Here is a 72,089-nt window from a genome sequence, read left to right as displayed (position 1 = left end):
CATCAAAAGTTTTTGGGATTTTAATTATTTGTTTGTCTGTACACGGGTACCGCACCCACCGAGTTCCGTCTCATTCGTTTAATTCTTTGGTGGTGCGTCACTTTCTATGTCTTAGAATGTATTATTGTCATGTCGCAGATGTGGCTTCCTGGTTGATGTATTTCTCGTGGGCCGGCCGCAGTGACCGGAACCGCGTGACTGCTACGGTCGCAGGTTCGAATCCTGCCTCGGGCATGGATGTGTGTGATGTCCTTAGGTTAGTTAAGTTTAAGTAGATCTAGGTTCTAGGGGACTGATGATCTCAGATTTTAAGTCCCATAGTGCTTAGAGCCATTTGAACGATGTTTCTCGCGCTGCGTGTTTACTTCCTTAATAACGGTTGATGTAGTTCATCTGTAAAGGAGACCGCTTATAAAACGCTAATACGACCCATTCTTGAGTACTGCTCGAGCGTTTGGGATCCCTATCAGGTCGGATTGAGAGAGGTCATAGAAGCAATTCAGAGGCGGGCTGCCAGATTTGTTACTGGTAGGTTTGATCATCACACGAGTGTTACGGAAATGCTTCAGGAACTCGGGTGGGAGTCTCTGGAGGATAGGAGGCGTTTCTTCGTGAATCGCTACTGAGGAAATTTAGAGAACCAGCATTTGAGGCTTACTGCAGTACAATTTTACTGCCGCCAGCTTATATTTCGGGGAAAGACGACAACAATAAGATATGACAGATCAGGTCTCCTACAGAGGCCCGTGGTCTAGGAGTAGCGTCTTTGATTCATAATCAATACGTCTTTGTCCCGGGTTCGATCTACGCCACTGCCTAAATTTTGATAAATAATCAGCATTGGCGGCCGAAGACTTCCGGCATAAGAAGTCAGCCCCATTCTGCCAACGGCCTTGTTAAAAAGGGCGGGGGAGCGGATGGAGGTTCAGGGCACTCTCTTGTCCTAGGGGTGGGAAATTGCCCCTAAAGGCGGAAGAATCAGCAATGATCAACGACATGAGGATGCAGAAGGCAATGGAAACCACTGCATTAAAGACACGTAACGTGTATCCACGTGGCCTGTAATTGAAGAAGTGTCATGATGAGCTCTCCATTGGCAAAAGATTCCGGAATAGTCCCCCATTCGGATCTACGGGAGGGGACTGCCAAGGGGGAGGTTACCATGAGAAAAAGATTGAATAATCAACGAAAGGATAACGTTCTACGAGTCGGGGCGTGGAAAGTCAGAAGCTTGAACGTGGTAGGAAAACTAGAAAATCTGAAAAGGGAAATGCAAACGCTCAATCTAGATACAGTAGGGGTCAGTGAAGTGAAGTGGAAGGAAGACAAGGATTTCTGCTCAGATGAGTATCGGGTAATATCAACAGCAGCAGAAAATGGTATAACAGGTGTAGGATTCGTTATGAATAGGAAGGTAGGGCAGAGGGTGTGTTACTGTGAACAATTCAGTGACCGGGTTGTTCCAATCAGAATCGACAGCAGACCAACATCGATTACAATAGTTCAGGTATACATGCCGACGTCGCAAGCTGAAGATGAACAGATAGAGAAAGTGTATGAGGATATTGAAAAGGTAATGCAGTATGTAAAGGGGGACGAAAATCTAATAGTCATGGGCGACTGGAAAGCAGTTGTAGGGGAAGGAGTAGAAGAAAAGCTTACAGGAGAATATGGGTTTGGGACGAGGAATGAAAGAGGACAAAGACTAATTGAGTTCTGTAACAAGTTTCAGCTAGTAATAGCGAATACCCTGTTCAAGAATCACAAGAGGAGGAGGTATACTTGGAAAAGGCCGGGAGATACGGGAAGATTTCAATTAGATTACATCATGGTCAGACAGAGATTCCGAAATCAGATACTGGATTGTAAGGCGTACCCAGGAGCAGATATAGACTCAGATCACAATATAGTAGTGATGAAGAGTAGGCTGAAGTTCAAGACATTAGACAGGAAGAATCAATACTCAAAGAAGTGGGATACGGAAGTACTAAGGAATGACGAGATACGTTTGAAGTTCTCTAACGCTATAGATACAGCAAAAAGGAATAGCGCAGTAGGCAGTCCAGTTGAGGAGCAATGGACATCTCTAAAAAGGGCCATCACAGAAGTTGGGAAGGAAAACATAGGTACAAAGAAGGTAGCTGCGAAGAAACCATGGGTAACAGAAGAAATACTTCAGTTGATTGATGAAAGGAGGAAGTACAAACATGTTCCGGGAAAATCAGGAATACAGAAATACAAGTCGCTGAGGAATGAAATAAATAGGAAGTGCAGGGAAGCTAAGACGAAATGGCTGCAGGAGAAATGTGAAGACATCGAAAAAGATATGATTGTCGGAAGGACAGACTCAGCATACAGGAAAGTCAAAACAACCTTTGGTGACATTAAAAGCAACGGTGGTAACATTAAGAGTGCAACGGGAATTCCACTGTTAAATGAAGAGGAGAGAGCAGATAGGTGGAAAGAATACATTGGGTGAAGATTTGTCTGACGTGATAGAAGAAGAAGCACGAGTCGGTTTAGAAGAGATAGGGGATCCGACATTAGAATCGGAATTTAAAAGAGCTTTGGAGGACTTACGGTCAAATATGGCACAAGGGATAGATAAAATTCCAACAGAAATTCTAAAATCATTGGGGGAAGTGGCAACAAAACGACTATTCACGTTGGTGTGTAGAATATATGAGTCTGGCGACATACCATCTGACTTTCGGAAAAGCATCATCCACACAATTCCGAAGACGGCAAGAGCTGACAAGTGCGAGAATTATTGCACAATCAGCTTAACAGCTAATGCATCGAAGCTGCTTACAAGAATAATATACAGAAGAATGGAAAAGAAAATTGAGAATGCGCTAGGTGATGATCAGTTTGGCTTTAGGAAAAGTAAAGGGACGAGAGAGGCAATTCTGACGTTACGGCTAATAATGGAGGCAAGGCTAAAGTAAAATCAAGACACTTTCATAGGATTTGTCGACCTGGAAAAAGCGTTCGACAATATAAAATGGTGCAAGCTGTTCGAGGTTCTGAAAAAAGTAGGGGTAAGCTATAGGGAGAGACGGGTCATATACAATATGTACAACTACCAAGAGGGAATAATAAGAGTGGACGATCAAGAACGAAGTGCTCGTATTAAGAAGGGTGTAAGACAAGGCTGTAGCCTATCGCCCCTACTCTTCAATCTGTACATCGAGGAAGCAATGATGGAAATAAAAGAAAGGTTCAGGAGTGGATCAATATAAAGGTGAAAGGATATCAATGATACGATTCGCTGATAGCATTGCTATCCTGAGTGAAAGTGAAGAAGAATTAAATGATCTGCTGAACGGAGTGAACAGTCTAATGAGTACACAGTATGGTTTGAGAGTAAATCGGAGAAAGACGAAGGTAATGAGAAGTAGTAGAAATGAGAACAGCGAGAAACTTAACATCAGGATTGATGGTCACGAAGTCAATGAATTCCGCTACCTAGGCAGTAAAATAACCAATGACGGACGGAGCAAGGAGGACATCAAAAGCAGACTCGCTATGGCAAAAAAGGCATTTCTGGCCAATAGAAGTCTACTAATATCAAATAACGGCCTTAATTTGCGGAAGAAATTTCTGAGAATGTACGTCTGGAGTAAATCATTGTATGGTAGTGAAACATGGACTGTGGGAAAACCGGAACAGAAGAGAATCGAAGAATTTGAGATGTGGTGTTATAGACGACTGTTGAAAATTAGGTGGACTGATAAGGTAAGGAATGAGGAGGTTCTACGCAGAATCGGAGAGGAAAGGAATATGTGGAAAACACTGATAAGGAGAAGGGACAGGATGATAGGACATCTGCTAAGACATGAGGGAATGACTTCCATGGTACTAGAGGGAGCTGTAGAGGGCAAAAACTGTAGAGGAAGACGGAGACTGGAATACGTGAAGCAAATAATTGAGGAGGTAGGTTGCAAGTGCTACTCTGAGATGAAGAGGTTAGCGCAGGAAAATAATTCGTGGCCGGTCGCATCAAACCAGTCAATAGACTAATGACCAAAAAAAAAAAAAAAAAACAGAGGCATATAGGCAGTCATTTTTCGCTCGTTCTGTTTGGGAGTGGAACAGGGAGAGAAGATGCTAGTTGTGGCACGAGGTACCCTCCACCACGCACCGTATGGTGGATTGCGGAGTATGTATGTAGATGTAGATGTAGAAAATGAAAACAAAAAAGTTGTGTTCCGATCTAAAAATTAAAGCGAACGTGTCATGCATTAGAAATTAATACGTACTTTTACCGGGATGTAGACGGGAGGCTACGTAACTGGGAGCCCAAAGGCGTCTTCTCTATTGATGTCAGCTTTCAATTATCCCGCTAACAGATCCAACGCCAAGAAATGTCTCTAAATTTTGAGTCGGTGAAAAATTCAAAATAAAGGCAAGCATGTGGAAGGTACATGTTATCTCTAGAGAGGTGATGCAAGCGGCTGTTCACAGCAGGGCTCACACAGTGAAGCGAGCGACGGCGCGGACCGTAAAGCGAATTGCGGCCTGGGCGCGGCGGCGTGCCCCTCTGTGCGGCTGCAAATTAAATTTTTTCTTGCCGCGGCTCTGCTCTGCCCTGCCCTGCTCTGCCCCTCCCCGGGCTTTTTCTTTGCGGCCCGAGGAACCGCGGCGGCCGCCCGACGACAGCGGACCGCACCGCGCTCGCCGTGGCCGGCCTGGCATTCCGCCGACGCCGCCTTCCCCGCCGCCATCCCCATCCTATCCCATCCCATCCCATCCCATCCCATCCCATCCCTGAGGGGCTCATTAATCTCGCGGGCCTCCGATTAGAGAGTGGACCAGCCAGCGGTTTTTCAGGGACGCAGTCTGCGACACGGAACTGCGCTGTTCCCTAGTTCCTTCGACAACTCCACCGAGTCCCCATCACCCACTACTCAGATAATCTCTGATTCTGTTACGGTATCCATACATATTATAAAAATGTATTACGTATGCACATTCCAAATCTCCTCCTAAACCGTTTTTTAGCCGAACTTGGTACACATATGTAAGTCTGCAGGCTTTCGTGGCCGTTGTCACTGAAGTTAAAATCTTCTGGGTTATTAGGCCGCGTCATGTTTTTTATAAAATGATCGACGTTTCGACCCCTCTGCTGGGATCTTCCTCAGGATCCTCTGGTGTCCACTACCGCTAGAACACTGTGTTCTAGCAGTAGTGGACACCAGAAGAACCTGGGAAAGATCCCAGCAGAGGGGCCGAAACGTCGATCATTTTGTAAAAAACATGACGCGGCCTAATAACCCAGAAGATTTTAACTTTGGTACACATACCTCATGGTGTCTGCAAAGAATCGCTGTGTAGTAGCAACGATGTATCTGTCAAAGAGGTGGGTATGGGGCTGAAAAATAAATGTAACCCATGAGTCGCGAATACTCTGACTTTATTTATACAGTATGTGAGGATTAGAGCACTTAGGGACGCGCAACAAACTTCACACATATCTTGAAACTTTTAAGAAACATTTTTCTCCCTGACGATTAGCACAAAATGATGAAAGGAAAAATGCGTGCCGCTTACTACACTTTTGCTCTTCATGCAGCTAAAACAGCAGCTTCAGGCATCACTTTCTAATTTATTACTTCTTTATTACTAAATTTACTCGCCACATATTTTCAGACAGTATTCACATGTACCTCAGAAAACACCTGCAAAATTATATCATTATACGACACATAGTTCAGGACATATAATGTCGTAAACAATTAAGTGTGTGAAAAGATACCACTTCATGTGTTACAATTATATTTATTACTTCTTTACTAATTACTCTCTATGCAACACATTTATGAAACAATGTCAATTGATGTCGCTAAATGTACATACAACATTACATCACTGTACAATATAGGAGATATGACGGTAATAACCATTGAGCTGTGTGAAAATGAAACTCCATGGCGAAATTCGCTAGAGAGCAGGTCAATCATGTCTACAAATATGAATGAAATATACTAAATATATGATAAATATACATCATACCTGTATATGTGGGCAAATCTATGGATAAAAAGCTCCTCCTAAACCTTCATTCGATTTCAGACAAACTTACTATCTGTAAAGATGTACTATTGGGTGATAACCACGAACTACCTATTGGATTGGGGTGATAACATAGAGAGAAAAGGGGGTGGGGTCAGACAGAGATGAGGAGGAGGAGATTGGCAGAGAAAGTAAAGATGAGGCGATGGACAGAGAGTGTGTTTAGGAGGAGATGGATAGAGAGAATGTGGAGGGGGAGATGGACTGAAAGAGTGGGAAGAGGAAACAGACAGAGAAAGGGAAGAAGAGGAAATGGACAAAGAGAGGGGAGAAAAGGAGATGGACAAGGAAAGAAAAGAGGAGGAGATGTAATCAGAGAGGTGAGTAGCAGATGGACAGACAGGGGGGGAGGAGGGAGGTGGACAGAGAGGGGAAGAGACGTAGGTGGACAGAGAGGTGGAGATGGGACAACGGGAAGGATGGGAAAGGAGCAAATGGACAGAGGAGAGAGGAAGAGATGGATAGAGAGAGGAAAGTGGAGGGGATGGACAGAGACAGAGAAGCAGATGGACAGGGAAAGAAAATGACATGGATAGGGAGCGGAGGAGGAGGTTGTGGAGGTGGAGGGAGATCGAGGAGGAAGAGATGGACAGAGGAGGCAGTCGTAGGTAAAGATTGCAGAGGAGGTGACGGACAGACCGAGGGCAAACAAGGAAGTGGACTGATAGCAGACTGGAATAAATAAATACATACGCTGGCCGTGTCAGGTGCTCAGACAGTTCTTTTATATAACGCTCAAACCGACTTTGCGTCACCTGTACAAACTGATGAACCCAAGCATTATGAGCACTGCCCACCGCGAAATTATATGCCGCCTGTAGGAATTGCAGGCACGAGACAAGATAACGAAAGTACATTGGCTGATCAAAAGTATCTCAACACCTCTGTGTAATGCAGAGTTGACTACAAAACGATATACAGGACATAAAATTTTTATGTTAATAATTGGCAACCAATGCTGTACAATCGCAGTAAAGTGATGAGATGTTCAATTGACTCTTTTATTAGAACATGTTACGTATTTCAGGATTACACCCATCTTCAGACATCACAAACTTCATCTCCGTCCTAACCAACCATGCGTACAGCCTTGACAAGTCAAAGAAAGTGTCGAATAACATATGACTGCGACACAAGCAGTGTTGAAGCAGAGCCTATACGTATATATAGTAAGGTGTTGCAGTTTGTGATGTTTGAAGATGGGTGTAATCAAATGGCTCTGAGCACTATGGGACTCAACTGCTGAGGTCATTAGTCCCCTAGAACTTAGAACTAGTTAAACCTAACTAACCTAAGGACATCACAAACATTCATGCCCGAGGCAGGATTCGAACCTGTGACCGTAGCGGTCTTGCGGTTCCAGACTGCAGCGCCTTTAACCGCACGGCCACCTCGGCCGGCATGGGTGTAATCCCGAAACGCGTAACATGTTCTAATAAAAGAGTCAATTGAACATCTCAGGACTTTATTGTGATTGTACAGGATTGGTTGCCAATTATTGATTAGAAGATGCCACTAGAGAGTGATCTGCCAACATAAAAGGTGGGGTGGGGGAGGGATTGAGGTGGGGGGGGGGGGATGGAGGGGAGCACCCTGCTGTCAGCAGGCAAGAAGTAACAGCAGAACGACTCGGTCAGAAGAGCTTAGTGACTTAGAATGAGGACTAGTTCCTCTGCCACAATCAATAAAGGGCATTTCAAACTTCGTAAAGGTGCCAGAGTCGGTTGTAGGTGACGCGTGCGCTAAGTTGGAATGCGAAGGTAAGCAGTCGTCATGTACTGACTGGCGGGAACCCTCGAACGTTGTGGAGGATGATTAAGAAAAAACCACATTAAACCAACGGAAGGAATCACGCGTGAGCTCCGAAATGCTACAAGAAAGCACAAAGACCGTATGTAGGGAGTTACAGTCAGTGGAGTACAATGATCGTGCAGCTCTTTTTAAGCCTTATATTTCTGTAACCAGTGCTAAGCTACGCTGGAGGTGTGTAACGAGCGACACCACGGGACAGTGAATCACGAGAAAGAGTGACCTCGAGTGATGGACGGCGCTGACGACGCTTTACCCTGTGGCCGTCTGATGCAAGGGTTCCGGCTTCAGGTGTAGTAATAACACATAAGTACGGTGTTGGTGTTGTTACGTTGCGATGTGTTTTTCTTGGTCATGGTGTGCTCTCCTTATTGCGCTTAAGCAAAGGCTAATTGTGGGAGGATATGAACACGTTACCACATTGCGTGCTGCGTACGACAGAATATCATTTCGGAGTTTGTTTCATCATGATGATGCACCCTATCATAAAGCAGCATATGTGAGACAGTGGTTTGTTGGCAATAACATCTCTGAAATGGCGTGGCCTGCCAAGAGCCCCGACCTAAGGGAACACCTTCTTGATCACTTAGAACTCCACTTTTCTGTAGACCTTCAGTGTCAGTGATCACCAGGTTCTCTGATTTATGCTCCTGACCAGACGGTTATTCTTCGCAGACTTTCAGATACGAGATTTAAAGCGTCCTTATTAAACTAGACACCGTCGTAAAGGGTGCTCTGATACTATTGATCGGATAGTGGGTAGAAGCGGAGCCGAAACGAATTACATATCATGGCAGCGACGGCAGGGGACGGCTGTGTGAAAATCCACTTATATCAGAGTCATTGATGAAGGTCAGACTGTTATGGCGTAGCAGTAGGAACGAGCATGACGGATACGACGGAGGCGGTCTGCTGTTTGTGTGCTACTGTCGTGAGCGCCAATGGAAAGTAGCCAAGGGCTGTGAAACGACGAGTAGACGACAACATATTATAAGTCAACGCTTCATCACGCAAAGTAGAGAACGCAGGCTTGCCAGCTCTGTAATGCATGATAAGCAGATGAAATGTTGTTTTTTAAATAACAAGTAGAATATGCCACAATCGTTTAATTAAAGCTAAAATACATTAAGAACTAATTTTCTATGTGTAAATAAATCTGTGAAGTAAGGAGAAAAGATCACGAATTAAGGTAAGAAATATATTTTTTTGCTTTTCCGGTAAAGATTTTTCCAGAGAAATGTTTATGTATCGAAATTGTAAAGCAAGTTGATGGCAGTCGTCGTAATTTGTTTTTGGATTATATAAAAGCGGGAGCTGTGAGCTCTCTCTCTCTCTCTCTCTCTCTCTCTCTCTTGTTTGTTTTCGATGGCTGTTTCACAAAATGTGAGAGAGCCGCTCTCGTAGCTATAACTTTTGGTTAATTAATTACGCTCATGTAATTACAATAGCCGTGTTTGAATTAAGAATCTACTTTCCTTTTCCATTAATTACACATATTATTATGCTGGAGTTTTAGAACTTTTTCAGGCTGCAGTGAAGGAGAGTTGCCGACGAATAATTTGGTGGCTACAGCCGAACGCTACTAGTGTTCAATCGTCTATTACTTTATCAAACTTTTATTTCAGGGTCCCTGAGATCTCTTTTACCGGTCTTTTCTATCAGTAGCCGGGCAATGTAACTACGCAAACTGCGTAATTTTGAGATCAGTCACTGGCTGCTAAACAATGTGGTCGGTCAACGTTCTCCTCCGCGTGATGGGAATCTGATGCTGGTTGGCGGAATATATAATTTCATTATCCACAAGAAAAATTTTCTTTTCACCATTTTACCATTTCAGAAGCTTTAAATAAATATAATATAACATTACTGTTTTTTACATATTACTTGTATATTGGCGCAGCCAACGTGTTGCTCGAAACAAAATTGTTTGATATTAATCGGTTTTTTTTGTAGTGTTTTTCATGAATCGACTTTGTAGTTGGAGTCAAGGACAAATTAATGAAGGGTACACGAAACATAAATGAAATTAACTAATGTAACGGGAGTCAAAGCAAACTCCAAGCAACAACGCGGAAAAAAAGGTATAGTTATCAACATGTTAACAGTTACCTCTGCTTTCGTAATCTGCAACTCGTAGCTCTTTTAATTAATGGTAAATTTGGAATTTTCTGCATTTAGTGTATTTTGTAATTGCAGTATGCATGGTTGCTAAGCACTATAGTAAGATGAATATTTTTCCGCTGAACGAAAAGGAGATAAAACGAGCGTTAGTGGATTACTTTAGTTTGTAGCATCTATAGTGTCATTTTAGTAACACAACAATTAGTTTCTGGTCGATTTACGCTAATTATTCAGTGCGTTGTAAAGAAATTTTATTTCAAAGTAAATATCCAATTTGCATTATGACAAAGATATGTAAAAGTGAAAACGTGGATTCCGCATATAATAGTGTTTCTGAAAATAACGTCGATGGTGGTAACAATAGTAACGATCCAACGGTGGCAGAATCCGATGTTCAAAATGTGGAATCAGAAGCTAATGCGCAGGCACAAGCAATTGAAAGTGCCGAGTAAATACCTCCTCCCGTAGTAGATCCCATTTCCCTGTTATTCAATAAAATTGCTGAGATGATTAACGCACTCCATGGAGTGCGCTTCACGCATAAATACTAAATTAAATGAACGCGATGAAGCGCTTGCTTCACGCATAAATACTACATAAAATGAACGCGATGTAGCGCTTACTTCTCGCATAAACAACATCATTTTTAAAAGGGATAAACAATTAATTTTACAAATCTCTACGCAGGTCAATACTACTGTTGCTGAAAGAAATGTAGCGCTGACAACTCAAATAAATAATACCTTGACTAAACGTGACAAACAGTTCGTCACTCAAATTTCCACTCATGTAAATGAGGAATTAGTAAAAAGATTAAACACTGATTTAGGAACAATAGCTTACGAAACTATCAGCCTAAAGGAGGCATGCAAGCGTTTACCAAAAACCGTTTCCAAACTATCAAAAGATGTGGAAACAATACAATTAGCACAGAAGACAATGGAAGATATGATGCGCAAATTAACACAACGTGTTGACAGCCTGTTCGTAGAAAAAGAAGAAGTGTTAAAAACCAGGCTAGATGAGTTAAAGTGAAAAATTAAATACCCAATTTGCCAAGTGAATTGAGCCAAATGACAAAACGCTCACTGATGAAATAAATTCGAGTGGAAAGGCGCAATTAAACGAGCTGGGAGCGAAGCGATGGCCGAACTTGGCATGGGAAAACAAACGTTCCGCTCGGAAACAGACCACATAAAGCACATGATACATCACGATATTCCAGAGTGATAAGATGAAGTTTCGTCATAGGTAAGACAATTGCAACGTGCGGTGGAAACAATGCCACAACCGTCACGAGAAGAACCGACTATCGATACGCAAATGTATGTCTTTGTCCTAGACAAAAGACAATTCCATCCCGTAGTTTTTATACGTTCATTCCGGAACGTATTGTCCTGGTCATGGAGTGAGAGGCAGAGAATACAATCCGTTGCCTCACATATACAACGAAGCGGCGGTTTATGGGCTACCGCAGAGAACTGTATACATTGTCAACAATTTGAAAAGGGTGTTCTTGCTAAGTACTGGTCAGTGGTCGTACAAGAACGCCTTAGAAAACAGGCCTTCAGCCCAGAAATTTAGAACCCAAAGTAGGGTGGACTTAAGAAGTATTTCGAAAAATACATTAATTTAACTAGATACTGGGACGAGCCGGTCGCTCACAAAGATGTATTGCGCTTCTTAAAGGAAAAGTTGCCTGTGCACATAAGGGAAAAGTTAATTAACAGTCCCTGATTTTGACCTTGAATAATTTTTGTTAGTGCTTGATACCATGGAGCTAACACAACAAAATGCGAAAAGCAGCAATGACAACAATGGCTCGCAATCCACGAAAAAGAACGGACATGGCCACAATAATAGCCGTAAGGGCGGGTCGCGAAGTAAAGATGGCACGTAACCAATCGGACACGCACATGAGAATGGCAACAATGGTGGTCCACAAAACGGACAGGCATTCTTTCAAAAACAGAGACAAAATAGTAATCTTGGTTATCAAAATAATCGAAACGGGAACCGACAAAACAATAGGAGTCAAGACCACAATAATCAGTGGTCTCAAAATAGTTAAGAGCAAGATATGCCTGTAAACCAAAATAGCAAAAGCACTCCGTCTTCAGGCCACGAGTGGCCCACCGGGACCATCCGACCGCCGTGTCATCCTCAGCTGAAGATGCGGATAAGAGAGACATATGGTCAGCACACCGTTCTCCCGGTTGTTACGACGGTTTTCTTTGACCAGAGCCGCTACTATTCGTTCGAGTAGCTCCTCAATTGGCATCACGAGGCTGAGTGCACCCCGAAAAATGGCAACAGCACATGGCGGCTTGGATGGTCCCCATAGAAGTGCGTCCACACCGGACAGCGCTTCGGTGATCTCACGGGAACCGTTGTATCCACTGCGGCAAGGCCGTTGCCTAAAGCAAAATAGGAATAACTACAATCAGGACGTCCGGATAGTCAAGGTGGTTGAAGAGCCACTGACAACGTCCGGAGCGTCAAACCAAACACGACTGTATCGAGCTCCCCGAAGCCAGTCGCGGGACGGAATGGGGGCAATAGTTTGATGAACAGATAACCGATGTAATGATGAGACTGACAACCGTCAAGAGTTATTTTATGAGGTAGGCAATAATATTGAAAGTCCCTCGGAGTACGTGTGAGCCGCTGTTCGAGCAGTTGTGGGTGGTATTCCCACGACATTGATTTTAGATAACAGCGCAATAGTAAACGTGATAGTAGCACATTTCTTTAAGGAAACCGCTTCTGTAAAAATTCCGAATTTCTCAGTTGAGCACTGGTGCTATTGGGGCCAGAGGCCTGACTGTTACGTTACAAGCACGGATAGGTATAGAGTTCGATAACGTGACGGATCGTTGCACGTTTCTCGTTCTGAAAAATTTAACCGTGTGCTGTCTTGTAAGCATTGAATTCATGCGGGAACGTGACGCAAAGATCGACCTCCTGCATGGGAAACGCCATATCGGGTTAGGAGGTGAGGAGTTGGTTTTGAACCTGATAAAAACAGATGCAAAACACAGCAGACTGAGCCAAGGAATACAAGTATTCGAAGCTCGCACCTGAACTAAAGAACAGTGTGCAAAACGAAATAGATTCTTCGCTCATTCGATGCAGCTTCGATGAAGCGAAAACCTTATCGGACGAACAGAAAATGGAATTATATATGTTACTCGAGAAATACGTCGAGGTATTTTCATTAAAGCCTGGCTTGATTAAGGATTATGTTTACCGGATGGAAGTCATACCGCATAAAACTTACTGCCAAGCAACCTATTCCTTCCCGTGGTCCAAAAGGCAGGCTGTCAAACGGGAGCATCAGAAGATGATACACTGGTGTGTTATATAAGCCTTCCCTTTCGTCATAGAGCAGCCCATTATTAGCTGTGGGCAAGGCTGTCGGAGGGGTGCGCCTTGTTCTTGATGCACGATATATCAACAAAATAATTCTTCCGGTAAGAACCAGGCCGGAAATTTTAGAGGAGCAGCTACAGAAATTCCACAGAGTTCGGTATCTGTCGTCGATAGACCTCTGATGCTCGTTCTGGCAAGTGGTGCTCTCAGAAGATTTGCGGAAATAAACTACTTTCATCTTCGCCAGGATATCCTACCAATTTTGAGTGCTTCCCTTTTGTCTGAATGTCAGTGCTGGAGTATTTCTTTCAGCACTACATACAGTTTTAGGACCCAAACTGTTAAACTAGGTCACACTATATTTTGACAATTTGTTAATCACAACAGCTGCCTGTCAGGAACATCTGTCATTGTTGGACAGTGCGTTCAATAAATTTTCAGAGTACGGAGTTACTCACTACTTTAACAAGTCTAAATTCACAAGGAACCAGATGAAATTCCTTGCTCACATCATTTCGTCGGCGGGAATTTTGCCTGATCCCGAAAAGATTAGAGCCTTGGAAAATTGTACACCTCCTTCAACTAAGAAGCAATCAAAGGTGTTTCTCAGCCTCACTTTCTTCTTCAGAAAGTTCGTGCCAGTTCGGTTTGTGAACGATCTTGGTTTTTTGAACTTAGTGAGAAAGAATTGTCCGACAACTGTTAGGAGGCATTTGACATAATTAGACAGGCACTGGTAAAGTCAAATATCTTGCATCACCTGAACATGCAGAAGAATTTCTGCATCGCGACAAATGCGTCGTGTTCTGGTTTGGGGGACGTGCCTGTTTCAAAAAGACGACTTCGAGGGGAAACACGAAATTAAGGAGATTAGTTTTGCAAGCCGCATGCTCACAGAATGTGAAAGGTCGTTCTACGCCAATGAATTAGAGGCATTAGCTGTGATTTGGTCCATTAAAAAGTTCAACTACTATATTCATGGTAAACGTATCAGAGTGTATTGTTACACCAATGACTAGCCAGATGGACTCCCCTGTTATAAGAGTATGATTATGAAGCAGTCCATATCAGTGGCAAGCAAAATGTGGTAGCGGATGCTTTATTCAGGCATTCGCAAGGTCTGCCACAGTATTCGGATCTTATAGAACAGATGTCGCATTTCAAGGTACTTTTAATGGAAGATCCACTACATAAACAGTATTATCTAGAAATTTGCAGAAATAAAGACACACTACAGGATGCAGATACAAAATGGGTGAAAGTAAAGCGCACGCTCGCAGAACAGCCTAATCATAAGTTGACACAGTACTATCAAGTGTGCAGCAATTTATTGTTTCATAGGCAAAGAAACCAACCTCATCCCTGGTGTGTTCGCATTCCAGACAGATTTAAACAACATGTTATATGGCATGCCTATATAACATGGGGACACTTTGGTGTCGAGAAATGCAAACGAAAGATCGCACAGTACTGTTACATTCAAAATTCGCACCGGTGCGTGTATCATTTGTTACTCATGTGTACAGTCTGTCAGAAAAGATAACCATCTAATCTTTCTGGTAAAGAGCTCTGCATCCTATACTGAACCACAAACCTGGAGAAATTATTTCGATCGACATATCTATTCCACATCCACAAGGAAGAGGTGGAGCAAAATACTGGGTCATCATGTACGCCTTATTTTCAAAATATTTGCGATTCTATGACACGGAGTCCGCCGATGCAGCACCCATAATCAAACGGATCAAGGAAGATTATATTCCGAGATTCGAAAAACCGGATGACATATTATCCGATAACGCACCAAATTTCACTGGCAGAAAATGGAAAAGTTTTTTGCTACAAAATGGCGTCAAGCAAATTTTAATAAGTAATCTTCTTCCCGAATCAAATCGACTGAATGGATTTTTCGAGAATTCAACCGCTTCATTAGAAGGTATGTACCTCACAAGCAAACCAAATGCGTTGAATTCGTCACTCGTTTTGAGCAAGTGGTAAACAACCTGCCGCACACTTCCACACAGCAAATGCCAGCGTCGCTCATGTTTGATATGCCTGAGAGAAATTAGTGGATGAATCCTCTTCCGCATTTTACAGAGAGTAAATTGTCACGTGACGAAAGCATTAGGCAAGCTTTGGTTGCTCTTAGTTAAGCAGCTGCTTTGAGAAAAACAATGAGTGGGAATGATGCAAGAATTCAAAATTGGAGATAAAATCTTGTTGAGAACACACCATAAATCTTCTCTTTTATTAAGAAGAAACAAGAAACGGCAACTAATGTAGACTGGTACTCATGAAAGAAGTTACCTATTGGCCTATCCTGAATCACTGAAAGTTAAAGGACTTTATCAGCAAAAAGATCTGAAGAAATATGTTAAGTAAGGATATTTGCACAGATACCAAAGCATTTTCTCTTTTATAATTTTACCTACCACACTGTATGGTGAATATATACTCTCTTTGAAGTTTTATGCTGAACTTGTCATACTATGAAAGTGTATTGCACAATGAAGAACGTGTACTAGTGTGCCTAAACTGAAGGCATGAATTTTATCAACGATATATAGATAGCATTAGAAGCTTATAAAACTGCTGACTTTTGTGTGACATTGGAAGCAATAATGATCTTTTAGTTTTAAGTATTTTCTGGATATAAGTAGCAGTTAGAAAATTTTCTTGTGTATTTTCCTGGAAGTAGGTTTATGTTGCCAAAAATGACTATGTAACGAGAAAGTATCTCACTACAACAACAGAACTGAAAATGAGGACTAAGTAATTTGACAGTGAAAAGATTATTTTCAGCATTAGTTACATGAAGTCTAGATGTTCATTATGGAAGATATTTCTGCATACATCACTTAAAGTGTAGGATAAGGGAAAGTGCTAAACAGAAGCCAAATGACAATTAAAGTTATGTTTGTATAAATTGTTGCCTAGTACAAACATAAAGAGATGAACTGTTACTGCAACTAAGTGTATATAGAGGACGAGACAGTAATATTCAATGTAACTGGTTATATTGTGGTAAGCATTTTCTTTTTCAACTTTAGTTTCTATGGCACAAATATGTGATACACTTATACACTGACTACTACCAAGTAAATGACAATTAGTTAAACCTGGTAGTGAACTGTATGGAAACGGAGTGCATTCTCAGGTCACATTTATGCTATACAGGGTGACATCAAATTGAGCCGATCATTTATTGGAAGGAAGATGTACAGGCCATGCAATAAATATAGTCAAGCTGTTAGTATGTAAGCAACATGAAAGATAGCATTTCTAGTTGATTTCTAGTTGATAAGTCCAGCAAGATAGTACAAGGTGCTATTGGACTTATATTTTATTTTTTATGTGAATATTCATGTTTATGCTAATCTCTTACGTATCTACTTCATGTGAGTTGACATGAATTCTGTATTGAATTAGATAATTGCTATGCAAAGGTATACTGTCACAATTTCATCACCCTGATACATTATATGTTAAATGATGTGAGACCGTAAGTTATGTGAGCATATGCGGGGCAGGGGTTTAGATTTTTGCCACATGCGATTCAAATGGTTCAAATGACTCTGAGCACTATGGGACGTAACATCTGAGGTCATCAGTCCCCTAGAACTTAGAACTACTTAAACCTAACTAACCTAAGGACATAATACACATCCATGCCCGAGGCAGGATTCGAACCTGCGACCGTAGTGGTCTCGCAGTTCCAGACTGTAGCGCCTAGAACCGCTCGGCCACCTCGGCCGGCGGTCGAGATCCAATGACTGTTAGCAGAATATGGAATCGGTGGGTTCAGGAGGGTAATACGGAACGCCGTGCTGTATGCTGGGTCCCAACGGATTCGAACCTGCGACAGTAGCAGTCACGCGGTTCCGAATTGAAGCGCCTAGAACCGCACGGTCACCACGGCCGGCGCCACATGCGATTTCGGATGCATGTGTTAATTTCGTCATTGCAATCTGTACTGTATGGATTTTGTTTATACTTTGCTCTTTGCCGATCCGTATCTGGAATGGGATTATTTCGAGCGTACATGGTAACAAGACGACAACCTAGCTAAGGACGCCAATTGTAAGAAAGACAAATGTGAAAACTTTGTCAGTTACTTTGTACAAGAAGTAAATGCGATCCAGGAAACGAACAGACTGGTGTGGATAAGAAAAAGGGACTAATTTATTTATGAGTGATTGTACAAAAGAAGATTGCGACGTAAACTGGTGGATAATGGTCGCAATGGGACACTCAGGCGAGTGCCGTTGTGAATCCAAAATGTATGAAGTAAATAAGTGTTACATGAAGTGGACAGTTTCTATGTCAACTGCACGCCAGCCAACGCAAAGAGAAGTCCGGTGCACATGACTTGTCTTCGACGTGTGCGCACACGTTGACGCATGTATCCTCACACAAAAGGGACTATGTGAAGGTATTATTGCACTATCGAGGTAATGGACAAGTAAGACCGCCTCGTCAATAAACAAACACCATGTGAAATGTGATTAATTGTCGCCGGACACAAAATTTGCAATTATGCACTGAGTGAATTTTTTTAACAGTTCTAAGCAGTGACTCTGCAGAGTCGCTCTTTAACTGCCTGTAGAGAACACAAAAAAGCATAAACGAGTACTGCTTGTTGAAGAACTCAGCGGTCAAGAACTCGACTCACTTACTTTGAAAACACGCCACGATCTCTAGACAGCGGTGCCCACTACAAACTAGTGAGAAATAAAGTCAATGTTTACAATGCTATAAAATAATAGTAAATGTAAATTTAGATAAGAAAAAAGACAGGCCTGGATCGCAAGAACAATATACGCGGAAGACAATAATGAAAGTGAAATGTATTGTACTAATCAAATTTTTCTCTAGGGGAGCTCCGCAATATTGAACTAATTTCTGTAAAGCTGATACTGCCTTGCTTCGATTTTCATGTCACAACGGGCGCAACCGATGGTCACGTGTATGGAGCAAGCAGGCGTGGGGACGCGGCCAGCCGCCAGAGCCGTTCCAGCTACGACGGGTATCAAGCTGGGCGGCGGGTTTCCTGGAATTGTCGCCAGAGGTCACCGCACGAGCCGCCGGTCCTGCGCCCTCAGCAGAGGACGCCAAATCGAGGAAGCGTTGTGATGTGTCAATCGGACGCACCGCGCGTGTTTTGTAGTTACGGACAAGTGCGTCAGGATTTTTATAAAAAAACAGATAAAAGGAAAAAGAGATAACAAACTCAGAAAGAAATTACGTATGTAGTGCTATATTTCTGTATATTTACTAAAAGTTTATGAACATTTTCAAATAATCAAATTTATTTGAACAAATTTTAAGAAACAGGTACACAAAGATAGTAAAGTGGAAAGTGTATGTACCAAACATTTTCTCTAAAAGAACTGCCAAATAGGCAGTGTATTTTGTTAATGATTCTGTTAGAATATGATATTTGTTTACTCCTCTGTAACACAGTATATACTTGTGCTAATATTACCACAGCTGAATTCTTGTTTTGTAATCCTAGAGGCAAAATAAGAAACAAGTGTTCAAGAGGGCATTGCAATGATGCTTTTTGAACACACTACTGGCCATTAAAATTGCTACACCACAAATATGACGTGCTACAGACGAGAAATTTAACCGACAGGAAGAACATGCTGTAATATCCAAACGATTACCTTTTCAGAGCATTCACACAAGGCTGGCGCCGGTGGCGACACCTACAACGTGCTGACATGAGGAAAGTTTCCAACCGATTTCTCATACACAAACAGCAGCTCACCGGCGTTGCCTGGTGAAATGTTGTTGCGACGCCGCGTGTAAGGAGGAGAAATTTGTTCAAACAAATTTGATTATTTGAAAATGTTCCGACTTTGATAAATGTCGGATTGTAGACTATCGCGATTGGGGTTTATCGTATCGCGAAACTGCTGCTCGCGTTGGTCGAGATTCAATGACTGTTAACAGAATATGGAATCGGTGGGTTCAGGAGGGTAATACGGACCGATTGAAAGGAACATGTACAGGCCATCCAATAAATATAGTCGAACTGTTAGTATGCAAGCAGAATGAAAGATAGCAGCTCTAGTTGATAAGTCCAGCAGAAGATAGTACAAGGTGCTATTGGACTGATATTTTGGATCCCAACGGCCTCGTATCAATAGCAGTCGAGATGACAGGCATCTACGTTTGCAAGACAACAACCATGTGCACCAACAGTTTGACGACGTTTGTAGCAGCATGGGCTATCAGCTCGGAGACCATGGCTGCGGTTACCCTTGACGCTGCATCACAGGCAGGAGCACCTGCGATGGTGTACTCAACGACGAACCTGGGTGCACGAATGGCAAACCGTAATTTTTTCGGATGAGTCCAGGTTCTGTTTACAGTATTAAAAAACTAGAAACCCGCCTCGACTGCGAAAAAAGCACCTAGGTACTTTTTTCACAGTCGAGGTGGGTTTCTAGTTTTTTAATATATTATCCAACGACTGCTGACGCGCTGCAATGTTGAAGATTCTGTTTACAGCATCATGATGGTCGCATCCGTGTTTGGCGACGTCGCGGTGAACGCACATTGGAAGGGTGTATTCGTCATCGCCATACTGGCGTATCACCCGGCGTGACGGTATGGGGTTCCATTGGTTACACGTCTCGGTCACCTCTTGTTCGCATTGACGTTACATTTCAGATGTGTTACGACTCGTGGCTCTACCCACGACCCCTGCAAAACCCTACATTTCAGCAGTATAATGCACGACCGCATGTTGCAGGTCCTGTACGGGCCTTTCTGGATACAGACCGGCACATTCTGCAGATCTCTCTCCAACTGAAAACGTCTGGTCAAAGGTAGCGAAGCAACTGGCACGACACAATACGCCAGTCACTACTCTTGATGAACTGTGGTATCGTTGTTGAAGTTGCGTGGACAGCTGTACCTGTACACGCCATCCAAGCTCTGTTTGACTCAATACACAGACGTATCAAGGCCGTTATTACAGCCAGAGGTGGTTGTTCTGGTTATTGATTTCTCAGGATCTATGCACCCAAATTGCATTTAATGTAATCACATGTCAGTTCTAGTAAAATGTATTTGTCCAATGAATACCCGTTTATCATCTGCATTTCTTCTTGGTGTGGCAATTTTAACGGTCAGTAGTGTAATAAATAGGGTATGCCACAATCGTTTAATTAAAGCTAAAATACACTAAGAATAAATTTTCTCTGTGTAAATAAATCTGTAAAGTAAAGAGATAAAATCACAATTTAAGGTAAGGAATGTATTTTTTTTTCTGTTCCGATAAAGAGTGTTCCAGAGAAATGTTTATGTATCGAAATTGTGAAGCAAGTTGAAGGCAGTCACCGTAATTTGTTTTTAGATTATATAAAAGCAGGAGCTGTGAGCTCTCTCTCTCTCTTGTTTTCGATGCCTGCTTCACAAAATATAAGAGTCGCTCTCGTATCTATAACTTTCGGTTAAATAATTACGCTAATTCAATTACGATAGCCGTGTTTGAATTAAGAATCTGCTTTCCTTTTCCATTAATTCCACATGTTATTATGCTGGATTTTTAGGACTTTTTCAGGTTGCAGCGAACCCTAGTTGCCGACGAATTGTTTGGTGGCCACAGTGCAACGCTACTAGTGTTCAGTCAGCTATTACTTTATCAAACATTTATTTCAGCATCCCTGAGAGCTCTTTTACCAGTCTTTTCTATCAGTATCCGGGCAAAGTAATTACGCAAACTGCGTGATTTTGAGATCGGTCACTGCCCCCTAAACAATGCCGTCGGTCAACGTTCTCGTCGGTCTGATGGGAATCTGACGCTGGTTGGCGGAATGTATAATTTTATTATCCACAAGAAAAAATTTTCTGTGCATCTTTTACCATTTCAGAAGCGTTCCCACGAGCAAAAGCGATAATCAGTGGAAGCATGTCACCTGGTGGGATGAATCGTGTTTCGAGTAACTCCATGTCGATGACCTGTCCGGATTTGCTCACATTGAGATGAACGGCTGCAGGTCGGCAGTATTGTGCTATGGACGCTATTCAAATGGTGTCCGTGGGGCATACGGTAGTAATCGAGGACACCACGACAATTTTAGACTTCGTGGGCGTTATAGAGTACTGCAGGTTTCCCTTCTGTGCGTACTACTTCGTACACAAAGAGAAGTAAAGGTGGGCTAGAGAGTGTTTTCTTTTCTTTTTCTTTTTTTTTAATCTTATGGGACTTAACTGCTAAGGTCGTCAGTCCATAAGCTTACGCACGACTTAACCTAAATCATCCTAAGGACAAACACACACTCCCACGCCCGAGGGAGGACTCGAACCTCCGCAGGGATCAGCCACACAGTCCATGACTGCAGCGCCCTAGATCGCTCGGCTAATCCCGCGCGGCTAGAGAGTAGTGCTGCAGCTGTCGTTGTAGGGAACCTGGAAAGAGCAGAAATGATTAGCGATCACATAAGCACGCTAGAAAGTAGTTTTATTTGACTTACACATTTCTTAAAGCGTCGTGAAGAAACTTTACAAAAGAACAGACAGCAATGGAGTCCAGCTATTACAAAAAACAAACTAAATGAGGGTCATGCAGTGTGAGGTTGTCGCTACTATTACGCGAAGGAACTGTCGGAGTGTGACTAAGACTGAAGATCGTCGAGGACTGCGACTGAGACTGGCTTGTGTAGCTGCCACTAGCCATCCTATACTGCAGTGGCAAAGCGCACTTGTAATTGGAGCTGCTGAGGGCTTGGTTCAGCAGGAGCGCATAATTGGATCCTTCAGTTACCCGCACAACCACTATTGACGTCTGTCAGAACCGCGCATTTCCGTTGCCAACTGTGAGATGCCAGTGCGGATGGTACCGATCTATGATACCTCACCTTCATGCTTGATGTCTTCCCAGGTGAAGGTCGAATCTTTGAACAGGATAACTATCGTTGCCACAAGGCCAGCATCGTGCTACAGGGCTTTGAGGAGCATAACAGTGGACCAACGCTGATGTCTGGACCGCCACATTAGCCTGATTGGAACCCAGTGGAACGCACCTGGGACGCTGCCGGGCACACATAAGCCACCAGCATTTCCTTGCCTATACGAAGACATATGGCGCCACTTATCGGCCATGGACACTCATTGACGTACTGTATTCAGAATGTGGACTAACATGCTGTTAAGTAGATGGACTCATCTGCGAAACTGTTTGGGCTATGGTTCAGTGGGTGTGGCAAATGAAAGAATAAGCCTTATGAAATTTTAAACAAATATTTATTTCGCGGCACAATGAAAACGTCATATTCCCAGTAGGTGTTCACGACACCAAGGAAAAGCAGACCATCAAGATACAGGACGAGCGAAGTAAGAAATGAATACCCAGTCGTACAAGATCTTGGACACTGCCATGAGAAGTGGGACCATATGCTTCATAAAATACCACGAAGAGGGTTCCTGGGAAGTAACATAGGTTTCAAAGAATCTCATGCTTGTATACTCCAGTTCGTGTCAGCAGACACCACAGGCCATTCCATTAGCGGATTCTTGTTCCCGCAGGATGTTTGCACCAGGTGGCCGCCGTGTTTGATAAGACATTTAAGAGGAGATAGCTGTCCTGGTACTGCACAGCCGGATATACAGGGTGGTCCATTGATAGTGACCGGGCCAAATATCTCATGAAATAAGCATAAAACGAAAAAACTAAGAAGAACGAAACTCGTCTAGCTTGAAGGAGGAAACCAGGTGGCGCTATGGTTGGCCCGCTAGATGGCGCTGCCATAGCTCAAACGCGGACATCAACTGCTTCTTTTTTAAATAGGAACCCCCATTTTTCATTACATATCCGTGTAGTACGTAAAGAAATATGTTTTAGTTGGACCACTTTTTTCGCTTTGCAATAGATGGCGCTATAATAGTCACAGACGTATAAGTACGTGGTATCACGTAACATTCCGCCAGTGCGGACGGTATTTGCTTCGCGGTACATTACCCGTGTTAAAATGGACCGTTTATCAATCGCGGAAAAGGTCGATATCGTGTTGATGTATGGCTATTGTGATCAAAATGCCCGACGGCCGTGTGCTATGTATGCTGCTCGGTATCCTGGACGACATCATCCACGTGTCCGGACCGTTCGCAGGATAGTTACGTTATTTAAGGAAACAGGAAGTGTTCAGCCACATGTGAAACGTCAACCACTACCTGCAACAAATGATGATACCCAAGTAGGTGTTTTTGCTGCTGTCGCGGCTATTATGCACATCAGTAGCAGAGAAATTGGGCGAGAATCGGGAATCTCCAAAACGTCGATATTTAGAATGTTACATCAACATCGATTGCACTCGTACCATATTTCTATGCACCAGGAATTGCATGGCGACGACTTTGAACGTCGTGTACAGTTCTGCCCCTGGGTACAAGAGAAATTACGGGACGATGACAGAATTTTTGCACGCGTTCTATTTAGCGAAGAAGCGTCATTCACCAACAGCAGTAACGTAAACTGGCATAATATGCACTACTGAGCAGCGGAAAATCCACGATGGCTACGACAAATGGAACGTCAGCGACCTTGGCGGGTTAATGTATGGTGCGGCATTATGGGAGGAAGGATATTTGGCCCCCATTTTGTCGATGGCAATCTACATGGTGCAATGTATGCTGATATCCTACACAATGTTCTACCGATGTTACTACAAGATGTTTCACTGCATGACAGAATGGCGATGTGCTTCCAACATGAAGGATGTCCGGCACATTAATCGCGTGCGGTTGAAGCGGTATTGAATAGCATATTTCATGACAGGTGGATTGGTCGCACGTTCACCGGATCTGACATCTGACGTTCCCGGATTTATTTCTGTGGGGAAAGTTGAAGGATATTTGCTATCGTGATCCACCGACAACGCCTGACAACATGCGTCAGCGCATTGTCAATGCATGTGGGAACAATACGTACGGCGAACTACTCGCTGTTGAGAGGTATGTCGTTACACGTATTGCCAAATGCGTTGAGGTTGACGGACATCATTTTGAGCATTTATTGCATTAATGTGGTATTTACAGGTAATCACGCTGTAACAGCATGCGTTCTCAGAAATGATAAGTTCACAAAGGTACATGTATCACATTGGAACAACCGAAATAAAATGTTCAAATGTATCTACGTTCTGTATTTTAATTTAAAAAATTCTACGTGTTACCAACGGTCCGTCTAAAATTGTGAGCCGTATGTTTGTGACTATTACAGCGTCATCTATCACAAAGCGAAAAAAGTGGTCCAACTAAACGTTCATATTTCTTTACGTACTACACGAATCTGTAAGAAAAATGGGGGTTCCTATTTAAAAAAAACGCAGTTGATATCCGTTTGACCTATGGCAGCGCCATCTAGCGGGCCAACCATAGCGCCATGTGGTTTCCCCCTTCAAGCTAGACAAGCTTCGTTCTTTGTAGTTTTTTCTTTTGACGCTTATTTCGTGAGATATTTGGCCCGGTCACGATCAACGGACCACTATGTATATTCTATAGACTTAGACGAGTGGCGTGCAACACTGGTGCTAAACAGGTTTTACCAAATTCGCTGTTGAACCGGTAGCACGACATGCTTGAGAAATGGATTGGTATCCGCCGGCACCCATACTGTTCTACGAGTTAGCAACTGACACAGGAACAGGAACGAGTTCCGAAGTCACAGTCATTTGAATTCTCAACTAGCTTCTAACGTTCATTAATGCAGAACAGTGACTTATACGGAACTGTAAGCGATCAATAGAATACACAGAATTAGCACAGTTTTGAGTTATCAACTTTTAAGTGTAAGCATGTGGTCTTTTGTTTTTCAAGACATCTATGAAAGAAAGTTGGATAAAGACCATCGTGATTCTACAGTCCGCACAAGTAGCGAGTACGAATGTAGCTCGACTTATTGAGGCACACCCGTCTGAAAAATTCAAGACTTCAAAAGACTCCCTAACGCAACAGTACGTCGGGCATGATGCGGACACTTTATGTTTTACCAGAACTAGGTGTCGGTACAAGTAAATCAGAGCGGGTGGAACTTAATGAACAGAGGCGCCGCAGCGGAGTCCAGTGCGAGGGTGTCATCGCGGGGGCGGAATTTCTTGCCCGCTAGTCTGCCTCAGGCCGCCGGCCACTGGCCATTACGGACTTCTTGCAGCTGCGCACTGGGGAGGATTTGCAAAGTGGCCAACTCAGTGTCAGCACGCAGGCACTCGGTCTTCCCACACTACGGCAGGAGACTACGCCGGCGCTTCGGTCGCCTTGGGTGCACAGCGAAATCGGTACCTAAAATCTTACCGCTCCAGACTTAATGTTTCGATACCATTAAAAATGCCACACCAAGAAGAAATGCAGATGCTAAACGGGTATTCATTGGACAAATATATTATACTAGAACTGACATGTGATTACATTTTCACACAATTTGGGTGCATAGATCCTGAGAAATCAGTACCCAGAACAACCACCTCTGGCCATAATAACGGCCTCGATACGCTTGAGCATTGCGTCCAACAGAGCTTGGATGGCGTGTACAGGTACAGCTGCCCATGCAGCTTCAATACGATACCACATTTCATCAAGAGTAGTGACTGGCGTATTGTGACGAGTCAGTTGCTCGGCCACCATTGACCAGACGTTTTCAATTGGTGAGAGATCTGGGGAGTGTGCTGGCCAGGGCAGCAGTCGAATATTTTCTGTATCCAGAAACGCCCGTACATGCGGTCGTGCATTATCCTGTTGAAATGTAGGGTTTCGCAGGGATCGAATGAAGGGTAGAGCCACGGGTCGTAACACATCTTATATGTAATGTCCACTGTTCAAAGTGCCGTCTATGCGAACAAAAGGTGACCGAGACGCGTAATCAAGGGCACCCCATACCATCACGCCGGGTGATACGCCAGTACGGCGATGTCGAATACACGCTTCCAATGTGCGTTCAACGCGATGTCGCCAAACATGGATGCGACCATCATGATGCTGTGAAAAGAACCTGGACTCATCCGAAAAAAATGACGTTTTGCCATTCGTGCACCCAGGTTCGTCGTGAGTACACCATCGCAGGCCCTCCTGTCTGTGACGCACCGTCGAGGGTAACCGCAGCCATGGTCTCCGAGCTGATAGTCCATGCTGCTGCAAACGTCGTCGAACTGTTCGTGCAGATGGTTGTTGTCTTGCAAACGTCCCCATCTGTTGACTCAGGAATCGAGACGTGGCTGCACGATCCGTTACAGCCATGGGGATAAGATGCCTGTCATCTGGACTGTTAGTGATACGAGGCCGTTGGGATCCAGTACGGCGTCCCGTATTATCCTCCTGAACCCACCGATTCCATATTCTGCTAACAGTCATTGGATCTCGACCGCCGGCCGGGGTGGCCGAGCGGTTCTAGACGCTATAGTCTGGAACTTGCGCGACCGCTACGGTAGCAGGTTCGAATCCTGCCTCGGCCATGGATGTGTGTGATGTCCTTAGGTTAGTTAGGTTTAATTAGTTCTAAGTTCTAGGGGACTGATGACCTTAGAAGTTAAGTCCCATAGTGCTCAGAGCCATTTGAACCATTTTTTGATATCGACCAACACGAGCAGCAATGTCGCTTTACGATAAACCGAAATCGCGGTAGGCTACAATCCGACCTTTATGAAAGTCGGAAACGTGATGGTACGCATTTCTTCTCCTTAGACGAGGCATCGCAACAACGTTTCACCAGGCAATGACGGTCAACTGCTATTTGTGTATGTCATGTCAGCACGTTGTAGGTGTCGCTACCGGTGCCAACCTTGTGTGAATGCTCTGAAAAGCTAATGATTTGCATATCACAGAATCTTCTTCCTGTCTGTTAAATTTCGCGTCTGTAGCACGTGGTGTAGCTATTTTAATGGCCAGTAGTGTAAAAAATAAAGCTGTTCTACATACCACATCCCTATTTGAGTGCAACGCACACGCTGTTCACACAACTATCTGAAACTGTCAGAAAAGTACTGCTAGGCGAGTCACATTGGCAGCAGTGTTGGTTACGTAGTCAGAGCGCTAACCCTTCATGTGAATTTCTATACATTATCGTTTTGTGCTATGTTCACATAAATAGCACCAAATATTCCCACGCGTGATAATTTTCGCCAGAAAAAATGTCCGCTTTTCTTATTTCAATCAAGTCGCGGCATAAACCCATGCGTCGTTGTTGTTCACGAGACCAGTGGCGGATTTAAAAATTTTGCACCCCTAGGCACACAATATTATATGCGCCTCCCACTCCCCCCCCCCCCCCAAAAAAAAATACATGTTTTAAATAATAACTACTACCCGATCAATTCACAATTGCCATTTTGGGTGGGAGCGTTTTTAGCTGTTTCCGTACTCTGCTATTCGTTGTTCTGATGTACTCGTCAGCGGTCTAGTCGCGATCAATCAAAATGTAATATGTTTCCTGAACTGTACTTGGTGTACGGTAGCGGGTAAAACAAACTTAAAACTGCATTGTGTTAACACATTCTTCTGTCGAAAGACAACAGAAACGACAGCAAGGAAAATAACTTTTCTTTTATGGCCTAAAAATTCAGCAGAGCGTGTAGGAGACAACGGATTTTTGTTATACATTCACTTTTAATATGTTCTTTCACACAAACCGTTGAAAATGAAAATAAAAAAAGTTGTGTTACGATCTAAAAATTGAAGCGAACGTGTTATATATTAGAAATTAATACGCACTTTTACAGAGATGGGTTCAAAATTAAAATTAAAGTGTCGTTTTACGATCTAATAATTTGAATGTGTAGAAGAAAAAAAAAGCACCTTCGGTAATAATACGTCAATCTACAGAAAAAGTAAGGAATGAAAATGAAATAGAGATTTCGGTGCACGAACTAATAACGAAATACAGACGAACAGACACAGAACTGGATTTGCCCTTACATAATTTTACAGACTATTGTCAGAAAATCAAATTTGTTTTATAATCTAATGGTTAAGGTGTAAAGCATTAGGGTCTGTGCAGCTAGATGCTACATAATAACTGTAAACAATATATTTAACCCATGTAGGGGCTGAACAGTTTTCTACTGCAGCTACTGCTCTCACCATAGCTCTTTCAAACGTTAGTAGCAAACCTTTTACGTATTTATTGAGAGAACTGAACTACGTTATGTATTAACACTTTTTCATCTGAGCGTACTCTCCGATAAAGTATATTTCCACGATAACTATACATTTCTGTAGACGCCAAGAATACGCATCTGTTGTAATATGCTATATACAGTATTTGTACGACTTGAGTGTACAGCGCTGAGCGGCCTAGGACATTTGGGTACTTTTAGTATTGTCGGGCGTCTTCGGTCAAGTCTGCACGTAAACGAAGTTTAGTTCCGCGTTCTGGCATCGGCAATTGTAAAATAAACAGGTAATACGTAGTTTATCAATCCAATGAATGTGCTCTAAGTTATAATAAAAATCACATTATAATGTTAAATTTTTAAAACTAATACGGATAAATGAACAAACTCACCAGTCAGCAAAGTTCGCGTCTGGCTTTGAGGGCAGAAAACTCGCTGATCGTATCTTCATAGCTCAGACGGTTATCAGTAAGGAGGTCGGCTTCGTTGTGAATAATGGGCTAGGCGTTCAGTCTCTCCTCAGACAACGTAGGACTTAGGTACGATTTCAGTCTTTTAAGAGCCGAAAACGAGCGTTCTACTGAACAATTTGTAAGTGAAATAGATAGAAATATTCTAAGAGCAATGTCAACATTCGGAACACGGACTGTAGCCTCTGTTTTCTTAAAAATTTACTCATTTCGACTGGTATATCACTAATATCAGAAGATTTCAAAAGTTCCGCGAAATGTACACATTCACTATGGAAGAAAGGCTCCAAATCTGTGCCATATGACGCTTGGAGTTTTGCTGCACGTTCAACAATATCGTCAGGTGAACAGTTATTAAGGTTACTGAAAACTGTGAAGGAGTCCAGCAGTGTTCTATAGCTTTCCCTCCTCTTCACTAATTCGACGTACAAGTTGTAGAGTACAGAGAGAAACGTTTCGACTCTTAAGTTTTCCCTTCTAGTCCGAAAAACTTCTTCAGTCCCCCCTTCTTCGCAATCATGAAGTTTGTGTTTTTGTGATCTTTCACAGGTGCATTCATAGTCTATATCAGTCATAATCTCCATAGATTTATTTTCATAATAGTCGAATACGCCACGAATAGACGCGAAAAATCCTTCAAGTGATTCATATAATTCATGCACTATTTTAGTATCAATATTGACACTTTGGAATTTCAGATTTACGCTATTAAATCTCTGAAGTATGTCCTTCAAAACTGTGGTGTCACCGCCAGACACCACACTTGCTAGGTGGTAGCCTTTAAATCGGCCGCGGTCCGTTAGTATACGTCGGACCCGCGTGTCGCCACTATCAGTGATTGCAGACCGAGCGCCGCCACACGGCAGGTCTAGAGAGACTTCCTAGCACTCGCCCCAGTTGTACAGCCGACTTTGCTAGCGATGGTTCACTGACAAATTACGCTCTCATTTGCCGAGACGATAGTTAGCATAGCCTTCAGCTACGTCATTTGCTACGACCTAGCAAGGCGCCATTACCAGTTACTATTGTTGCTGTAAAACATGTACCGTCAAGAGCGATGATCACCAATTATGAATTAAAGTTAAGTATTCCAGTAGTTACGTACGTTCTTTGCTACTATAAATTCCTTGTCCTGTTCCAGACCTCACGCCAGCCTGCATGAGCTTAAACGCATACCTTTCGGCTTCCTGTCATAGTGGATTGGCTGTCTTGCCAGTCCACAACAAAAACTGTCATCATGAATACTGTTTCTAGGCTGCTGAGATGATTCAATAAAACTGAAACCTCATTTCACGCAAGTGGTTTTTCAAACATATTATTGGCAATATGTGTGAGGGCATTGATAACGCCCTCCCAGTTTTCATATAGACTTACACATGCTTCCTCTCTTGCTGACCTACGTGATATTAATAAACTTTTTACCGTTTTGCTTCCTGGTTTCATGAAGGAAAGATGTTTATCCCCGCGTTGCGTAGAAGCAGAGAAAAAATTACAAAGGTTTTGCACTACACTGAAAAATGAACATGCTTCCCGACAACTGCCTGCGGCACTAGTGCCGACTGGCATCTACAGTCAGTAATAAAACTGGAATTTTTAGACATCATTTTTAGTACGGCCTCAGGTAAGTTTTCGGACTTGTGTCTTGGGTTCGGTAAAAACAGAATGAAACGTTCAACAGGCTCACCATTCTCGTTCAGTTTTCTTAATATGAAAGATAATTGATCAATATGTGAAATGTCCACAGTAAAATCTACTATTATAGAGAACTATTTGGCCTGTTTTATTTCACTTACGATAATTCTTTTTATTCGTTCAGAAAGAAGCTCTATTATTTCGTCACACATTGTTGAAGGAAGATAACTTGTATGTCCCTGCCAGGGATTTCCATGTCGTTCAATGTGCTCTCCGAGAAAACGATCAAAATCGGTTATAAGTTCATAAACTGACCATTATGAAATGAATGGAATCTGTAAGTAGGCTGTTTATGTTTTCTCTATGTTAGTAGGCTGTTTATGTTATTATGTTATTATGTTATTGGCAACATTACATAGCGCTCAATATGAAAATCACTGGCTGTGCTGTGTGCAGTCTGTGGCTGCTTTGCATTGTTGTAATACTCGCCATTGTAGTGTTAGGCAGCTGGCTGTGAACAGCGCGTAGCGTTGCGCAGTTGGAGGTGAGCCGCCAGCAGTGGTGGATGTGGGGAGAGAGATGGCGGAGTTTTGAAATTTGTCATGAACTGCTATATTTATATATGATGATATCAAGGTAAATACATTGTTTGTTCTCTATTAATATCTTTCATTTGCTAAATATCCCTATCAGTAGTTAGTGCCTTCCATAGTTTGAATCTTTTATTTAGCTGGCAGTAGTGGCGCTCGCTGTATTGCAGTAGCTTGAGCAGCGAAGATTTTTGTGAGGTAAGTGATTTGTGAAAGGTATAGTTTAATGTTAGTCAGGGCCATTCTTTTGTAGGGAATTTTGAAAGTCAGATTGCGCTGCGCTAACAAAATATTGTGTGTCAGGTTAAGCACAGTCCTGTATAAATTTTTCTAAGGGGACGTTACAAATCATTCAACGTGTCCACATAGGGGAAGTCACGACTTGTTAGCTTCTTTACTACTGCAAACACCCTCTTTTATTTTATTTTATTTATTTATTTATTTATTTATTGTTCCGTGGGACCACATTTAGGAGAAGTCTCCATGGTCATGGAACGAGTCAATACATGAAATTATAACACGATTGTAGAAACAGATAAAATGAAATATAAGAAACATATTCAGGCGACAAGTCGTTAGTTTAAATAAAGAAAATCAAGAATGTAACACTGGAATTTGCTTAATTTTTTAGCTCTTCCAGGAGCTCCTCGACAGAATAGAAGGAGTGAGCCATGAGGAAACTCTTCAGTTTAGACTTAAAAGTGTTTGGGCTACTGCTAAGATTTTTGAGTTCTTGTGGTAGCTTATTGAAAATGGGTGCAGCAGAATACTGCACTCCTTTCTGCACAAGAGTCAAGGAAGTGCATTCCACATGCAGATTTGATTTCTGCCTAGTATTAACTGAGTGAAAGCTGCTAACTCTTGGGAATAAGCTAATATTGCTAACAACAAACGACATTAAAGAAAATACATACTGTGAGGGCAATGTCAAAATTCCCAGACTATTGAATAGGGGTCGACAAGAGGTTTTCGAACTTACACCATACATAGCTCGAACAGCCCGTTTTTGAGCCAAAAATACCCTTTTTGAATCAGAAGAATTACCCCAAAAAATAATACCATATGACATAAGCGTATGAAAATATGCGAAGTATACTACTTTTTGTGTTGAAATGTCACTTATTTCAGATACTGTTCTAATGGTAAATAAAGTGGCATTTAGTTTCTGAACAAGATCCTGAACATGGGCTTTCCACAACAGCTTACTATCTATCCGTACGCCTAGGAACTTGAACTGTTCCGTCTCGCTTATAACATGCCCATTCTGTCTGATTAAAATGTCAGTTCTTGTTGAATTGTGGGTTAGAAACTGTAAAAACTGAGTCTTACTGTGATTTAGCATCAAATTATTTTCCACAAGCCACGAACTTATATCATGAACTACATTATTTGATAATGTTTCAATATTACACACAAGATCCTTCACTACCAAGGTGGTGTCATCAGCAAACAGAAATATTTTTGAATCACCTGTAATACTAGAAGGCATATCATTTACATAAATAAGAAACAGCAGTGGCCCCAGCACCGACCCTTGGGGAACGCCCAATTTAACAGTGCCCCATTGGGACTGAACATCACTACTACTCTCAATATTGCGGAGGATTACCTTCTGCTTTCTGTTCTTAAAGTAGGAGGCGAACCAATTGTAAGCTACTCCCCTTACTCCATAATGTTCCAACTTCTGCAGTAATATTTTGTGGTCAACACAGTCAAAAGCCTTCGTTAAATCAAAGAAAACACCTAACGTTCGCAGCCTTTTATTTAATCCGTCCAAAACCTCACAGAGAAAAGAGACTATAGCATTTTCAGTTGTTAAGCCATTTCTAAAACCAAACTGTACATTTGACAGCAAATTATGTGAATTTAAATGCTGCAGTAACCTTGTATATACAACCCTCTCGATAACTTTAGCAAACACCGATGGCATAGAAATAGGTCTATAGTTGTCAACATTATCCCTGTCTCCTTTTTATCAAGTGGCTTCACTACCGAGTACTTTAATCGGTCAGGAAACCGACCACTCCTAAAGGAAAAGTTACAGATATGGCTAAGTACTGAGCTAACATATGTGGAACAATACTTCAGTATTCTGCTAGATACCCCGTCATATCCATGAGAGTTCTTGGTCTTTAGTGATTTAATTATTAACTCAATCTCCCTCTTGTCAGTATCATGGAGGAGCATTTCAGGTAACAGTCTCGGAACACTTTTTTCTAAGAGCGCTATATGATTCCCTGTTGGGACTAGGTTTCTATTTAGTTCACCTGCTATATTCAGAAAGTGATTATTAAGTACTGTACATATATGCGACTTATCAGTAACACGGACATCCCCACTACGCACTGATTCTATATCCTCGACCTGTCTCTGCAGACCAGCCACTTCCTTTACGACTGACCATATGGTTTTAATTTTATCCTGAGACTTAGCTATTCTATCTGCATACCACATACTTTTTGCCTTCCTAATAACTTTTTTAAGCACCTTACAATACTGTTTGTAATGGGCTGCTGCATTTAGATTTTGACTGTTTCTAACGTTTTGATATAATTGCCACTTTGTTCTACAAGATATTCTTATCCCTTTAGTCAGCCACCCAGGCTGCCTGTTTGTGCTAGTACCCTGTTTTGAACGTTCTAACGGAAAGCAACTTTCAAAGAGCACGAGAAAGGTCTTGAGGAAAGCATTATATTTATCGTCTACTGTATCAGCACTATAAACATCTTGCCACTCTTGTTCCTTGATAAGGTTTACAAAAGTCTGTACAGCAACTGGATCAGCTTTCCTAAAAAGTTGGTAACTATATTTAACATATGTTGCAGCACAAAAATCTTTTAGTCTTAAAATTTGTGCATCATGATCTGAAAGGCCATTCACCTTTTTGCTAACAGAATGCTCTTCTAATAATGACGAATGAACAAAAATATTGTCTATGGTTGTTCTACTGTTCCCTTGCACTCTCGTTGGAAATAATACGGTTTGCATAAGATTGTATGAATTAAGGAGGTCTACCAGCATCCTTTTCCTTGCACAATCACTTATACAATTAATATTGAAGTCACCACATATAACTAACTTTTTGTATTTCCTATAAAGTGAACCAAGAACCTCCTCTAGCTTTAGCAAAAATGTTGTGAAATCGGAGTCTGGGGATCTATAAATAACAACAGTAAGAAGTTTAGCTCCACTAAATTTAACCACACCTGCACAACATTCAAACACCTTTTCAGTGCAGTACTTTGAAACATCAATTGACTCAAATGGGATACCGTTTTTCACATACATGGCTACTCCCTCACACCGCAAAGAGCTCCTAGAAAAGCTGCCAGCCAACCTGTATCCTGGTAAAGGAAGCCTCTGAATTAACTCCTTATTTAAGAAGTGTTCAGATATACCAACAATTTCAGAGTCAACATCTATAAGCAGTTCACTAACTTTATCTCTAATACCTTTTCAACAGAATGTGCCAGTACATTTTTCTGTCTCAACATATTACTCGAAATGGTTATTTATGGTTCCAAGTGGCTTTTTTCTTGTTAAAAGCGATAACTCAGAATTTTTATGTTCCAGTGAAATCTCATGATGAGATAAAGTTTTTGAAATATTTTTCCAATCTGCAATACCACCATTAATAGCAATAGCGGCCTTACGTACGAACAATTATCATGGTACGCAAAATCAGAACCGGTGCTACAAGAGTATACTAGAAAATCACGCAAAGTTGATTCACAATTTAAATTTTTACGCTAAAATAGATTTTTGTTCAAATATCTGGTTTTATCACCTATTGATCTTGTGGAATTAGAAAAATCATTGTTAAAATTTTGATTAACGCTACGTTGTAAGAGGATGTCGATTGTTGATTCATTGACACACCATTTTGCAGGATCATCACTAACGAGATTGTTTCTTTTTGTCGTGTCTGATTCGACCCTTAATTTTTTCGTGAAAGTCGAAATCAGGAACAATTAGCTTTTCTTCATTTTTAACTTTTGTTTCGTCTGTATTTACTTCTTTTACAACAGCTGCAGTGCCAGAAATATCATCCGTACTACTTGAACTAGAAGTAGAACCAGCAACATTTTTTGCCAAAAAATTTATCAACTCTACCAAGCGTTTTTAGAACACTTGCTTCTCGTTCTCGCCTTGCCTTCGATAATTTCCGAAATACCACCCCACTTAATTTTGCACGTTTGCTTTTTCACTGTTACTCGTGTTAAGGCAAAATTGTCAACCAACATTCAAAACAAAAGAAAAAAATTGTAAAAGGAAAGAAAGACTGTATCCAGTTTCAAACGTACTACACCGCACATGAGCACAAAGCTTTTTACTTTAAATACGGCACACCAGCACAAAGATTTTTCCTTTAAACATGAGCGATTAACTGACCAACTCGGATTACTCGACGTAGCTGTGCTAAGTATGAAAGAACCTCAATGCAGAATAATTTAATTTCACTGTCGCCTTTTTCTCCGTTGTCAGTGAACATTAGAAGCACACCTGCCCGCTGGAATTCATCTCGTAAAGAAAACGGACAGTCCCTTTCTTGGCTTCTGTTTCCCGCGTCGCCGAAATTTTAGCCGGGACGCAAATATATTCTGAATATTCTTGACACTGTCTTTCTTATTTTAAAAAGCAAATAATTTTTGCAGTTTCTTGCAGTGGGATGTACTGGATCGACTCTTATCCCACTTATTCTTATAACATTTTAGCGGTTTCTGTTAGCAGAGAAGGCAGACTATCAAAGTTTAAGTACTCTTGATAGCAGTTGATGTGGTTTGTTACCATTTGCGTGTTCACTGCTGTTAAGTCTCCACGCAAATACACCTTTTGTTCCAAAATAAAATTAAAATAACCTTTCCTCGAAGAAAAAAAGCTTAATAAAGAAGTTCAATAAAAAAATTTAATGCCACGTACTATTCGATTGCACAGAGTGGGAACATTGATATCGTGCAGGCTGATGCACAATAAATGAGAAAAACGAAAGTTGGTTTGTCCTTCTTTCGCCTAAAAAGTGAACTAAGTAAGTAAATAAATAAAATTTTTAAACAATTGTGAAGTGTCTCTCGCACATTATTAGATATTCTGCTTATGTTCTTTTCGTATAAACATGTCTTTAAAAATTTAAAACATTCCCAGTATCAACATGTTTTGTTAGACGGGTGTCATTAAATCAAAGCTCAGATATTGAAGGCCACAGAGCTTTTTTTTTTGGAAATTTGTGGTAAGGTCTTATGGGACCAAACTGCTGAGGTCATCGGTCCCTAAGCTTACACACTACTTAAACTAACTCACGTTAAAGACGATACACACGCCCATGCCCGAGGGAGGACTCGAACCTCCGACGGGGGAAGTCGCGCGGTCTGTAACAAGACGCCCTAGACCGCGCGGCTACCCCTCGCGGCGCAGAGCTTTCACATTAATTACAGTAATGGTGGGTCGACTTGATACTTCCCCGTAATTTCTACAGGAAATTTAAGTAGAGTCGGGTTTTACATACTGAGGGCCACACACGTTAAAGAATTTAAGAACCTGCTGATTAGTTTACCACATCTTTTCAGGGTTCGCGGTATTTTCACGGGGAAAGTATGGTAGGGTTAAGTAGAAGCCGACAACAATCTCGGAATAGTAACGTTTCAAACATTGTATTGTAGATTGCCGTCCTGACAGCTAACTTCAAAATATTTTGAACAATGATGAAGATGTTATCAGACAGAAGCCCAATGTTTAATTTCCATTCAGTCACACAGTAAACTATGCATATTCCCAAGCTTGTATTGTCGAATTTCGTTCTTAAGGCTTATTTCAACTAGAAAGCTGTTTAACAATATTAAAAAATTTTGTCGTTTGAGTACAGAGCAAAAAATGCCGCCCCTAGACTCGTGCCTAGTGGGTCTGTAAATCCGCCACAGCGGGAGACAAGGTGTGCGACACAGTCTTTGCACACACTTCTCTCTTCATGAATACACTCTGAAGAATTTTTTGAAAACTCGACTTAGAGATATTGCTCCATTACGGATTGTAACACAACTTCGTTGGCACATAAAAGCCGCCTGTCCATCACTTAACATTAACTGCACACAACAGATTGATCGAATGCACATCTGTTGTTTACAGTTTTCACTTCAAGCCGACACAGTAGCTGCTGCGCTGACGCCACTTATACCGCGGGAATGATATCAGTCTCGATGCTTCTTGGACGCACGGTAAGTTACAAACCTACAACAGGAAAGAAATGTCTTGTACCGAATGAGATGGAGCAGTGATTCAAACACCTGAACTCTCATTAGGGAAGTCAGCGGTTCAAATTTAATCATCTAAACTTAAGTTTCCCATAGTTTCCGCAAATCGCTTTAGGTGAGTGCTATGATGTTTCCACTGAAAACAACATGGTCAGTTTCCTTTTCCTCTCATTCCCGATAGCAGTTTGTGCCATGACCCGAAGGGACTCTTTGTTGACGTGACGATAAAACCCATAATCAACCCTCTCAAAATGACTAATAAATTTTCCCTTAGTAAGACTCGTATGGCTTCGAGTAGTATTAAGTGTTGAAGCACAATACTGGTGTGCGCTATCTGTAGTGGAAAACTATCAGCTCTTTTTCGGATTCCCTAAGCATTATCATCATCATCTTCTTCTTCTAGTCACTCTTCTGATATTGGTTTCATCATCTGCATAGGAGTCCCAAACTTTTATTGTCAACACTGCACAGTTCATACAGGATCCTCAATTGAATAAGGTCTTAGTAGCGGGAAAAGATTCTATTTTTTTACTCATTATACAGTTTATAGCTGCATACTCTGCTACTTGCTCGTGTAAAATACATAGGTTGACGAGAATCGTTATTGACGATGTGATGCTGTTGAATATAGAGGTTTTGGCAACACTGAAGATATTATCACATATGCGTCTAAATTAAAGTGTTTTGCACTAATCTGGAAGCAGAGAGTTGAGGTCCATCCATACAGAATCAGTGTACTGACAAGGAACCCCTTGAGTGCGAAGTAGCAAAAGGCCAATGATGTCTACGCAATCGATGCCCAACTGCAATATTTCTGACTTTAAAGCCAACATATTCGGGTACAAGAAGCTCTTCTTAGAATAGCTGAGGAGCCAGCAGAGGAAATATGACGTAATGCGGTGTGAGACGCCGATGACACTTGGGTTTGTTCGGTACCGATATCATGAGAATGACCGCCAAAATTGTGGTCCTTCTCCACGATTCGCTGCTGCGTTCGTAAGTAGCGCGCCGAAAGATCATTTCTCTTATGAATATTAGAAAAACTAAACAATGTATTAACTTACATTTTGCGTAAAAGCGTCTCTCAACAGCAAGCTATCCTTCCATTACTTCAAAAGTGTTAATTACCAGCCGAATAGTAAACAGTTGCTAAACTAAAACGCAGACGAAGCATTACGGTGAGCTTCGGAGCGCACCTAACTTGGATGACGAGCGAGGTGGTTCGGCTGTAGGATCAGAGCTGAATCGGCAAACTCGGAGGACAGACATGTTGCCTGTCGCGGTCGGTGTCAGTTCAGACTTTATTAAATTTCTGGTTATGTGGACAAGTAATAGAGAACAATTTGATAGTAATTACGAAAATACGCAGTTCATTGTTTTGTTTTTATGAATGTGTGAAGATTGGGGATTATTTGTGAGTCATAAAGCGATATATAGTTGTGTAGTTTCTCGTATTCTGCTAATAAAAAGCAAGTGCCATCCCGTATTAACAAAGTAATTGGAAATTTCATTAGTTATAAAATATAAACACCTCTTCAAGAGTTTATTACAGCCTCAAGATGACGGATGCACGACCTCCGTTCTGTTTTCTAAGCAGGGGACAAGAACTATAGGAGACTGCGGTGGAATTAAATAGGCACCTCGCGTGTACTGCAGTCTTAGTAAAAATGAGATCAGTGGCACATCATATGTGACAACATTCTGCTTCAAAAATGGTTCAAATGGCTCTGAGCACCATGGGACTTAACATCTGAGGTCATTAGTCTCCTAGACTTAGAACTACTTAAACCACATCACTCACATTCATGCCCGAGGCAGGAATCGAACCTGCGACCGTAGCAGCAGCGCGGTTCCGGAGTGAAGCACCTAGAACCGCTTGGCCACTGCGGCCGGCCATTCTTTTCAACTTGCCGTAAAACATATTGTCTACCATGAACCTACAATACTGACTAATATTTGCAACAAAAGACGTGATTCGTGGGTATCCAATGATGAGAACGGAATGAGGCTGCGGAGCGTAGTTTAACTGCTGAGTCGACGAGTAACTTACAACAGTACTACAGTGCTAGTGGTGTTGATAGAAAGAAGAGCAATGGCAACGTTAAAAAAGGCAAACATAGCTTTATATCTGCAACAACAATTGCGGAAGATCACATTTTGTCAGAAAGGAACTCAGGGATTTTCGCAGATGAAATACTAGCGTTTCTGCAATTTGTGTCAGTGGAATGTGTGGAGTCGTATAAGATCGATTGTGTGGACAGTATATCTGAGGAGTACAACGATCACGATGCGTGCTTAACAAGTGAAAGGGTTACTGCGACAGGTGTCTAGCGATGTAGTTCATCATCCTTCAGGACAGGGAGCCACAAATCACGTCTACAGTGAAACGAAATAAGGGACAATCGTTGTCCAAGGAATGGACATCGAAGATCATCCGCAGCATACTGAAAAAACAATTAAGAACACAGTTCGAATAAGTCCCCAGGAATATGACCATGTAATGCATAAGAAAAACTACGGATATCAAGAGAGGACAAGGCGCACTTGTTAGAAAGACTGTTTCTGCGTTGAAAGAATGCTCGATACAATTTACAGGAAGGGCGTGATAGTGACCTACGCCGTTACGCACGTCAAATAGCAGTAAATGGTAGCATAACTTGAAACAGTGCTATAGAATTGTAAAACATAATGTAACGAAATTTCAAACATAGCGCCACTTAACGATGCACAGCAAACTGCGGAATGGGTTCCAAAATTTTTAAGTGTGATAAACAATCTTATCCCATCGTTCAGTAAGAAATTTGTTTCCAGCTCCAAACAATCGGGATCTGGAATTTATGTGAAAGGAACACTGGAAATTAGAGGTACCACGAGAGTTGTATCAAGATCATTTAACATAAATGCCTTAACGCACTCGTATACAATTATGCTGACTGTTTATCTGGATCGCAAATTGGCTGGAAAGTTATTTAAATTATTATTGTACTGCGCCCTACCATTCTTTCTCGTGTGCGTTTCCTTGCAAAGGCAGTATGAAATTTTTACGTCAAAGCAAGCAAAAGTGGAAAAATGGGCGCTAGCGAACTTCAACTATGGTATGATGACTGCTTTTGGCCAATAGATGGTCTAAATACCTTGCTATTGCTTGATTCGGGGTCTGTGTGTGAAGGTCATACTCCCTTAGTGCAAACTATCGTTCCTGAAAAGTGTGTGCTATTCCAATTCATACCACATGGACCCAATGGACTAATTCATCCTCTGGAAGTTTGTTTTTTTTGTACCTATAAAACAATTTTTCGTATTATCTTTAGCTACGCATTAAAGATATGAAACTTCCTGGCAGATTAAAACTGTGTGCCGGACCGAAACTCGAACTCGGGACCTTTGCCTTTTGCGGGCAAGTGCTCTACCAACTGAGCTACCCATGCACGACTCACGCCCCGTCCTCACAGCTTCAGTTGTGCCAGTAAGGTCCCGAGTTCGAGTCTCGGTCCGGGACACAGTTTTAATCTGCCAGGTACTTTCATATCAGCGCACACTCCGCTGCAGAGTGAAAATCTCATTCTACGCATTATAGGTTAGCCAATTTCACAAGCTACACGTCAGACATGTTTCGCACTCGGTTGCTTGCCATCACTGAGCCGTGGCGGCTTGTCGTTCTGTACCGATATCAATATACTCATATCTTTGGCTCTAAAATATTGCCCAGCAAGCGCAGTTCCCTCTGGCGTGCCCTGGAGGGTCGGCTTGCTGGATTCGCATGGGCAATATGACAGCATCATCCCGGGAGGGTCAGTAGAGCAACCAATATGAAATGATGCCTTACGTCGCCACTCACCTGTCTCTCTGCTGGCATAAACTCGGGAGGATATGCAGGGGTCATTTTGGCCTGTGTTTGGCTTTCAGTGCTGAGGAACCTCAGGAATGCATTACTAAAAACCCGGCGAGCTGTCAGAGGCGTGTTTTCCGGAATTTCTGGATGCTCCGGTTCTGTTTATTGGTACTGAAGTCCTACCGTCCTTGATATTTGCTGGCTGAATTGTATGAGCAAGAGTTTGTGTTACAAAGGTCTGTTAAACATTGTAATTAGATCTTTGTACGTTGCATCTTACTGGAAACTTTATCTGTGAATTTTACGTGTCCGTGGCTCCTTGAATTTGGGTTAATGTTAGTGTTCGCCTTCACAAGGAAACTTATTGCGAAGTTCTTTGGCAGTGCGGTATTTGTGTGTTTAAGTGCTTCTACCTGCCCGTTATTAATTCTGAAGCAAATAACTACCAGGTAATATTAGTTCTGGCTCACGGTATTGCTCGATGTTTAATATTGTCACAGATGGTCTATTTCTGGCGTGTAGGTGGACTTACACCTAGTGCGAATGTTATCAGGGTCAGTGTTAAGAACCGTGTGATTTACGTTTAATTGGAACATGTTGGATAAATGCTGTGCTCAATTTGTAGTTTTCGTTTGGCAGAACATTAACTGTCTTTCTGGACTTGGCTCCGCTCTGTCTTACTCATTGAGGCTACTATACTGGTTATCTGCTTCAGGTCATGTATATCGTATGTCTATTTTAAGGAGTTTATATGGAAATTTTAGTTTGTTTCAGGACGTATTATACGTTCTGAGCTTGGCTTGAACTGTGTACGTGCCCAGGAGGCCTAGAATTTGAGGCAATTGGCTTGAGGTTGGCTTAATCATTTGTTGCAGAAGATTTTGGTGTAATTGACTAATTCTGAAGTTTCCTGAAGCCAACTGTAGGTGATGTAAATTTTCTGCTAACTTGTTAATACACTGTTAAGTTTAGAGTAGCACTCCGTAAGAAATTGCAGTAACTATTGGGAGCGTAATCGTTATTTATTATAATCTTGGCTGTGACCTGAGCTTGCACTTATTGGAATCTATCTGCGCTGCAGTGAGTTTAGTTAAAAGAGTGCTCGTGCTCCTCCCTCGGGCATGCTTGTGTGTGTTGTTCTTAGCATAAGTTCGGTTAGGTAGTGTGTAAGTCTAGGAACCGATGACCTCAGCAGTTTTGTCCCTTAGGAATTCACACGCATTTGAACTGCTTGTGCTCTGGCATCGGTGTTGTTTACCGATCCTTGTCAGGCCCACTCATTCTGGGCACAGTCGGCTTATACAGATGCTGTTTACGCAATTCTGTGCACAAGCCAAGGGCGTCAAAAGCTCGAGCTGTCCGCCTTCTGCAGTGTTGTTTCTTCGAAGCGCAGACGTGGACTTTGAAGCTACTGTTTAAAGTTACGTTTGAATTTTATAGCTGTTCTGAGCCCTTCTACTTGTTAATTAAAAGAGGCTCTCTTTTATAACCTTATTGCTTTTTTAACCTACGTAAACATTTTACAGGTGGTTGAGATCTCAATAGTCATTCCTATTTAATATAAATTTCAATTATTTGAATATTGTTGTGGAGCCCAGTAACTCTTCCTACCATGTCTGTCTGAAGAGTTTTCAAACGTTTTGTTCTTTGGTGACTTTTTTTTATTTTGTAATTTAGTATAAGAATTCTTTGGCAGTTGTCTATTATGTGATCGGTTCAGTTACGTTAAATTTTTTGTTGGTGCCTGGTCATGACATTTAGGTACTTTTAATGACTGACTAGATTTGGCTTGAACTTAATATCATTAGCCTTCTATCTTATGAATTGGCAAACACTGACTGCGAGCGAGGTGTAGTTGATATTTTCTGCCATCACTGATTATTGTCCAGTATTCAAATTGATTGTTGTTTGATTAAATTCATTCTGTGCAAAATAAATTGTATTCTGTACCAGTGAATGAACTTGTGACAAATCCCCATTGTTTTAGCCCTTCGTTGCTTCCCTTTCCTGGTGAGATTAAGAGCCTGCATTTTCACATTCCAATCACATTTCATCAATTCTGATCACCCCGTTACGCCAATATGATTCAATATGGATTCAGTAAGAGTGGATACCCAGCTGAATGTCCTGCACGGTATGTAACTCTCAAGGAGTTCATCTTCGATTTTGATGGTGAGAAACTTATGACTACTGCCGCGCGCCATTTTTCATTCGGTTTTCACTGTGCAAGTTAATGGTCTGCTTTGAACATTTCTTAAATGTCTGCGAAGTGCAAAACATACTTCTCACAGAAGTTTGTTCTGTGCACCTCCCGGTCACTCATTTTCTGTTGCCCTCCTGATGCGCGTAGTGAGTCATTAGCAAGTGATACTTCCCTGTCGTAATTGTTAAGACAATACTTTCAAAGGAATCTTATTAAGGATTGACGTTGCTACCTCTCACTCAGCCGGTTCCTAATGAGCTCTACTTACTTTTGCGTTTTGGTGTATGATTCAAATCATCAAATAGCAGTTTATCAGATCCGCATCTGAGATCATGTTATATCATTGCGCTGCGTTGACTTGTACAGAGCACAGTAATTATACGAGCTATGGTTGTCCAACGATATGAGGGTTTGACGACAGTGTGACTACGTAGGCTCTTCAAATGATCTTAGCTGATGTGTGGAGGCCGAGATTGTCAGAAGAAACACAAAACAGACGAAATAAGTAAGGAAGACCCGGAAATCCCCAACCCCGGATCGCGAAATTCTAGTTGTATGTGCTTTATAACCACCAGGAAGGAGTGAGACTGTCATGTGCTCAATTGTGGGACTGTTATATCCAAAAATAACCAGTTATTTACCACTGTTTCCAGAAACCGTTGCCACCATCAGGTTTTGATTGAATCCGAGGATTTTTCCACTAACGTCAATGTCGACGGGACGTTAAGATCTAAAATAATCCTTCGTTCTAGCTCTCGAATAATCCTTTCAAACAAATGCCCAGTTGCGCCAAACAGAACTCTCTCTTCCGTTTCTCCCCTCAGCTGCTGCTCTCACAAATACGCTAACATTCTTTTCCTCATGGTCGGGTTTCACAGTCATGTCGAATTTTTAAGGCCGTCATGTTCGCTGTTGACTGTAGAAATTATTTGTTTCCCTACTAGAATTTCAGCCTTTGGGACTATTTTCAACTGGTACAGCAAAAGATTTCACAACGCACAGACCTTGATTCTAACCTGATATTACTGTATGTCTACATTAAAAAGCCTGTTTTTGACGACAACACGTGTACATGTCGGAGAAATTTAAAGTCTAATATGCACTGAAGCAAAATCTTTTGTAGTACACTTGAAACTGACCGGTAGGCCGAAATTACAATACTGAAATAAATAATCTTTCAAGTCAACAGCAAATACGAAATCCTCTGAAAAATCTATAATAAGTGCTTCCGAATAACGATGCAGTATAAGCCGCTAAGCTGATTTCGTGGGTCATCACCAGAGGTGTTTAGTACTCTCCTGCCGCGCAGTCAGGAACAGGTGCACAGCTTAGTTTTGAAACTAACTTCAGGCTGTGGAAATATGGCCACACACATCACTTCTAGATCTATCTCAGTTTTTTGTACAATGCCCAACCCCAGTAATTTAGCAGTCTGTAAAAACAAAATCACAACTCCGTTGGAGTATGCATTCTTCTTTTCTCTCATTTTTAAAAAAATTTTGCAGTCCTTTTATCCGTATATTCACATAATTTTATTGGAATGGTTTCAATAAGGAACTGAAACTTTGTGTAATGTTTGGTCATTGTTATTCAGCACAGAGTAGACTGTCTGACAAAAAAATGAAACACCCGGGAGACATATTCCGATCTTAATATAACGTTGTACGCGCACATACCATCGAGAAGTACGCAAATTATTAGAGTTGCAATACTCTGTGACGTGTAGAACGGCCAACAGACTGCACTAGCTTCGTTCGTGGTGCTACCAGGTCTGGTAGAGTATACAAGGGGAGCGAACAGCATTACATGTTGAGGGATCATTGTGAAGTACATGGAGGTGTCGCGTAGTACTGAGAGACAGCTTTAACAGCCCTTACAGAATTTGAAAAGAACCTCACCATGGCATCGCATTTGCCGTATGGTCGAGTAGTGCAGTATCCAGGTTTGTGCGGTATTCACAAGTGAAACTATTCTGATACTGGATTGAATGGGAAGGTGATGTTGGTTGTTAGAGGCATGACTAAGATTTGCTCAAGAACATTAATAGTATTGTGAACAATGAATTAATTTGTTTCATAAAATTGGCCCTAACCAAACATTTATTTAATTAGTGCCAAAATAAATATAATTCAAAATAAAATGGTGGTTAGAACACATAGATATGAAATTAAGCACAGACTACGATTTGACTGAAGTTCGGAAACGCAAGTAGGGGGTCAAAAGATTATTGAATGTTATTAATACTGAAGTCTTGACAGACAGCAGAATGGAGAGTGCTGCATGAGATTATCGTTTCATAAACCATCTGTACAATTAGGAAACCGCGATATCTGCTCTGTTATTGCATGTTTACTCGAAAAGGTTGTTTATCCAGCGCATGCGTTCTACTTCAACAAAAATGGTTCAAATGGCTCTGAGCGCTATGGGACTTAACTTCGCCGGCCAAAGTGGCCGTGCGGTTAAAGGCGCTGCAGTCTGGAACCGCAAGACCGCTACGGTCGCAGGTTCGAATCCTGCCTCGGGCATGGATGTTTGTGATGTCCTTAGGTTAGTTAGGTTTAACTAGTTCTAAGTTCTAGGGGACTGATGACCTCAGCAGTTGAGTCCCATAGTGCTCAGAGCCATTTGAACCATTTTGAACCTGTAATCACGGAAATATTTTCAAGTACCCTCTCAACCCTCGAAGGTTCACTCTGTTTCAACTTCTGGATGCTTTACTTTCTTTGCCCGGCAGCGTAATAAGAAGCTGCTGCACTACAAACTGATTGTTGTCATTGTAGCCGCCATACCACTTACCAGAGTCGAAGGTACCCAGTGTCATTGCAAGCTTTCAGACTAAAAAAATACACGTTGCTCTGCTCATTCTGCTAGTAACTGCTGTAGCTCACTGAAAAATTTTCCGTAACTGCTCCGGTCAGCAGTGGCAGTTGTCGGCTTGTGACGTCATTCTTGTAACGACAGCCAACATATCTTACAAATCAAAGTAGCATTTGTAGAGCTTGAAAACCAATTTTAAAAAAAACTTCAGTAGGTCAGAAATGAGTTATGGGTCTTTCACAGACTCTCGGTTGTGTCGAGCACATCATATTTCCAGAACACTGGTTGAATCAAGTTAACGTGGGGATAACAAAAAAAGTGAAAATGTAAATTATATATATATATATATATATATATATATATATATATATATATATATATATATAATTAAAATGTGGTAAACGAAGAACCTACCATTCGAAGCAAGCGATTAGATACGAATTGATGTTGAGGTACAAAAAAGGTGGGGAATGCGATAGAATTATGTCATTCTAGGTAACACAATTCATAGGTAATATAGTTCATAGGTAACACAATTTATTGTCCATTACCACGTAATATTAGAGTAACCGTATAGGTCTAAAGTGTGACTGCCACGGTCATAGCAATGAAAAGTGACGGTACCGAGCAAAACCGTGAAATATCCGCTCAGATAGATCAGCGTCACTATTCATCGATACCGGCAGTTGCAGTCCATTGGGCCGGAAGTATGTACGTCAAACAGCATTTCTAGAAGTCATTCTGATAAAGAATGAAAATAAGTGAAAGGGCAATAACATTGATATTTCCTTAGTTATTCTCCACAATTATCCCTCCCTCAGCTATCTCTCTTCTGGAAAGAAATGGCGCTTGATAACAGTTCCATCGATTATCGCTTCACAATCGTAATTAGTGACGACATATTTCGAAACGTTGTCTCTCGTTTTACAACTTTCTGAACGAAATATGCAATAACTACCGAAAAATTTAATGATAAGTAGTTATCACTTTTCAGTGAAATACGGATATCTACGGGATTCTCATATCGATCGCTTTCTTTGATCAATTGTAAATCCAAGATCATTTGACCTACGTATCCGTGTATTTCCTTTCAGAACAACAGATTTAGCAAGTCGGTTAGCGTAGAACCAGCGATCAAATCCCTGTATTGGAAAGCTTGAATCTATTATTCTGGATGGTTTTAGCCCCCGTGCACATGGGGGTTTCATCCGACAACGATGTCTATCATATAACACAATAATACGTAAAATATATTTGTTTATGTGAGAAAAGTCTAATTTCGTACTTGACCGGGACTCGTTCTCGGGCATTAGGAGTCCATATCTACTGAACCTTTTGATAACACAATTCCTGGAAAAGATAGCTGTGTCTCGCAAAAAAATTAATTGGCAGTTAAAATCAACAGGAAACAATTTCGCAAATATGAAACTATTGCATGTTAATGGAAAGAAAAACTCTGTCTACCTTCCCTTTGCGTTCATATAACGCACCTGACCACGAGCACACACACACACACACACACACACACACACACACACACACACACACAGCCACGATTCACATTACGCGCATGTCCCCATGAAAAATGCTCATTTGTACACAGCGCACGTTGTTGTGTGGCGCAGCGAACCAACCACGTGACCTCATTTCGGCAATTGCCTTTGTAATTGTGATAAAGCTGATTCAAAAACTGCGACATCAGAGTATGAAATGAAACAGCCGTGCGCCAGGCCGTTTCGCTGGAACTCGTTTGTCGATATTGGTGAACTTAACGAAGCTCTTTATTCGGGGAACATAATGGTCGGCTCCCAGGTACCGTGTTATCTATTCATACCGCAGGTTTTCGTGTAAAATACAGCAGAGCGTTGCCAATTCACTCTCGGTAAGTGAAGAGCTTGTTGTATGCCTTGATGCTCGATATTTAACATTACGATATAAAGAGCGCGTGTTCCTGCAGCGCCGTCAAAAACGACACTTCCATATCCCTGCTTGACTTCTAATGTTTCATTACGAAGTCACAGTATTTCTGACATATTACAAAAACATAATTTTGGTACCACGACAAATGTTTCATTTTTGCTGTTGCTTGCATCAAATCCCTGACATACGTTAAACCCCGAAGCCTGTTATTTTCAGACATTTGCATTAAGGTACGAAAATCTGTATCATAAATACTTGAATATATACCCCAGATCCTAAAGTGAAGAACAATACGAGTAGAATTAGTAAAACTGTACCTTTTATGTTTCACCGAAAACAATGAACTTTACAATGTATCGCCTTAAGCCAAGTACTCAGCGGAGGGGTATTTCTGTAATGTGTGAATAATTAAAGGGTGTACATTTTATTTAAGTGAAATACAGCGAAATAACTTAACTTTATGAAAGGCTAGCTTTTTGTCACAAGTGCGGGGTGGCGTCCTTACGGAGTTACAACTTTGGGGGCGATGCAGAGTTATAACCGAAAATCTTTTTTATAGCGGTCCTGTTTTTGCTAGGACTGCAGGATTGGCAACTTTCAGAGGTGGTAGTGTGGTCCTAAACAAGAAAAAGTTGTGTAGTAAACATGGCTCTAAGGAGTGCATCTTAAGAGATATGGACACTTAATTAGCAAAAAGAAGTGTTTCGCAGTGCGAAGATGAAAAAGTGGCAATAGCTTTTTGTGGTATGCGTTATAGAGCCGATATTTATCCGACACTGTCACGTGTTTCGATCCGTACTACCTCCTATTAAAATGTGGAAACAAAAGAGCTTGCACTAGAGGATATAGAGGAGATCAAAAGTATCCGGGCACCCCCAAAAAATACGTTTTTCATATTAGGTGCATTGTGCTGCCACCTACTGCCAGGTACTGTGACCTCAGTAGTCATTAGACATTGCGAGAAAACATAATGGGGCCCTCCGCGGAACTCCCGAACTTCGAACGTGATCAGTGTGTCACTTGTGTCATACATCTGTACGGAAGATTTGCACATTCCTAAACATCCCTAGGTCCACTGTTTCCGGTGTAATAGTGAAGTGGAAACGTGATGGGACACGTACAGCACAAAAGCGTACAGGCCGATCACGTCTGTTGACTGACATAGACTGCCGACAGTTGAAGAGCGTCGTAATTTGTAATAGGCAGACATCTATCCAGACCATCACACAGGAATTCCAGACTGCATCAGGATCCACTGCAAGTACTATGACAGGTAGGCGGGAGGTGAGAAAACTTGGATTTCATGGTCGAGCTGCTGCTCATAAGCCACACATCATGCCGGTGAATCTCAAGGGGCCCCTCACTTCGTGTAAGGAGCGTAAGCACTGGACGATTGATCAGTGGAAAAATGTTGTGTGGAGTGTCGAATCACGGTACACAATGTGGCAATCCGATGACAGGGTGTGGGTATGGTGAATGCGCCGTGAACGTCATGTATCAGCGTCTGTAATGTCAACGGCAAAATTGGGAGGCGGTGGTGTTATGGTGCGTTCGTGTTTTTCATGAAAGGGGCTCGCACCCCTTGTTGTTTTGCGTGGCACTCTCACAGCACAGGCCTACACTGATGTCTTAAGCACCTTCTTGCTTCCCACAGTTGCATCTTTCAACAAGATCGAGCAACTGCTCATAATGAACGGTCAGTGGCGGAGTGGTTACACGAGAATAACATACCTGTAACGGGCAGGCCTGCACAGAGTCCTGACATGAATCCTATAGCACAGCTTTTGGATGTTTTGGATAGCCCACTTCATACCAGGCTCATCGACCGACATCGATACCTCTCCTCAGTGCAGCACTCCGTGAAGAATGGGCTATCATTCCCCAAGAAACCTGCAAGCACCTGACTGAACATGTCCCTGAGAGTCGAAGCTGTCATCACGGCTAAGGGTGGGCCAACACCATACTGAATTCCAGCATTACCGATGGAGGGCGCCACGAACTTGTAAGTCATGTTCAGCCAAGTGTCCGGATACTTTTGATCACATAGTGTATTCCACTGTGTCGAAGATGATCAAGTGCGCGTAAAGCTTTAGATAAAAATTTAGAGCCCATGTTAATTACACGTTCTTTTCTTCTTTTGGTTCATACCACAACCTCTGAGAGTTCCCTTCCCTACAGTTTCAGCAACAACTGTGCCGGTACTTGTACTCCACACTCAGAGGTATCAGAGCTTATAATCTTAGACTCGCTTGTGTTCAGACGAAGGTCCGTTACCTCAGATTGATACGTCTACCCTTAGCCGTCAACCCTGAAGCTTTGTAACATCGCCACAAAATCACCACATATATATCTCACACATACACTGGGTGGCACGCCTAAGAGCCGTCAGGGGAGTTGTCTCTGGTGTTTCGGCAGACATTTGCTGTTTCGCTTTGGTGATGTGTAGCTAGAATCAGACCAAACAAATACGGCTTATCACGTCTTTCAAGCGATATCCAATGTCGACGTGATGTGTCGGTTTGTTTCCCTGCACACAGAAAATTATTTGTGAATCGGAATTTTACGTATATATTCGACAGAGCGATTCCAGATTAGTCGACTGCGACATTCACTTCATGGACGCGTATTAATAGGAACAGTAAAACACGAGGAATAATCATTAAGCCAGCAGCGACAGCACTGCCCTGTCACGCACTGACTGTACTGCCACGAGGGAGCGCTGCTCAGTCGCATTTGGTGTACCGGTTACTCTTCGTGTTTTACTGTCCCTGTCGATATCGATAAAACAGATATCGCACTAAACTACTTTGAGACCACTTTATCGACTGGGCACGTGAAAGTCCTATTTAAAAATAGTTTTGTTTGTAGTGACAACCAAACAAACGCTATCTGGGCGTCGCATGAAAGACATAATTAGCAGTATTTGTTCGGGCTGACTCCGGCTGTACTTCGCAAGAACGAAACTGCACATTTCTGCTAAAAAACGACATAGAATTCGCCTGATGATATAGAGGAAAGACACATGGTATATTTCACATTCATTAGAGTATTGTGCGCGTATTACATCTGTAAATGAGTATCGTTTCGTGAAAGAGGACTGTTGCTAGCATCCATAGACCATAAATAACATAGACCGCACGTGCCTCTATGACCGACGTGTTGAAGTTTGAAACTAACGTCTAAGTAGGCAAAAGGTGTATCTCTTGCTGCTCACCTTGTGAAGTCGATTTGACTGTTACAGTTTTTCTCATTTGTAGCTGAAATTAAGAATTTGTTTCAACAACAGAAAGGCTTGCTGTATTACTATTCCCCATCTAGTAGTACAGATAACCTAATTTTTCCGAAATTGCTAGTATTTATACGATGGCTACAGTTTTTATATGTGACCAAGTGAAATGTATTGACAGTTCTTTTTATATGCAACAGAGTTACATTTCTACAGTTATTACAGTTCTCGTTTAGTTGCACAGTAAGTCTTACCGCTTCACAACAGTACAAGGCAAAATATGACTTTATTTCGTAACATTAGTTTTCTAGCTATTGTTCAACAATGTGTAAGAAATATTTCACTATGCTTTTGTAAGGAATTGGCAGAGAAACCTGGCCTTGCCCAGATATTTATTCACTTCTGTTTTCTGTTAGTCCATCTCCTCCGCCCTCCTCACTTTGTCCATCTCTTTCTTCGCCCACTCTCTAGCCGACTCCTCCTTTCCCCTCTCTCTATCCATCCCCTCCTTCCTCCTCTCATTACCAAACCTCTATCTCTCCATATCCACCTCTCCTAGAGCTCCTCTGTTCCTGCCCATCATCTACACCCCACCCTCTCTCTGTCTCCACCACCGTATTTCTTTGTCCACCTCCACCCCCACTGTGTGTCCATTTCCTCCTGCCCCTTTCTCTGTCCATCTTCTTCCCTCGCTCTCTCTCTCTTTTCATGATCTATGTGGATGAAATCAGTCTACATCCACAATGTTCGGTTATTACACATAAGAAAGCGTTTGTATTTTATAACTTTTGCCTAGTTCAGCACAGATACCGAAAAAGTATCAAGATAGGAAGCATAATATATCATAAAATGTTGATTATAGGGAAAAGTAGTGTATTGAGTTAAATATTAATCTTCTGCCGTCGTAAAATCAGTCGTTCATCGTGTCCTACAGTTAAGGACCAACATACGTTCTAACCTTCAACTCACAGAAGTATCACTCCAAGGATCTTGAGATGATTTCGCTTTACACTTGAGATTTTTGCCAGTTTTCCTAACGATTACGGTGAAAAAGTTGTTTGAGCATATACGAAAATCATTGCTTTTGTAAATTAAAAAAAAAATCTACTGGTCTGACAAAAAACGTTGCTTCCACAGTTATACGTTACACTGGTATTTATCAAACAATATAGTTACTTCCAGCTATTGGATAGAGCTCTATAATCAACAATCGTACTTGTCATGGAACTGACACAACTTTTTAATTCTTGATTCCAGTTCTTCAGGTAATGATTAGAAGGCATTACTAATTAAGTAAACCTTTATCTTGCAGTGATAGATATTCCCAATCTCTTCCTTTACATTAGTTAGAAGATTAAATAATACCGTAACTTTCCAGCAGAGTCTATACCTCCACTCTGAAGAAGGCAAAATGCACTTAAAATTATTTCGAATACTGTGTACATAACAATTCAGATGAAACCTCATTTTGTTAACAGTAACAAAAACTGTTAAGGAGTAATAATACTGGGAAGCGAAGTTAGAAAGGGAGGATCCTTAAGAAGCAGGATTCAAAATTCATTGTTATCTACACAGTAAACTTCCTGCTCATTTTCAGTGAATAAACATTTCAGTCACTTTAAGTATCAAGCCTGAGGGCATAAACAATTATTAGGAAAATAGCTTTTTACAGGATCATTGGCAGTTTCATGCAAATGCATTAGGGTTCTTTAGGATTTGCAATGTGCTATATGATATGTGTTAGGGGATAAAGGCTGCAGATTTTTCTGGAAAACTGTCAAGGTGTACTGCATTTTTGATGACTGAAACATTTCAGTTCCCGTCATGTGAAGCGTACTTTCTCACCTAAATTGTATAGCAACCTTAGAATTGCTCTCTTAAGTATGCGACTGCAGAGAAATAAATTTCCATTAAGTTTTCATATCAGCGAGTGGATCGAAACGAACATTTATGCCAATATATAAAATTACTTTAAAATGACTTCTTAAAAATGTTTCCGTTGAAAGTCGATATTCGAATCAGGCTACTCTGTTGCGTCAGCTTCCTTCTTTGTTTATTGGCACTTGACTGTTTAAGTTATCGAACTTCTCGTGTAGTGAAGGCTAATTGGGGTGTAATTTTGTGTGAAAGCAGGTTCTTTGTGAAAAATATGAAAATATTTCATGACAGTGCGTGACTGTTCCACGATTGTTTTAAACAATAAACAGTTTGGTCCCAGCTTTTTGTACGGAAAAACCTATGAGCAATTTGATAAGGTGTTCTTATCAAAATACTGGTCAACACTACGCAAAGAGATGTTCAACCCAGTCATTCAATAACGGACATGGAAATCTTCGAAAATATTTTAAAAAAGTATTTAATAAGACTAGGGACTGGGACAAATCCATTTCAAACAGATACATATTGCAAATACTAAAAGCAAAGTGACCTCTTAATATAAAAGGAAAACTTTCCCATTTTCCAGAGACACTTCATGACCATACTTCATACACTCTACTGACCTAATACAGGGAGTTTCTAAGATGAATAACAATACCAATGGTGACGCAGGTCAGTTCTCTCCACAATACATACTGTTTTACAATCACAGCAGATCATAAGATTGCCATATTAACTTCGTAATGCAGCAGGCGGCACCTCCGCTGGACATTGCTCAACCTGCTGAGCGCGGTCCGCTGAATTTTAACGAAAGGAGAAGAGTTGACAATAACTACCATCCCCAATGCCATAAGAACGACGTTGGTCAACGACAGTACAGTAATACTAATGACCAATGGAATTCCAACATGGAAGGCACAGTCAGTCAGACGTAAACAGTACGTTTGAACATGGTGAGCAAGACAAGAGCTGGCAAACACAGAATCCAACAGTAAATAAGTCAGTCAACCTGTTGAGGTATAATAATGACACAGAGATGAGTTTAGCAATGACTACTATAAATGCCATGATCTAGGCTGAGCTACACACTGCTGTTAAGGCTTTTGTGGAAAAAGTTCCAACTGCAATTGTTCTTGACTCGTGTGCTGCTGCAAAAGTGCTGTCAGTCTGTTTATTTAGTTCAAATGATTCAAATGGCTCTGAGCGCTATGGGACTTCAGGTCATCAGTCCCCTAGAACTTAGAACTACTTAAACCTAACTAACCTAAGGACATCACACACATCCATGTCCGAGGCAGGATTCGAACCTGCGACCGTAGCGGTCGCGCGGTTCCAGACTGTAGCGCCTAGAACCGCTCGGCCATTCAGGCCTGCTATTTATTTAGTAAAATTAGTGAGTTTGCGAGGGCACCTTCTCAGCCAACACAAAAATGCAATATTATTGAAGCATTTGGCGTGAGGTCACGACATGTCAGAGTGCAAATACAGGCTGAGGTAGTTATAGGAAATGGAGCCATAGTCTGGCCTTTCCTAATTGTAAGTTATTTATAGTAGGATGAGTTTTTGGGAGAGAGAATTTCTGAGGGAGAAGGACACAATAATTGACTTCTCCTTAGCCTAGTGCTATCTGAATATTGATGGTGAAAATATTGTCATAGATTTAATGAAAACTAGAGCTGAACATGATACCGCTAGGTCATGAAAGTCAAGTATATTAAGACAAAAGCTTCACACATCAGTAATTAACCTCCACACTGTGGCTTGGTAGAGGGTGACGAAGATCACACTTATGGCAAGGTTATGAAATCTACAGTTATTAATGGCAATGTTGAAGAACTTGCTATTAAAGTATATAAATATTTTTGGTAAAATACCAGGTATCAGACATACATATAAATATCATATGGAAGTACATCCACACAAAATTTGCTGCCATCGCATTTACAAAAGGATAGATCGTTACCAAGGAAATACGACAAATATTACAGCAGAAAATTAAGGAACCCTCACCATCCTTTTAATGCAGCCCTCTATTAGCAATAGTTAAACCTGATGGTAATGTCTGTCTAGTACTAGATGCTTGAGCTATAAATCCAATCATTGTCCCAGTTCGAAGTAGACCAGAAAACAGATATGCAGAGTTGCAAAAATGTCATGATGGTAAGTTCCTTACAGGTGTTGAGAATTTCGTACTGGCAAGTCAGCCTCTCACAAGAATCTAGAAATAATGCGGCAGTCATATTTGCACGAAGAAGCTATTAATAATGCGTATAACAATTTGGACCCAACATAAGTTCCAGCATCCTTATCATTGCATTAGGTATTATATTACAGCGTAAAGTACTGGACAAAGTAATTCTGTATGTAGATGTCCTATTAATAACTACCACAACTAGGGATGAACATACTGATTTATCAGAGAAGACGTGACAAAAGTTGCCAGATGCAGGAGTCATGGCAAATCTCCAGAATCAGATTTTGGGAGAAACAAGATTAAAAGTTTAAGCCATGTAATTTCTTCTGCTTGTGTAACACTGTATGCAGATAAGACGAGAGCAGTACAGAATTTTACAAGTCCCATAAGTAAGATGCTCCTGAATAGCTCAGCAGTACTAGGTTGGTTAAAGAAACATACACCATGTAAATGGTCAAAGAACTGTCAGGAGGACTTTGATGCAGTCAAACAAACTTTAGAACCCTGACAATTTACATCACCCTGACATGTCAAAATATTTTTGTGTTGCTACTGGTGCCTCTTTCTCATGAGTTGGGGCATGTATATTTCAGAGTCAAGAAGAAAATTGTAAAAATTATATTCAGTGGGAAGCTAGCCATAAACTTTCTGATTGCCAACGACCATATTCTGCCACGAACTAGAGATCATGGCTCTATTCCGGATTTAAAAAGTTTAATAACTACGTTTATAGAGAACATATTACAATGTTCTGTGAGCATCAAACTTTAGTTATGACTTGTAAACTGCTTCTTGCACACCTGGCCTGGAAATAAGCATACAGTTCGTCTCTGCTGCCACAAGGCTTGCCTGAATTTTCAGAATTTATAGAGCAAATATCACATTAAAGATTATTCTTAATAAAAGACAGCAATTACGGACTGTATTTCTTAGGCGTGGGTAATAATATGGCAGATTTTTAGAATGCTGAACATTGCTAGAGGAAACTTAAACTACTTGTTTCACACAACCCCACTGAAAAACTAGCCCAAAGATCCATAATGACGTACTGGTTTTTAGCTGAAAAGTGGAGTCTGACTTTTGATGTGTTTTTATTCCTATTACATGTCAAGATGGTTATATTTGGTACATACATCTCGTAAGGGAATATTATGACGGAACCAGATGTTCAAGAAAGATAGATCTTTATTGTTTCTAAAAACACGTATCATATGCCAGAAAAGGAAGTTATAAAAACTAATATTGTCACACAGAACTGCGTCCTGTACTACCAACCTAACCATTGCAGATGGTATCCAGCTGGGTGTGGAGTAAAATATTTATTAGCTCTTGAAGATATATTTTTTTTTCAAAATATGTGAAATTAGATGCCACAAAATCTACCACAGCTTTCGCTACTGTGAACATTGTATACACGTCCTGCTACGCTGATCCTCAAGTGCTGTGGACATGTACACTTGGGTTTTTCTACAGTGCTATCGATGTCTGTATCCATCCAGAGCTGCTGACCTCTCACTGCCGCTGACGAGATATTTCCATGCCTCAGTGTCTAAAAAAGTTTCGAGTATTTATGACTGAACATATATGCTTCGTTGCATATTATCATTTGCTATCGTCAATTGAATATAAAACGCAATAGCTCGAGAACGAAATGAGATATCGTTCAGTTCTCAATTTTAAATAAATTCTCGGTATCTATATACATTTCATTCACTGCAATGTAGCAGCTAAGAGCAACCATACACAAAGTTTACGCAGTGTAGTTTTACCTCAGAAAAGTCTAAAATTTCGCGCTATACTTTACTTAATTTGCTGTAGCCCAGGAACTATGGCACAGAACGAAAAGAAATTTCGTCGCTTGTCGAGTAAAGTTACCAGGCTTTAAAATGTGCAGAAATCAAATTTTTCATGGAATAATTTTCTTAGAATCGTGTGATAAGTACTTAATATCGGTCGGAACGCCCTCTCCAAGCACACAGACCAGCATTCGATGAGCAGTACCCTTATAGTGCCCTCTGCAAGGAATGCATGGAACATACTCTGTAGCAGCGAAACGGTTAAGAAAATTCAGAATGACGATGTACCAACAGCTGAGGAACCTGCTGCCTTGCTTCCTGACAACTTATCTCATTTCAGTAAGAGAAAATTGAAACCGTATTTACAAGAACACCAAATCAAACGTATTATAATATCAAAATTTCTTCCAAAAAGTAACGCCATGGCAAGAATCTTTTTTGAGTTCAATAGGTTCATCTACACTTAAGCAGCTAACCAAGAAACACGTGGGATACAGTATCTTGAAGCGCTTAAGCAAATAGTAAACAATCTGCAATTATACACCACACTACACAACTAGCTCAACTATGGGGTGGCCAAGATAAAAGTAGTCCCTTGTTCCACTACACCTGATGTTTGTAGCTATCTGGGTGTACTTATTTCTTTTACGTTAGAGCGGGGTCACGTGATGCTACGTCAAATCTAGAGGTGATTTAGTGATCAATGCTGCGTTGCCAGTAGTCAGTTTTCATGTTGTTGTGAACACTGCACTGCAAATGCCTTTTTCTATCAAACGAAGGGTGTTTATTGTTGAAACTTTTTTGTATGTAAGTCGTCTAAAAGGTTAAGTGAAAGGTTAGTGATAAAACATCGAGAGACAGCGGCTCCTGCAAAAAGTGTTGTGCAGAATTTGATCACTAATTTTGGAGCAACAGGCTCAGTCGCTGAAGTAAAACGCAACCGTGTAAAAAATTTGTTTGCCAGAAAATATTAATTCTGTTTGCGAGACTACAGTTACAAGCCCATAGAAATGAACTAGACTTCTATCCTCCCAAATAAATATGAAGCGAACGTCATGCCAGAACAGCCGGCCGCGGTGGTCTCGCGGTTCTAGGCGCGCAGTCCGGAACCGTGCGACTGCTACGGTCGCAGGTTCGAATCCTGCCTCGGGCATGGATGTGTGTGATGTCCTTAGGTTAGCTAGGTTTAAGTAGTTCTAAGTTCTAGGGGACTGATGACCACAGCAGTTGAGTCCCATAGTGCTCAGAGCCATTTGAACCATTTGAACCATCATGCCAGAACATGTTAAAGCTGTTATATATGCGAACATACAAAGTAAGAGTGATGCAAGCATTAAAACCTACGGATTACGCACAACGACAGCAATATTGCGATTTGTTACTCAAGCTTGTCGCTGACGGTTATCTGGATGTAAATCCTTACTTCAACTCAGAAGAAGCAAGATTTCAGCTTAGTGGGTACGTGAACTCTCAGAACACATGCTATTGGTCAAGAGACAATATCAGAGAACGCTTTGAGGTTCCTCTGCATGACTTGGAAGTGACTTGAAAGTAGGCGCTTGGTGGCAGTTTCAGACCAAGGGATTTTAGGACCAATTTTCTTTAACTACACCGTTGACTCTCAAGTGTATGTAACGGATTGCTGAAAGTATTCATGGCGCAGCTAACGGAGGAAGAACGAGAGTATCCGATTTTACACCAATATGGCGTTACGGAGCATACTTCAGATTTTATACGTCCCTTTCGGAGAAGAACATATAGTTTCCGCTGGTTTAGGCCTCCCAGATTGCCCGACCTGTCTACCTTTGATTTTAATTTATCGTGTAATTTAGAGGGTAATTTATGCAGTAACAACCCGCATACAATTGTTCATTTAAAAAGAACCTTTCGCAATACGATTGCTGAAATCACGTCGAATCAGTTGAAAAAAGGGTATCAGGGAGGAGGCAATATCCTTTTGAAGAAGCACCCAAAATCTTCTCTTATACTATAAGAACGGCAACTGGCAGCTACTACACTGAGGTTCTTACAAGATTGCTAGGAATCCTCATGAAGGGAGCTACTTGTTAACCTGTTTAGAGATAACAAACTAAGGTATTGTATTCAAATCATAATCTTAAGAAGTATCTGCAGTGACGACTAACCTTGTTTATCTTCTGATAACATCTGTAATTATATGAATAATTGGTTGTATATTGGTAATTAACTGGTGATATTAGAAGCAAATATTGACAACATATTTCTACATGGAATCCACGTGAACTGAGAGAAGCCTGTATCTTCAGTGCTAGTGGTACTCAACACTTATTGCTGATGGACATTTTGACAGTTACTGCTGTAATTAATTTATGTTTGCATGTCAAACAATTATACGATATATACAACTATAATGATAAAACTATCATTGTATAAAATCTCAGAGTTTAATTTCGTTGCCCAATTTTAAAAATAAATGAGGCATGAATAGTTTCCTACCTTAGGTCTGTCTTGATCCGTCCATGTCATTCTGAGGACACACTTTTATATTACACTTGTTATCAAAAATAATAATAATTATCTTTAATTTGCAATCCATAATACATTTTACTGGCTCACAGTCTAAATTTCATTCACGAAGTCTAATTAATGTTTTTATAGTATAATATATAGTATAATAGTATATAGTATAATAGTATATAGTACAATAATATAGTATAATATAATATAATGAAAACATTTTATTGCCTTATACTTAATTTTAACACGGTCCACCGTCACCAAACTTATCTGATCGCCAACAAAGTCTCTGGGCCTGTCGACTACTAAAGCTGGTAACCAGAAGCGCTTTTTTACACCATATGCTGGAAAAGTCATCCAAGATTGAGAATATTCTTATAGTTTAATACACGTTTTCATGTTCTGCTCGTGTTGTGGTCACTATGATGTTGTCTCGACTTCAAACAATAAATTTTCGGAATAATGGAAAACAAGCATTTCAATTCAACTTCATTCCTTCTTTCATTTTATAGGGACGACACTGCAATGATTAGATTAAACTTTTGCCTCACTCTTTTTACTTTCAAAACAACTGAATACTAGCCAGTACACTGACTGGACTACCTGTCACACAATGACTAACTGGAATGTATGTATGTAAACAGAAGCTACTAGAGATGCAAAACAGAGACATTTTAGCATTAGTGAGTAGCCTGTATTGACTGTGGACTATGTTAATGAAGACATGGTGTGATACTCCACAAGGTACATACAATAATCCCTTATATCTGTTTAATAGCATTAAGTAATTAGTTTTAATAATTTTTCTTTTTCTTCTTAACACTGCTGGACAAACTGAAATCAGGGACCGACTTTTGAGAAAAATACCATCCTTACTAGTTGTTTGCAAATCTATGTTATAAATTGTGATTATAATATAAAGCTGAAGATGTGTGTCAGTGTTAATAGAGTTCAAAGTCATGCGAATGATAACTTACTACATATGGCTAGGTTACGAGTGACTGCATTTGATTTGACACTTAGCGGCTTTTTAGTAAATATTCTGGTCTTATTTGAACTTGCTTTCTGTCCTGTCTGTGCTCTCCCGAGCTTTTGCGTTCATTTAACTTGATGCAAATACATGAAGGTTGATTTGTCATAGGACTGAATAAATGACGCTGACTTGGACTGCCTGAAGCACAAAATAATTCTGAGATTTCACTAACTCAGACCAAAGTCGTGAAAAAACTATACCATGATATGGACTTCGTTTTCTGATATGAATTATTGATATGTTTCTCACTGAAATACGTTTATTTATCCTGTAAATACAGGGCTATTACAAATGATTGAAGCGATTTCATAAATTCACTGTAGCTCCATTCATTGACATATGGTCACGACACACTACAGATACGTAGAAAAACTCATAAAGTTTTGTTCGGCTGAAGCCGCACTTCAGGTTTCTGCCGTCAGAGCGCTCGAGAACGCAGTGAGACAAAATGGCGACAGGAGCAGAGAAAGCGTATGTCGTGCTTGAAATGCACTCACATCAGTCAGTCATAACAGTGCAACGACACTTCAGGACGAAGTTCAACAAAGATCCACCAACTGCTAACTCCATTCGGCGATGGTATGCGCAGTTTAAAGCTTCTGGATGTCTCTGTAAGGGGAAATCAACGGGTCGGCCTGCAGTGAGCGAGGAAACGGTTGAACGCGTGTGGGCAAGTTTCACGCGTAGGCCGCGGAAAATTGGCTCATGCCACAACTGGAGACCGACAGCGCCGACTTCATCTTTCAACAGGATGGTGCTCCACCGCACTTCCATCATGATGTTCGGCATTTCTTAAACAGGAGATTGGAAAACCGATGGATCGGTCGTGGTCGAGATCATGATCAGCAATTCATGTCATGGCCTCCACGCTCTCCCAACTTAACCCCAGGCGATTTCTTTATGTGGGGTTATGTGAAAGATTCAGTGTTTAAACCTCCTCTACCAAGAAACGTGCCAGAACTGCGAGCTCGCATCAACGATGCTTTCGAACTCATTGATGGGGACATGCTGCGCCGAGTGTGGGAGGAACTTGATTATCGGCTTGATGTCTGCCGAATCACTAAAGGGGCACATATCGAACATTTGTGAATGCCTAAAAAACTTTTTGAGTTTTTGTATGTGTGTGTGCAAAGCATTTTGAAAATATCTCAAATAATAAAGTTATTGTAGAGCTGTGTAATCTCTTCAATCATTTGTAATAACCCTGTATCTTACATGTATTCTATATCCCTAAAATGTTGGGATCCATGTCAGTTGACGTTAATGCATGTATTTATAAGGAATGAGTACAGAGAGACTACGAAACACAGAACATGGTACAAAATGTTTCTTCGTTAGTGAGTATGGGGTGAAACAATACTAATCAGTTAGTATGGCGCAAGTGCGTGTTCAAAAACATAACGGAAACAAGTACAGCAACAGTTTTCTGTGTAGTGTTCTGCAGATACTTGAGCTGAGATCAGCGAATAGGCCGGCCGGGCTGGCCGTGCGGTTCTAGGCGCTTCAGTCTGGAACCGCGCGACCGCTACGGTCGCAGGTTCGAATCCTGCCTCGGGCATGGATGTGTGTGATGTCCTTAGGTTAGTTAGGTTTAAGTAGTTCTAAGTTCTAGGGGACTGATGACCTCAGAAGTTAAGTCCCATAGTGCTCAGAGCCATTTGAACCATTAACATAAGATTGCGTTGACATCATCTCCTAAATCAATTTGATGCTTTAAATCGTAGTGTCCAGGACACGGGTACCAATTTAGAAATGGAATACAAAAGGTCCTCCAACCTAAACACGCATTTATTTCATGTATTTGTATTATTCCCTATCAACTTTACTCATGTGAAAGATTGTTTGTCTGTTAACAAAGTTGTTATATTCAGCATGAAATATATGTCGTGCATTACATAGTTTTAAGTCCTTTTACAACCGTTGAGTTTCAATCACGACTATGGGAAAGCATTCCACCTGCCGTTCTGGTCACTGACATTAGCATCAGGATCCTGGCCATCACGAAGGGTTCTTATGCAGCCGACAACCGTCACCTGCATCCTGTCCTTGATTACATGTAACCTCGTTATCGGCAGCTGACCCACCCAGGCATCACCTCAATGCACCATATCCTAGCTTTTGACACCCACTCTTGTAAAACACGAATTGAAATAGCTTTTATCGTATCCATATCATGCTACCCGTGATAGCAAACTAACATAAAAACGGAGACGCTGTATAAAGACATATGCGCCTTATACTGACTCCATAAAAAAATATCCAAATGACTGTAAATTCTGCGTTACTGTGAATTTTGAAACTGTGTGGTGGAGTTTCAAAAAATCCCTTCCTAATGGTCGCCTACAGTATAGGATCAATAACCTGTCCTGTTTTCAAGTTTCTGACCTTAGCGGTTTGAGCTGGACAATTATAAGTCAGCCAGGACATTGCTTGTTATATACACTGATGATCCAAATCATTATGACCACTGCCCAGCGCGAGGTTATATGCTACCTGGTGACACTGAGGCCACGTGACGCGGGAAGAGAAGTACATGAGCGCAGCAAAGAAGAATGGGGAATCATTCTAGTGACAATAAGTGCCACAAATTCGGAAATCCGCATATTTAAGCTACTTTGACAAAAGCCAGATTGTTGTGGCCAAGTGACTGGACGCGAACATCTCGGAAACGGCGAAGGTGGTCAGCTGTTCGTTCACTACTGCCGTGAGCATCTACGGAAAGTGGTTGAAGAATGATGAAACCACGAATAGCCGACAAGAAGTTGGACATCCGTACCTCATCACAGAGCATAGGGATCGGAGGATTTCCACTCTCTCTAGAGCAGGATAGGCGGCGATATGTGGCAGATCTTACTACAGAGTACAGTCTTGGCGCAAGAACAAGTGTTTTGGAGCAAACCATTCAGCACCCAGTACTGAATATGGCGTTCCGGAGCGGAGGTACGTGTTCCCATGTTGACTCAACAAAACCGTCAATTATGATTGCAGTGGGCGCGGGATCGTCGAGATTGGGCCACGGGTCAGTGGAATCGTGTTGCCCGCACGGATGATTCCCATTTATTGTTAAACCACACGACGATCGTGTCGGCCATTCAGACGAACGGCTCATGGGAACATGCAGCGCGCCACGGGCTCAGGCTGGTGGGGACAGTATTATGTTTTGGGGGACGTTCATCTGGGCTTCCCTGGACTTGCGATAGTGATTGAGGGCACCATGACAGCTGTGGACTACGTGAACATCATTAGGGCCCACATGTAACCCCTTATGCTTGATGTCTTCCTCAGTGGCAATGGTACCTTCCAGCAGGATAGCTGTCTGTGTCACAGGGCCAGAATGATGTTGTAATGGTTTGAGGAGGATGGTAGTGAATTAATTTTGGTGTCTCGGCCATCAAATCTGGCTTATCTGAATCCGATAAAATCCAACTGGGACGCTATCGGGGGCCAGCTCCTAGCCCACAACCAAACGCCCATACATTACGGTGTGTGTGTGACCTACGCGTACGAATCTCATGCCACAAACCTCTGAAAACCTATTAAGGACTTGTAGAATCCATTGCACTCAGAATAACTGCTGATTTGCAGTCTACAAGTGGACCAACACGCTTTTAAGTAGGTGGTCATAATGGTCTGGCTAATCATTGTAGGTAGATTGTAGGCTCAACACGTGATAAATCAAGACAGAAGATGCATGCGTGATTCCTTCTCTAGTTCTTTCATTCCTTTGTGAATAACGTTCGGCAATTCCTGCGCAACGTCCACGACAATGACGAAAATGGTTGTTTCCCCAATTCTTGTGTTCACTTTAACATATTCACATCACGACCCTTATTTGATATTTGCCAAAATAGGGATATTCTAATTCCATTGTGACCTCTGTTAACGCTTAATGAGTGTAATGGTTTGGTTCCTTTCTGGTCTTGTGTTTAATATGAATTGTTTCATTCAGTAGTTTGAAGAATCCCTTTTCAGTTGCAGCACCCAAGTTCGGCGTACGTTAGTGCCATCCGTGTTTAATAGACTCGTTTCTTTAAGTTTTCCGTCGCAATATAACTGTAATTTATTTCACATAATTCTCTGGAGAACGATCTGTTTAACGGTCAGATAAGCCAGTACAAATCTTTCTGATATCCACAGGAGTAACCTCACGACCTTCACGGAACATAGTTTGATGAAATTTAAACCGTATATAGAAAGAACTGTTATAGTGTTGTACAGAAGGTAATTGAATGTTACGCAATCATACTAACATACACGATACTTTTATTCAAAGATATTAGTTATTATGAAGTCACTGCGAGTTATGATGATCTCCTGTACATCAAAAACTACAGGAAATGCTATTGCAGGGGTTGAAAATACCGATACAGTTGTGAGGTTCTTTTATTTAGGACCCGACCGGTTTCGGGCTCTTACACGCCCACCTTCAGCTGTCGTACTGAAAATAGCATAAGATGGGAGATAATTTTTGCACGCAGCAATACATATGAAAAACAAAAAAAGATTCCATAAAAAAATTAAAAAAAAACTACTGGTCAGGCCATGTGGTGTAAGACCTACGTCAGTACCAAAGTGACACTAGACTGTATTACAGACAACTGTCAGGGTAAAAGAATATGCCAAGAATATGAGGACACACACATTTGGTGCTGTGACTCCGAGCGCCGCGGTGACCGAATGCAAGCGTGTGCCATCTCAAAGGACAGCAATAAATGCCTTGCAACGGACTCCCACGCAGGGCGCAAGATTGGTAAAAGGTTCTTGAAGAAGGACGTTGCATTCCTTCACCAGTGTGATTTATGCGGACGTGCTGCAATGCGTAAAGAACGTTGCAATGATAAATTCGCGATTTTAGAAAGAAAAAATAGTGCCGTAAAAAATGAAAGAGAACTTTAACAGTCAATTTTCAGGTTTACAGGCGCTAACTGTATGTTTAATATCTGTTATTTTCTTAGGTGAAATATCCATTACACTTGCCTAACATAAAATATCTCAATAATAGCAACGGATCAGGTATGTAAAGTCTTCCTGGGCTCCTAAATTTGTGATCTGAGCTAGACAACGTTTGTGATCGCTTCCTACGGTAATGAGAATTTCGCCACTCCCGACGTATTATAACACAAGGGGTAAACCGCCACAATCAAGGAATAATTTTATCTTCCTATCTCACGTAATATTCATGAAACAAAAAGAAAATATGCGCTGCATGGAAATAGAAAGAGAACTTCACGCAGTTACTGAGTTCCTCAAACAACACAATGACTGTTGTTTTAGAGGGCTTTAGCAAATCTTCTTCTGGCACGACAACGGCGTGTATAAATCTCATTCTGTGGGGCCCACTGATTTATCGCCCCCACCGCTCAAGCAACCTCCGTGCAGGCATTCAATCCCTTTGTGGCTGCAGTTGGGTGTAGGCTGTGCAGCTCTCAGCCGCCGAGAACACATAACAGATCTTGAAAAACAATTAATAACATGATTATCTCCATTCGCAGCCCTAAATCAGTTACTGAGAAAACATATTTGTTGCATCGCTCCATTACCAAGTTTTTAGCTAACACCTTGACGGAGAGTAAAAAAAAAAAAAGCATACCTGTCTCGTGTATAGCCGATCTGTTGCAGCATATCTCAATTTTTGTAGTGATATAACGAACTAAATTCACATTTTTTAAATCTAGACTGACGTCAACTGTTTACGATACATGAAAATTTGTGTCGGATCGGGACTCGAACCCAGATTCTCCTTTTGTTGCGAGCTGGTCGCCTCAGCAATTTCGGCTATCCGAGCCTGCCACCAGAACCGATCCATAGTTCCATTTATCACCGAGTCCACAGCAAATATACTCGCATAATTCATATTTTCCGCACGGGGAGCCGAATATTGTATCGTAATTTTTGTTTATCAGGGCATGGATGCATTATTGACGGTTACAATGTCTGTGTTTATGCAGTGTCTGTATCTTCACATTGCCCGCATCTCGTGGTCGTGCGGTAGCGTTCTCGCTTCCCACGCCCGGGTTCCCGGGTTCGATTCCCGGCGGGCTCAGGGATTTTCTCTGCCTCGTGATGGCTGGGTGTTGTGTGCTGTCCTTAGGTTAGTTAGGTTTAAGTAGTTCTAGGGGACTGATGACCATAGATGTTAAGTCCCATCGTGCTCACAGCCATTTGAACCATTTTGAACCATCTTCACATTACAATGTTTTTCAAACATGCTTGAAAATCTGCAGGAACAGACATCCTTCTGTGAATACGCGTTTTGTGAATTTGGGTTGACGTCAACCGTTTGTGACACATGAAAACCTGCGACGAAAACCAGGTAGCAATCAGAGATTCTCCATCACCAGAGCGAGTGGGTAGCAGCGCGAGTCAGCGGCGTTACAACTACTGCAGCTGGCCACCAGAAATGTTACCGAAGGCTACTAAGTATGAACTTAACATGTACAAGTGATAACCACCGTTCTAAGATTGTTAGACAAATGGTTCTTTGTTCGATCCTCGAGGAAGGAACAGGAAGTAGTCTCTGTTAGGATGCAGACGGGTAATGGTCTGTGGTAACGGTGTATAACAGGACACTGACGTGTCATAGTTTGATTCCGAATTCTAGTTCTTCATCAGTAATGATATACTCTGACAATTTAATTGAAATTAATTTTTTCAAGATTCGGCAGCCAGTGTTGAGGTCCGGACTTTAATCGACTTGATTAGTACTGAGAAGTGTTGTTGTCTGCGTGGCAGCTCAACGTTATTGCTATACGAGCACATGATAATTGAGAGTCGGAAGATAGCTAGATGGGGATTCGTGTAACGCTACGAAATGTGGATAATGAGTACGAAAATACCGTACGCGATTAAATGGTAATTTTGTTGATGAACTTTGAAGAACAGCTGGTAGTACCGGCTATTAATTGTTGTGGAGGTTTCTTTACTTAGTGATTTATGTGAATGTTGGAGAACTCATCCGTTAACTATCAAATATTCTGGTTAGTTTCGAGTATCGATCGCGTGCACCATAGAGGGCGACACGTCTGGTATAATAGTGGGTGTAGAGGAATACGGAGTGAATATCGGCCACTTAGGATCATTATTATTGCGTGTTATAAAGTATTTGAAGAACGCCTGAGAGCCCCACGACCACTTACTGAGGTGAGACTCGTAGTTTTGAGGTCCAGACGGCGAAGCTTTACGTCGTTGTACGTTAGTATACTATACCATATATAGCGATTGTCTTTGGAATCAGTCTGTCTTCCTATATTTTTCACAGAGTCAAGACAGAAAACGATCCTGTCAAGAACCATTTAAAGGAGGGGCGAACAGTGATTACCTTTCACGATTCAAGCACTGTAATTGATTTAGTAACCTCAAGGTGTAGTGGGTACGCGAATGTCAACGCCTGAAACGGTCTAAATTTGGCTAAAATCTTAAAGTAGAATACAAAGTGCCGGTGACACTTAGGTTTTCCTCGTGTTTCTGCTTCGAGTTTGTTTTCCGGTTAGAAGGTGAATAGCTTATAAATAGCGCTTGAACCAACCATTACAAACTGCGACCATTGAGATTTTCAAGATAAAAATAAAATTGTTCGACTATGTGAAAGTTAAAAACTGTGTACCGCGTACGTTTTTGTAGTACAGAGAAAGAACTAAAGACTGTTTTCATTCTCTTATTAAAAAGAAAGAACGGGATAAAGAGACTGAGATAAATAAAGAAAGAGAGAAAAGGAAATTTTTTCAGAGTTGCTTTAGGAAAAGTTAATTAAAGTTAATTCCGTTTATTGGACTTGGCAAGGGACAAGAATATAATATTACGTTAACATAGAAAACCAAAGATCTAGCTATACGTTTTTTGAGAAACATATAATAATAACTGTATTGAGGTTGACCTGGGCAAAAGAAGAAATCTTTGGAAAGCAAAAGATAGTACAAATACTAAAAGAGAGGCAAAATTACGAAAGAACAGGTTCGCAATAGTCTTGCAACATTGGGATAAAAATGATGAATTCTCAGGTTGCGAATAATGCAGTCGCTGGTTCGCAACGGAACGTAAATAAGACGTAATAGTAATATCGTTGTTTCATCAGAAGCGAACGGCGTACAAATACATAATATTTCATGAAAGTATACTAGATCTTTGGTTAAGTTTATATCAGTCGATCGCTATTAGCGTGTGTTCCATCATAATACTCGGAGAGTAACGTTGAGACCTGGTGTCTACGTCTCGACGTGAGTTTTTTTTTTTTTTTTTTTGTACTGCGAAAAGCTGCATGCTAATGAGGTGAGCATACTTAGTTTTTAACATTGTCGTATTTATTTAATGCCTGCCAAACTAGTCTCATAGGTAATGGTTATCGTTGGAACTCTGGAATTCTTCTTGTTAATTAAAGTCAGATGCGTTACCCTAAAATATTTTTCAACTACTATATCTAATATCTATCCCGAAATTAGTATTGTGTCAAGGCTCAGATTGGTATTGTGCTTGTCAGCGGCACTCTTCCTTTGGAGGTCAGCCATTAGTTAGATCGTTGGTGGATACTTCGTTGTAAACGAAATACTACAGTTTACTTTAGGATAGGATATTACAAAAGTGGCTCGTCTAACAAATCATAGCTGCCGCCAAGTTCCATCATATGCAGTACGGTGTAGCATCTAATCGTTCGCTGTCAATTGGGCTGTGTACACCATGATTGAAGAAGTGGATCTTTTTTTTTCTAATCTGTCCGCTGCGACACGGGGTGGCAATCTAATCTGCACGCCGCATTACAAGTTTCATCGTCGTCCGCCAATGAACAGCGTAGTGACATAGGTACCACTGCGCTATCTTCGCCTGCTATTTAATTGGGAATACGCAGAGCCAGAAGACTCAATGTGGTGCAGAGATCTGAAAAAAAAGGGAACTATGGCACGGAGAAGCACTTGTGCTTCCTGCAGTCAACTGAGCGAGTTTGGAAGAGGTCAAATTATGGCCTTCCAAGCGGCGGAATGGTCCTTCTGGAGAACTGCGCACAAGTTCGACGTACCGCGTCAGTTGTGCAACGATGCCGGCATCAGCTGTCACGTGAACATTCTCACAACAGTCGACGAGCACAGACTCCTGCCAGGATCGTCGTCTTGTAAGGGCAGCAGTGGCAGGTCATACAACTATTACAGCACACATAAGAGAGCTTGTGAACCCAGACGTGTTAACACGAGCTGCAGCGAACCTGTCATTAGCCGTGGGACTAGAGGCACGCACAACTCCAGCCCGTCTTGCAATGACGCCAGAGCATTGCAGCGCAAAACTCTACTGATGCCGTCAGAAGGTCACTTGGCAGATGGAACTGAGCGCTGAGATCTTCAGCGGTGAAAGCAGATTCTTCCTTTATGCAAGTAATGTTCGTTTGCGAATACGACGTGGACCAGGTCAGTGCTGCCTTGCGCAGTACATTCGTCCAAGACACACTTGTCCCACCCAAGGCCTTAGGGCCGCGGGTGCGATATGGTACAACTCTCGTGCAGCTTTGCTGTTTTTGGAGGGGACGATAACCAGCACTCGGTACGTGCATAATGTTGTTAGAGACGTTCTTTTGACTTTCTTGTAACAGGAAGATGATGATCTCATCCAACAGGATAATACTTACCGATACGTTGCCCGTGAAACTCGAGGCGCCCTGCAAGATGTGCAGCAACTTCCATGGCCAGCATGATCTCCAAAATCGTTGCTAATTGAGCAGATATGGGATATGATGAAACGAGTAGAGACTGGTGCGACTCGTCACACAACAACTGTCACATAACTACGTGAATAGGACGAGCAGACCTGGCATAGCGTATCTCAGGACAGTATTCGCCATCTGTACGATCGACTGGTTACCAGATTCAGCACCTGCATTGCCGGCCGTGAAGGCTACAGCACGTACTAATACAGGTGTTTCAGTATGGATCAATAGCTGGCACATCAGAGCCCCCTGTCCTATTAGTACATAAGTGTACGCACTTCATGTACTCCGTATACGATGTTGCAATAATAAATCTTAAGCGAATTGGAAACCTCTAAAAGGGTGTACTAATTTTTTTTTCCGGCAGTGTACTTAAATAATTGTAATCGTCAGAACAGTGTCTGTTCCTGCAGATACGCATCCCCATCTGGAGGACATTGTAATGTGAGGGTACAGACTCTGTAGGAACATTGACATTTAAATTATTAACAAATTGAGTCGATGTTTGTAAATCTTGTGGGACACAGTGTCCTTTCTCGCGTACAATAAGTCATTCGAATACACCAATGACCATTAAAATTGCTACACCACGAAGACGACGTGCTACAGACGCGAAATTTAACCGACAGGGAGAAGATGCTGTGATATGCAAATGATTAGCTTTTCATAGCATCCACACTAGGTTGGCGCCGGTGGCGACACCTACAACGTGCTGCCATGAGGAAAGTTTCCAACCGATTTCTCATACACAAACAGCAGTTGACCGGCGATGCCTGGTGAAACGTTGTTGTGATGCCACGTGTAAGGAGGAGAAATGCGTACCATCACGTTTCCGACTATGATAAATGTCGGATTGTAGCCTATCGCAATTGAGTTTATCGTATCGTGACATTGCTGCCCGCGTTGGTCGATATCCAATGACTGTTAGCAGAATATGGAATCGGTGGGTTCAGGAGGGTAATACGGAACGCCGTGCTGGATCCCAACGGCCTCGTATCACTAGCAGTCTAGATGACAGGCATCTTATCCGCATGTCTGTAACGGATCATGCAGCCACGTCTCGATCCCTGAGTCAACAGATGGGGATGTTTGCAAGACAACAACCATCTGCACGAAGAGTTCGACGACGTTTGCAGCATCATGGACTATCAGCTCGGAGACCATGGCTGCGGTTACCCTTGACGCTGCACCACAGACAGGAGCGCCTACGATGGTGTACTCAACGACGAACCTGGGTGCACGAATGGCAAAACGTCATTTTTTAAGATGATTCCACGTTCTGTTTACAGTATCATAATGGTCGCATCCGTATTTGGCGACATCGCGGTGAACGCACATTGGAAGCGTGTATTCGGCATCGCCATACGGGGTATCACACGGCGTGATGGTATGGGGTGCCATTGGCTACACGTCTGTCACCTCTTGTTCAAATTGACGGTACTTTGAACAGTGGACGTTACATTTCAGATGTGTTACGACCCGTGACTCTACCTTTCATTCGATACCTGCGAAACCCTACATTTCAGCAGGATAGTGCAAGACCGCATGTTGCAGGTCCTGTACGGGCCTTTCTGGATACAAA

The sequence above is a fragment of the Schistocerca piceifrons genome, chromosome 8 (assembly GCF_021461385.2).
Source record: "Schistocerca piceifrons isolate TAMUIC-IGC-003096 chromosome 8, iqSchPice1.1, whole genome shotgun sequence".
Classification (NCBI taxonomy): domain Eukaryota; kingdom Metazoa; phylum Arthropoda; class Insecta; order Orthoptera; family Acrididae; genus Schistocerca; species Schistocerca piceifrons.
Note: the sequence above shows the minus strand (reverse complement) of the source record.